The sequence below is a fragment of the Benincasa hispida genome, chromosome 5, assembly GCF_027475165.1.
Source record: "Benincasa hispida cultivar pf3 chromosome 5, pf3_genome.v1.1, whole genome shotgun sequence".
NCBI lineage: Eukaryota > Viridiplantae > Streptophyta > Magnoliopsida > Cucurbitales > Cucurbitaceae > Benincasa > Benincasa hispida.
The window spans coordinates 642,448-714,536 of NC_143482.1; the positions used below are offsets into that span (position 1 = coordinate 642,448).

At 36.4% G+C, this 72,089-nt stretch overlaps 1 protein-coding gene across 1 annotated transcript; it reads right to left on the reverse strand.

Moving 5' to 3' along the window:
* Window positions 1–28,112: 28,112 nt before the first annotated feature.
* Window positions 28,113–42,659, reverse strand: LOC120077803 (Ribosomal protein L35). Its single transcript, XM_039031842.2, has 4 exons — window positions 42,348–42,659; window positions 42,007–42,110; window positions 41,823–41,907; window positions 28,113–28,415 (listed from the first exon to the last, which is right to left on the reverse strand). Exons 1-4 carry the CDS (start codon window positions 42,573–42,575, stop codon window positions 28,326–28,328), a joined length of 507 nt encoding a protein of 168 aa, XP_038887770.1. The 5' UTR covers window positions 42,576–42,659; the 3' UTR covers window positions 28,113–28,325.
* Window positions 42,660–72,089: the final 29,430 nt, after the last annotated feature.

A 72,089-nucleotide genomic window follows, 5' to 3' on the forward strand; every position in this document is an offset into this window, starting at 1 on the left:
AATTACATCTAACTCCTGAAGTACTACTGATTCCTCTAATGAACAATACTTCATAGTCCTACAATGAATAAACACTTCTCATGTCAAGAGAAGGTGTGGCACCACATTATTCAAGCCCTGGAATCAACCCTAAAGGGAGCAATTTATCTACTTATCCCTCAATCAGAGAAGGAATGAATTTTGTCTTGTGTAGCTGAGATCCCAGGTCCCCAATCAAACGAATCCCCAAAGTGGTAGGTCTGAGTCGACGATCTGGCCACTCGCACCCATGCAAATCAAAGAATCGCCCTTATAGGTAGGAGTTTCCAACTCACTCAGGATTAAGGTCATGTTACCTATGGTCATCCTAGTGAAATGAAAGTCTCTATCATGGACGGCGTTATATAACGAGACTAAACATTTTGTGGTCCGGTCTTATACGAACTCTTTTATATAGAGCATCCTCGTTCGCATGACTAATACATGAATGGTCAGGATCAGACCACTTGTAGCACTTTACAACACTTGTAACATCTACAAAGCGGGCCACACTCGTAGCGTCATCAGGATAAGGTATCCCTCCTTTATCCATATACTACAGACCATTTAAGTTATCACTTATAGCACGATTCACTTGTATGTCTTCACATACATGCTTAAGTTACAACGAAAACTAGGGATCTTAGTTTATTGGTTTGTGGTTAATGCAACTAAAATATTTCATATTTCAAAGACTGAAGTGAGTAAAATATCTTATATTATTACATCACAAATAGTTTGTTCATACAGGTGTTTATAAACTACAAGACCCTATGAGATTTATGACATCAACCCCAACACAAAGAACATCCTCAATAACAAACTCCCACTAAATCATGGAATCAGAAAAGTGACTATCGCCCATGTGAGCCATATACTCATGGAAAACTTTAGGTGGTAAACCTTTAGTCAATGGATCTGCCACCATAGAGTTTATCCCTATGTGTTCTATCAAAATTTGACCGTTATGCACTCCTTCTTTAGCAACCATAAAATTCACGTTTACATGCTTTGACTTTGTATTGTTCTATTGTTGTTGGAATGCATCACTGTCGATTTATTGTCACAAAAAAAATTTAGTGGTCTTTCTATGCCAACTACTAACCGTAGTCTACTGACAAAATTTCGCAACCATATTCCATGATTGGACACCTTACAACATGCTATAAACTCTGCAGCCATGGTAAAAGAAACCATAAGTGTTTGTTTAACACTTTTCCAGGATACAGCTGCTCCAACCAACTTGAAGATATAACCTAAAGTGGATTGCAAAGTGTTTTAGCATCTAGTATAATCAAAATAAAAATACTCAATGATCCCCAAGACTTTTGATCTCTGACAAGTGAGTATATAATCTTTTGTTCTCTGCAAATACCTTATAACTTGTTTGGCTACTTTCCAATGATTCTTCCCCGGGTTGCTCAAATATCTACCTAACACTTCAACTATGAACGTAATATCTTGACGCGTACATACGTGAGCATACATTAGACTTCCAACAGCCAATGCATAGGGAACCTTCTGCATTTCCTTAGTCTTGAGTGTGGTCTTGGGGCATTGACCTAAATAAAATTTATCACCTTTAACGATCAGGGTATTCCTGGTGCTCAATCTTTCATGCCAAATCTACTCAAAATCTTTTCATTGTAGTTCTTTTGTGATAATCTCGAAATACCTTGAGAATGATCTCGCAGTATTTCAATTCCTAATAAAGAAGCATCATCAAGTTCCTTCATCTCAAAATTCTTTTTGAGATATCTCTTAGTATCATGCAATAAACCTATGTCATTACTTGCTATGAGTATGTCATTGATGTATAACACTAGAAAGATTGATTTATTCCCACTGAACTTGTGATATACACAACTTTCACTATATTCACCTTAAAACTAAAGGAGGTTATCACTTCATGGAATTTTTTATATCATTGACGAAAGGCTTGCTTGAGGCCATAGATAGATTTCTTCAATTTACACACCATAGACTTTGAATTTCCAGATACAAAATTTTCTGGTTGCACCATATAAATCGTCTCATCAATGTTCCTATTGAGAATTTCAGTTTTTGCATCCATCTGGTATAGCTCTAAATATAAAGTGAGTACCAGTGCCATGATTACCCTGAAAGATTCTTTTGATGAACCTGGAGAGAAAGGCTATTTGTAAACAATGTCTTCCTTTTGAGTAAAACCATTTGCAACAAGATCAGTTTTATTGTTATAGTGATGCCCTAAATATCGTAGGGTCATGTAGTTTGTTATTGTATTGTACAAACTTTTTATTTATTTAATAAATTATAAGATGTTTTATTTGACATTTAGTAGCATTAAACCCACAAACTAATAAACAAACATCTAAGGTTATCTTTTGTAGCTTAAATATGTATGTAGAGACATACAGGTGGATCATGTTTAAGTGATAACCTAATTGATCATGTTTAAGTGATACCTTATCCTAGTGACACTACGAATACGACCCACTTTGTAGATATTACAATTTTTTAAATTGCTACAAATGATCTAATCTTGATCATTTATATGGAGACATGTGAGCGAGGGTATTCTATACAAAGGAGTTTGTATAAGATCAGACCACAAAATGACTAGTCTCATTATTTAACACCATTTATAATAGAGACTTACATTTCACCAGGATGACCATAGGTGACATGACCTAAATCCTGAATGAGTTGTGAACTCCTACCTATGAAGGCAACCCTTTGATTTATATGGGTGAAAATGGTCAGATCGCCGACTCAACAAGCCTACCATTCTGGAGATTCGTCTTATTGGGGAGCTGGGAACACAACTATACAAGATGAAATTCACTTCTTCCTCGAGGTAGGGGAAAGTAGATAAATTGCTCTCTTAAGGGCTTATTCCAGAGCTTGAACAATGTGGCACCACAACCTTTCCTGGCCCGAGAGGAGCTTAGTCATAATTAGACTATGATTTATTGTTCATTGAAGGGATCAGTGGTACTCAAGGAGTTAGACGTAACTACAGGAACAAAACGATAATTTTGACATAGCTGTACTTACAACCAATTTGTGAAGGGCCATTGCACTGTTGACTGGTTATATCCAATGGACACATAAATATATTTGTAGTGCGAAGATTGCAGTTGTCGGTCTTTAGTGGAGTGCTCGACAGTTAATGGATGTTGAGTAAATTAATTAAAGAGTTTAATTAATTATTCTAGTACCATTCAAGCTTCAAGCTACAGGTCCATTAGGTCCCTTCTGTAGCTCAAAGGGGGTTTATGAGAATCAATTTTGGATTAATTTGAATTGTTCAAATTAATTGAGGGAATTAATTATATGTGATATAAGTACTATAATATATTCAATATATTATAATATAAAGTGTATTTTAGAGGAAATAAATATTTGAATATAATTCAAATATTAATTATATGAATTGGATTCATATAATTAAATTTCATATGAATGAGATTTATATTAAATATCGTTGTTGAGAAAATTAAACTATAGATTATATTGTATTAGATACAATATTAAACTATAGGTTATATGTTATATTTCATATAACATATAGTTTAATATATATATTATATGATAAAGTGGTTATCATATGTTTTTGTGTGTGTGTGTGTGTGTGTGTTTTATTAAAATTAATTTATTTTTTGAAAAATAATTTTAGGGCCCATTTTTCTCTCTATTATGTGTTAGTGGGAAGGGGTTGGTTGAATTATGATTCATTATCTTGTTCCTCCTTGAGGTTTTTACGGATAGAGTTCTATTATTGTGAATCTATCTTTATCTCTAAAATCTCTCTTAATTCTTTCCCTCATTAAAAGGTTAGAGCTCACACACTCCTGAATTCTCATCCCAGAGAATACAGAGGAAATCAAGTGATGGTGTCCATTGTGAAGTTTCAAGTTTGTGATTTTGGTAGAGAGGATAAGTGTGAAGAATAGTCCTTCAAGGGTTAGTTCTCTCACCCTAACTCTCTCATTTCTTTTTTTATCGCATGTTGTAAATTTATGATTATGCATAACATTTGTACTCTGTAATTTTGATTCTATGAAAATAAATTTTGGATCAATCTCCACGCTTTCGCTCAAGGACCTTCAAAGATTCCTTTAATTGGTATCAAAGCTAGGTTTTCATCCCCAATTTATTGTTCTAGATTTTAATTTTGCAGAATTGATGGGTAGCATTCTATATATATTCGTGTGATGAATGTTTGTGAATGTGAATGGTTTACGATTATTGGATGTTTTCGGGATTGTACTGTTTAGATTTATCGCTTTCAATTTACAAATTGGTTTGTAAGGGCTCTTGTTTTGGCCATTATTGTTTGTGATCGAGATTGTAATTAAAAGTAATGAGTCGCTCATGTTGTTCCCTATGTGTTTTGGAGGAAAAGCAAAGCAACACTACGATGAGGAAGAGATCACTCAGTGTATGCTAAGAGACCGCGTAGTGTTGTGACGTAGTGTTTGCTAAAAGATCGTGTAGCGTTTGCTAAGAGACCTCTCAACGTTTGCTCAGAGATCTCTCAACATTTGCTAAAAGATTGTTGCTAAGAGATCACTGCTAAGAGATTGTTGGTGGGTGATTCGGTTCGAGCGGTTCAAGGCTCGGTTCACTTGTTTCGAACCAATTGACTATTATTTTAATAGTTAGATTTTTTTTATTTAATTAAATTAATATAAGTGTTATATTAATTTAGATAATTGTTAAGGTGTCCAATCCCGATCCAATAATTATTTTTTTAAAATTATGCATTTGATGTACGATTTATATTTATTATTATATTTCATAATGTATGTCATATAGTAAAAATCTCACCATAGATTGATTTAATTAATATAGCATGCTCATGCATCATATAATATAAGTGTTATACTATATGTTTACATGCATTAATAACATTGTCATGCATCATTTATATTATAAATGCTATATATAGTTTTGACTATGTATGGATGAATATTATTATTTATTTCATTACTTTAGTATATAAATGTTATGTATGTTAGTAATGAAGTGAAATTGCATGAAGCATGACACCATTTTAGGGTAATTTATAATTGTTATAATATTACCTAAGTATGCTTTCACATGCAATGTATGGTTTTAATTAATTTCATTTTTTTATAAAAGTTATAATTAAATGAAATTAAAATTAAAATCAATAATTCAAAATTGCATGCAAACCTTAGGTTAAAATCATCTTTTAAAATTGTTTTAAAATATGGTTCATATAGACATATGATCACTTTTATAATAAGATTAGAAATTTAAGTTTAATCTTTTAATCGGTTTAATAGGATTAAATTGATTTTGAATCAAAAGATTAAATTTGTAACAAATGTATCTATAAGGGACCTTTTGTCTAAGATTTATTCTGTCTAGGTTGGGGTATTTAAGTTGACGGAAATATAACACCTCTACCTAGAAACTTACCTAGAAAGGTGAATTAGATAGATTTGTTACAAGCATGCATGTTTTATTAAAGTTTATTAAAATGTTTAATAAACAATAATCAAAGTTGTTTAACTATCCAAAGTAAGTGGTTCTTTTGGGAAAATTAAATAAACACTTAGTTAAAATCAATAGCGGATTTTTCCTAAGTTGATTAACCCTAGTTAAAACGCTTAGTAGGATAAAAATGGGATATATGATACTTCATTTTTCCTCTTCATGTTTCTCCTTAAATGTTCACACCGTGACTGATAGTTACAATGGTAACTGGTTGTTGCAGTAACAAGGAGTTGATGTATCTATTGGTTGAGATAGTCTCATATCAGTGAATGAGCACCTGATCACTCTACAGTGGTTTTTGTCCTGTCTCACCAAAGCATCATTGCAAAATAGATGTCACTTAGGGTGCATTAGATTATTTTGCTAAAACAAATTGGTTTTTCTAAATGGGTTAATGCAAGATATACTAATATAAATAATTTGTATGGTTTTAGCAATTTTAATTATGACTTCCGCGACTTTAAATTTACTTGCCGCAGACAAACTAACGGTCGATAATATACATCCTTGAAAAGCACAATCAACACTATACTGATCATTGACGACCTCCGCTTTGTCCTAATGGAGGATTGTCCTCCTATTCCTACTCCAAATGACACTCGAAATGTTCGAGAGGCATACAAGCGCTGGACACGAGCAAACGAAAAGGACTGAGCATATATCTTGATAAGTCTTTCAAAAGTCTTGGCCAAAAAGCATGAGCCCGTGATCACTACCCATGAGATCATGGAGTCCCTGCGGGGGATGTTCAGACAACCGTGCGCACAACTCAGGCACGACGCTCTTAAACACATCCTCAGTGTCCGTATGCAAGAAGGGGCATCTGTTATAGAACATGTTCTCAACATGATGGTCCATTTCAATGTGGCAGAGATGAATGGGTCTATCATTGATGAAGCCAGTTAGGTTAGCTTCATTTTGGAATCTTTACCTGAAAGTTTCCTTTAGTTCCGTAGCAATGCTGTTATGAACAGGATTGACTACAACTTGACCACTTGCTCAACGAGCTTCAGACTTTTCAATCTTTGATGAAAAATAAGGAACAAAAGAGAGAGATAAATGTTACCTCATCCTCAAAGAAGTTCTACAAAGGATCGTTCTTTGGAATTAAGTTTGTGCATTCTTCTTCCGGCACCAAAAAGTGGAAGAAGGAGAAAGGTAGAAAGGGGAAAACTAGCCCACCAGTTGCTGCCTAGAAAGGTAAGAAGGCCAAGGCTGCAAAGGAAATTCGTTTTAATTTCAACCACGAGGGACAATGGAAGAAGAACTATCCTAAATACTTCCCTAAAAAGAAGAAGGTCAAGCAAGGTGATTCTGCCTAGACAACTGATTCAGACACCACTAACCATGTTTGTTCTTCATTTTAGAGAATTAGTTCCTGGCAGTAACTAGAAGCTGGGGAGATGACGATGCGTGTTGGAATTGGACACGTCGTCTCAGCTGTAGCAATAGGAGGACTCCAGCTGACTTTACAGAATAAATATGTTTTACTTGAAAATGTATATGTTGTTCTTGGTCTGAAAAGGAACTTAATTTCTGTAAAGTGTTTATTCGCACAAAATTATTGTATTTTCGATAAGATTAATTTGACCAAGTTTGATATTATTATTTGGGTTAAGGTCCAACTAAACAAAAAAAAAAAAAGGCTAAATTTGACCTAAATGTCAAATTAGGCCCAAATCCAACTAATTGGGCCTAAAAGCCAGGCCCATGGACCAACCAAGCCCAAGCTCACGAGGCCCACCGGAGAATTCTATAAATAGAGAAGTCCTCTTGAAGCTAACCACACTTGAAGAATGAAGTCCTTTGAAGATACAAGTATTCTTCCAAGACTCCAAGCTCAAGAACATCCACACACTCTGCTTCTATAAATCACGTGTACGCATTCAACCGAGAGAGAATCAGAGGATCAATATCATCAAATCAATATTAACATCAATACCAACTCAAGTTCAACTCTATGAAACAAGTTTCTTCAGAAGTCTCGTACAAAAACTAAGCATCTTAGAAGATCATCAATCCCAAAGACCGATCATCCAAGAAGATCAACAAGCCCAAAGGTCGATCATCCAAGAAAATCATCAAGCTCAAAGATTGATCATCCAATAAGATCATCAAGCCCAAAGGTCGATCATCCAAGAAGATCAATAAGCCCAAAGGTCGATCATCAGAAAAGAACATCAAGCCCAAAGGTCGATCATCTAAGAAGATCAACAAGCCCAAAAGTTGATCATTCAAGAAGATCAACAAGCCCAAAGATTGGTCATCCAAAAAGATAAACCAACTTAAATATTGAAGTTTATTTTAAACGCATCAAAGAATTATATATTAGAGATTGTACTTGCTATACTGAAATCAATACAAATACAAAAGTTCAAATTCCACGAAGAAAGTTTCCCTAGAAGCCTCATACGAACAAATTGGCATGTCTGGTGAGACTTCTCTACCTCTCATCTCTGTCTCGTCATCCAAGTCAACAGATCAGCAAATGGCACTAAAGAAAGTTACTTCCAAAGTTATCGTCGCAAAACACGAAGAAAATCTGGGAACAATTGATGGAATCTCCTAAAGGTTGGATCATCATCAAAGAAAATCCCTTGTTCGAAAATTATGCTTCTGCTTATGATCCATCGGAGAAGAAACTGCACTTTGATGTAGTATCGATCATGATGACTGACGTAACGGCTAAGTAGGCCATCGTAGAGATGGAAAAGAAAATAGATCTCCCAATGAAAGTTATTGAGGAGCGAGATCAAGAAATCGTCGCCTCAATAGATCAAATGCAAGCTCGAGAAAGTGCAGAGACAAGTCAAACTTCTGCTATCAAAGCTAATGATAAAGGAAAAACTGTCTTGCCAGAAAGTCAGCCGCCACAATTCACCTCTATCGCCTCCCTGTCAGTTCAACAACTGTAGGATACGATCACAAACTCCATAAGAGCTCAGTATGGAGAATCGTTGCAATTTCCTTTATGTACTCCAAGTCGTACACCAAAAGAATCAATAACTTGAGAATGTGATGGCTTAATAACATGCGATTGATTAATAAGACTATTGTGGTTTAACACTTAGTTTTATCTGGTTGAACCCAAGTGCAAATTCAACCAGAGTCTTGGTGAGTCCAGGGTCGAACGCAAGAATTTCTTGCTAACATGCTATGAAACTAAAGATATGATCGTAGTGAAAATTAAAATGTTCAAAATGGTTGAATGAGCTATTTTAAATCTAAGTATGATTCGATGAAAATTATGTCTAAATGAAGCAGTGTGAATTTAACGACAGATATATGATGAATGGGTTGAGAAGAATTATCACTAACACTTCATAAACAACTAAGTGTATTATGCGATCAAGCGATGCGCTCAGTGTTACATCCAGCACTTCTTAGTGTATCTAGCCACATTATCTTATTTCTAAGATGCATGCGATGAGTGCAATGTGCTGAGGATATACTTATTTCTAAGAAATATCTTCTCTTGTTTTATGAGATTCAAATCAAAGGCCTTCCAAACTTAGATTAAATTTACTTAGAACAATCTTTCAACTAATTCAAGCAAGTCATATAAGCATGCATAAGACAAGTTGATCACCTTGATTCTCTTGTTGTTTCGTAGTGTTAGCTGCACACTTCTCAACCCATTTGACAATTTAGTTATGCATGATATTGATGGAAAAGATGGATAAAAGATAAGATGAACATGTATTCATATTGCAAAGTCTGAATTTATCAATAAAGAAAGTACAATGCAAATACACAAAGGAAAAGAAAAGAGTATAGAATCAAGTCGTGGTCTACAATTCCTTGCTCCCTATGGCTACTTTGACGACTGCTTCACTTAGAAAGTTAAATAGTGGTATTCTTTTTCCTCTCTCACAGGAATCCTAAGCTCTCACTAGGGAATTTATATAGAAATATATAAAGGTTTTTTGCCAGAGTTTCTCTAAAAATTTTGCACAAAGATAGCAATATTAGTCTGAAATTTAGATATGTTAGATATGGAGAGTGTGTGATCGTATACTCCATTTTTTTTTTGTATAAATTCTTTGGTAAAGAATGTCGAAACTTCATGCCTTTCTTATTTTTCACATGAAAGATATACAATAACTCGTATTTCTTTCAAGTTATCAAAATGCCAGTTGGGTACCAACCTCAAAGTTCAAGCAATTCAATGAAAAAGGCAATCCAAAACAACATATTACTCATCACATTGAAACTTGCAAAAATGAAAGTACCAGAGAAGACCAGCTAGTCAAGCAACTTATCTGTACCTTGAAAGTAAATGCTTTCGATTGGTATACTGATCTAGAGCTAGAAGCGATTGACAGTTGGGAACAGTTGGAAAGAGAGTTCCTCAACTGCTTCTATAGCACAAGGCGTACTGTTAGCATGATAGAGCTGACAAATACCAAACAGTGGAAGGGAGAGTCGGTCATCGACTACATCAACCGATGGAGAGCTTTGAGTTTGGATTGCAAAGATAGACTCACTGAATTATCCGCACTGGAGATGTGTATCCAAGGCATGCACTGAGAGCATCTCTACATCCTACAAGGGATAAAACCTCAAACATTTGAGGATTTGGAAACTTGCGCTCATGACATGGAGTTGAGCATCACCAAACGGGGAACTAAAGATTTCCTAGTCCTTGAGGGGAGAAAAGACAAGATTGAAACCAAGTTCACTGAAAATATCGTGGATAGTTCCACAAAAGAATCTATGGTCGTTCATGTGACCCTGCTGAATTTTTCCTCCAAATGAAAAGAAACAAAGTTTGAAAGAAAGCATGATGGTGGCCAGAAGCATCACCTAACTCTCAAAGAAAGACAGGAGAAGGTTTATCCATTCCTGACTCTGTTGTTGCGGTCATGCTGAAGCAACTACTAGAAAAGAAACTTATTCAACTGTCGGAATCCAAGCGACCGGAACAAGCAGGAAAAGTAGATGATCCTAACTACTACAAGTATCATCGAGTCGTTAGCCACCCAGTAGAAAAGTGTTTCGTGTTAAAGGAGCTAATGTTGAAGTTGGCTCGTGAAAAGAAGATTGAGCTAGGATTGGATGAAGTAGCTCAAACAAATCATGCCACAATAGTGATGGCTTCTAGTGTTCCAACACCATATGCGTCTTATGATAAAAAAGAATGCATGATCAAGTTTGGAACCTTCAAGCCTATAGTTGTTCAGTTCTAACAAGGGATTCAAATGACAGACTCCCAGAATAAAGATGAACTTGTTGAAGATAATGACAAAAGGTGGATCCTCGTGACTCGTCGAACGAGAAGACAGTCAAATTCCACCCAAAAAGAGTTACGCTCCTATCAAAGCTATAGAAGAAGGAACAAGACTCATAAAAAGAAAGACAAAAAGATGGCATGGAAGCCTAAGCCTACTAAAGAAGAAGATAAGCACTTCCCTAAACTTCAACGACCGGAAACTTTGGCAAAATTTCTCCCAAGATGCTTCCTCAATAATTATCCAGATGAAATATCAGAAGTTATTGCACGTCATACTGTCAGCATAGTGGAAGTCGACAACAATCATATAACTACTGAAGAAGTCGATGATTCAAAAGAATTGAGCAAAGAATTTCTATCTTCGATCGTATAAAGCCTTTAACTACCCGATTTTCATTCTTCCAAAGATTGAGTATGGCCATGATAGAAGAAGAAAGTCAATGTCCAATGTCTACTGCAACTGAAACTTCAGCTTTTAAGAGGCCAAGTATCTTTACATCAAAGAAAGATCGACCTTCTACATCTGCTTTTGATTGTCTTAAGATGAAAAGCGATCAATATAAAAGAAAGATGAAAACCTTGAAGGTAAGACCATTTTATGAAGAAAAGATTCACAGTCATGTCCCTTCATGCATGAAAAGAAAATTGTCTGTTGATATAAATACAAAAGGTTCCTTGATAGTGAAGCCAAAACTCATCATATTGACGAATCCTATAAATGAAGAGGATGATCAAAACCATGATGAAATAAGAGCTTCTAAAATATAAATGCAAAAGTTTCTCATCGCAAGAGCCTAAACTGCATGTTGCTCCTAGCTTGCATGAGCTTAAAAGGTGAATGACAAAAAAAAAAAAAATGAACTATGTTATGACTTGATCCCTATCATTGTAAGGGGTATGTAGGCAACTTAGAGGAAACTTTAAGTTCAATCCAGAAAAAAATAAAAAGAGCAAGAAAAATATCCCTCCTAAACTTCATGACTTGATCCTTTTCTTCAAGGGTACATAGGCAATTTAAAGAAATTTAAGTTCAATCCATCAAGAAGTGGCACAATCACCCTACGTGGGAAGATACAAAAAAAAAAAAAAGAAAAAAAAAGAAAGTTGTTCATCTCTACTGGGGGGGCAACACAACAAATTGAAGATGTTCGTCCCTACTGGAGGCAACAAAACAAATTGAAGATGTTCATCCCTACTAGGGGTAACACAACAAATTGGAGATGGATGTTGTCTGCATGATACTACATAGGTGGGATGTGTATAACAAGGTTATGCTAGAAAATTCAATCATCTTTTCGCTCACTTAAACAAATAAGCAGTGTTGGGCGTTGCTTACTTCAAGTTCAAAGCATCACTCATCTAGAGTTCGACTCTTCATCTTCAACTATAGATGTTCTTCAATATCAAGTTCAAAAGTTATGTCAATGCTTCTTTAAATTCAAGTTCGGAGGCTTCACTGATGCTTCTTAAAATTCAATTTTAAAGGATTTTTCAATGCTTCATCAAATTTAAAGCTAAGAGGCTTCGTTAATGCTCCTCTAATTTCAAGTTCAGAGGTTTCGTCGATGTTTTTGTTGGGGTTGATGCCCTAAATCTCGTAGGGTTCTGGAGTTTGTAAATACGTGTATGAACAAACACTTAGATTTATGATATATGATATTTTATTTACTTCAGTCTATGATATATAAGATATTTTAGTTGCATTAACCACAAACCAATAAACTAAGATCCATGGTTATTGTTGTAACTTAAGCATGTATGTGGAGACATACAAGTAGATCGTGGTTTAAATGATAACCTAAATGGTCTGTAGTATATGGATAAGGAGAGATACCTTATCCTAGTGACACTACGAGTGTGGTCCGCTTTGTAGGTGTTACAAATGTTGTAAAGTACTACAAATGATCTAATCCTGATCATACATGTATTAGACATGCGAGTGAGGATATTCTATACAAAGAAGTTTGTATAAGACCGGACCACGAAATGTTTAGTCTCGTTATACAAAGAAGTTTAGTCATTCATGTTTCTATACAACGGAAGACTTTAGAATCAATAAGCACTTAAACATTTAATTTGAGTTTTAAACATGATGTTCATATGACATTCATAAGAGGGTTTGAAATATATATTACCTTTGAAGATCTCTTCCACGAATTCAACAGAAATCCACCAAGATAGAGCTTGAATCTTCAAGAAGACCACCACCAAGATCTTCTCCACTATGCTCAAGCAGGAACGTGTGGTGGAAACACTTAAATCAAGCTAAATTGAGGATGAACAAGTGAGGGTTGAGTAGAGTTTTCAGGTTTTCACTTCAGCAAGTAAAACTCAGATTTCTTGATAATCTTTATGCATGGAGCTTTTATATATAGATGGAATTCATGCAAAACCAATAGGCTGCATGGAGGGCACCACCTACTTGGTAATCATCACAAAATTGAATTGGATTTTGGTGATCATCCATTAAAATATAGTTAGTGAATTTTTCCCAAAAGATGGAAAAACTAACTTGAAAATGATTTCAAAAATCATTTTATTTTATTATTTAAATTAGTTTTATAAAATTAATTAAAAATAATTAATTTAAATAAACTAATTTTAATTAATTTTTAATTAAAATATTATTAATTTAATATCTTAATATTAAATCGATAAAATATCAATTTCACCAATATAAATCAATTTTATATTTAAATCATAACGTAAATATTAATTAATTTTAAATTTTCGTTTAATTTCAATTAAATTTAACGTTTTTAATTGTATCATATCGAAAACCCTAAAATTGAATTTGAAAATTTCAAATTCATAACCCTAATTTCATACATTAATACTCAATTTGTTATTTCAATTTAAGAGCTAGTAGAGGGACCTAATGGACCTACAAATCATCAACTTCAACGATCTGTAATTGATTCGTTAAACTCTATAATTAAATTAATTACTATTCGTTAACTATCAAAACACACCACTATAGCTTGATAGTTGCACTCTTCTCACTGTAGATATATTTTTATCCATGTAAACCATAATTAGTAAGTCGATCCTTCACAGGTCGATCATAATTACAGTTGAGTCAAAATTACCATTTTATCCCTGTAAATACATCTTGTTCCTTAAGTTCCCACTGACCCTCTAATGAACAATGTGATTCATAATACTACTTATGAACAATGTGATTCATATGACTCTCTCTATCATGAGAAGGTGAGGCTCTGATTGTTCAAGACCTGGAATCAGCACTTAAGAGAACAACCTATATGTTAACCCTAAAATGGGTAGGATTGAATTCCATCTTGCAAGGCTATGCCCCAGCTATCCATCCAATCTTTTCCCCAAAATGGAAGGCTTATTGAGCAGTGCTATTGAACTACTCTCACCCATACAGATCAAAGGATAAACCCGAATAAACAAGAGTTCATAGCTATCTCAGGATTAAGATTGAGTTATCCTAGGTTACTTTGGTATGAAATAGTCAATTTTAACAGTAAACAATCGTTGTAAAGAAAAGTGACTATTTCGTGGTCCAATCTATATGCAAACTCATCGCATAGGATGCCCCCACTCACATGTCTCTACATGAATGATCTGTGGATCACATCATTTGATTTACCTATACAAAATGGGTCGCATCCAATAGTGTTACCAGGATGAGATATCCAATTTCATCCATATACTTATAGACCATTTAGGCTATATACTATTAACTTGATCGTGTTTATGTCACCACATAAAGTTAAGGTATTCATACTATAGCATGGATATGTTTATTGGATTTTCATAATAGAATGCAAAATCAACAACTTTATTGAATAAAATACTCAATAATATTTTATTGATAAATAGAATGTTTAACACAAAATTTACGAACTGCAAGTTCTAAGACATTCCCAAAAATCTCCCACTTAGACTAAAACTCCAGTGAGAATAAATATATACAATACAATGTTGAGAAACATAAAAGGGAAAATACAATAAACTAGGGAATCTCTAATACCATAGATATTCTTCCACTTGCCCTAGATCACGTTGCTCGGAGTCCTAGTACAACCAGTTAGCCTTCGAATACTTTCGCCGAGAGGGCCTTCGTAAATGGATTAGCAAGGTTGTCTTCAGAGGCTATCTTCGTGACGATCATGTCTCCTCGGTGTACTATCTCTCTGATGAGACGGTACTTTCTTTCAATATGTTTTCCACGTTTGTGACTCCTTGGCTCTTTTGAGTTGGCAACAGCACCACTATTGTCACAATACAGTGTGATAGATAGGTGTATATCTGGAACTACTTCCAAGTCAGCCAAGAATTTGTGTAGCCATACTGCTTCTTTAGCGGCTTCACATGCAGCTACGTATTCTGCTTCCATCGTGGAGTCAGCGATACAACTTTGCTTAATGCTTCTTCAAACTATAGCTCCTTCATTAAGAGTGAAAACTGATCTTAAAGTAGATTTCCTTGAATCCCCATCAATCTGGAAATCAGAATTAGTGTATCTAGTAAGGATCAAATTCTTAGGTCCATACACAAACATATAGTCCCTCGTTCTCCTTATATACTTGAGGATCTTTTTTACAGCAGTCCAATGACTATGTCTTGAATTGGATTGGAACCTACTGACGATTCCAACTATGAAGCATATGTCAGGACGTGTACATAACATTGCGCACATCAAACTCCCAACTGCAGATGTATATGGAATCTTGTCATTTCCTCAACATCTTGAGGTGTCTTAGGACACTGTTCCTTTGACAAATGAATTCCATGTCTAAAAGGTTACATACCTTTTTTGGAATTTTGCATATTATATCTTGACAACATCTTGTCAATATAAGATGCTTAAGATAGGGCTAGGTTTCTATTCTTTCGATTTCGAAAGATCTGTATTCCTAGAACATATTGAGCATCACCCAAGTCTTTCATTTGGAACCGTGTTGCTAACCATCTCTTTACGTCAGCAAGGAAGCTTGCTTCATTCCCAATGAGCAAGATATCATCAACATAAAGTACTAAGAATGCTACAGTCTTATTGACCATTTTCTTGTATACACAAGGTTCGTCAACATTCTGTTCAAGGCCATAAGATTTGATCGCAGTATCAAATCTTATATTCCATGATCTTGAAGCTTGTTTTAACCCATAAATGGATCGTTTAAGCTTACAGACTTTCTGTTCCTATCCTTGTTCGATGAATCCTTCTGGTTGAGACATAAAAATACTTTCATCAAGATGGTCGTTCATAAAAGTTGTCTTGACATCCATTTTCCATATTTCATAGTCATAATATGTGGCAATGGATAGAAGTATTCTAATTGATTTTATCATGGAAACAGGAGAAAAGGTTTCTTCATAATCAAACCCTTCTCTTTGGGTAAAACCTTTTGCCACGAGTCTGGCTTTGTAGGTTTACACCTTGCCAGTTTGGTCTCGTTTTCTTTTGTAGATCCATTTGCAACCTATAGATTTAACCCCATGCGGTTGATCTACAAGCTCCCAGATAGAGTTGAATTACATAGACTCCATTTCAACGTCCATGGCTTTTATCCACTATTCTCTATCAACATTTTCCATTGCCTTTTTAAAGGTTATGGATCCTCTAATCCATCATCATGTATGATGTTTTGAGTTTCTGTTAAACCCATATAGCATTTAGGTTGCTGAATAACCCTCCGACTACGTCGAGGCATACTCAACTCTTGAGACGGATGTGACGGGACAACAACAATTGTTGATGGACCAACTTGATCAACAACGCTTGTTGATTTTTCTATAGCATCTTTGGTCATTAGTTTACTGTGAGGTAGGTGATTTTTAATATGATCTTCTTCCAAGAATATAGCATTTGTCGATACAAACATTTTATCTTCTTGGGGATCATAGAACAGTTCTTCTTTTGTTTCTTTAGGGTATCCTACAAAGAGGCATAATTTTGAAAGTGTTTCCAGTTTCTTAGGATTTTGTACCAACACGTGTGTTGGACAACCCCAGATACGGAAATGAAGTAAACTAGTTTTGCATCCTTTCCATAATTCATATGATGATTCTAAAACACTTTTTGAAGGAACAACGTTTAGAATATATACTGTAGTTTGCATTGCATGCCCCTAAAAGAATTGAGGTAACTGAGCATAACTCATCATTGATCAGACCATGTCTAACAAGTTTCGATTTCTCCTTTCTACAACACTGTTTTTTTGTGGTGTTCCAAGTGCTGTGAGCTAAGATTGAATTACATGATCTACTAGATAGTTTTTTAATTGTAAATCCATATACTCACCATCTCGATCAGATCGAAGTGTTATTCTTTTCTTAACAAATTTTCTATCTTGGTCTTAAATTCTTTGAACTTTTCAAGAGTTTCAGACTTGTGACTTATTAAGTAAATGTAGACATATCTCGAGTAATCATCAATAAAACTGACAAAATACTGATAGTCTCCTCGTGCTTTTACACTCATCGGACCACATAGGTCTGAATGTATAAGTTAAAGAGGCTCTCTTTGGCATGAAGATCTTTTTTAGAAAAAGATTTTTTTTCGTTTTTCCCCAAGACATGATTCACATGTAGGTAAAGAACTATTTTCTAATTGACTCAAATGACCATTTTTACCAATCTCTCAATCCTGTTGAGATTAATGTGACCAAGTCTGAGATGTCAAAGATAGGCATTAGGAGAAACTTTCCGTTTTTTATTTTGAGTCTCAGCCGTTTTAAACATCTCTATATTTAGAATTGCCTTTGCTTCAGTTGGTTTTAATATGTACAAGTTATTTTCGAGTCTTGCAGAACAAATATGAACACCTCTTGAAAAAACAAACAGTTTATTAGATTCAAAAGATATTCTATACATATTTTCTAGCAGACAGGAAATGGAGATTAAGTTTCTTTTCATCTTAGGTACATAATATACATTCCTAAGTAAGACGAAAGATTCTCCAAAAAATAGCTTGACATCTCCCACTGCATGAGCTGAAATGACTTCACCCATTCCCACTTTCACCCGCTCCCACTGCATGAGCTGAAATGTTCATTTCCTGTTCAGAAAGATTCTCCAAAAAATGACTTCATAGCTGGGTCAAAATTATCGTTTTACCCCTGTAAATACATCTTGTTCTTTAAGTTCCCACTGACCCTCTAATGAACAATTTGATTCATAATACTACTAATGAATCATGTCCCTCTCTATCATGACAAGGCGAGGCCCCAATTGTTCAAGACTTGGAATCAACACTTAAGAGAACAACCTATCTGTTAACCCTAAAATAGGTAGGAGCGAATTCCATCTTGCAGGGCTATGTCCCCAACTATCCATCCAGTCTTATCCCCAAAATGGAAGGCTTATTGAGCAGTGTTATTAGACTACTTTCACCCATGCAGATCAAAGGATAATCCCGAATAAACAAGAGTTCATAGCTATCTCAGGATTAAGATTGAGTTATCCTAGGTTACTTTAGTATGAAATAGTCAGTTTTAACAGTAAACGGTCGTTGTAAAGAAAAGTGACTATTTCGTGGTCTAGTCTATATGTAAACTCATTCATAGGATGCCCCCACTCACATGTCTCTACATGAATGATTTGTGGATCACATCATTTTCATTATCTATACAAAATGGGTCGCATCCAATAGTGTTACCAGGATGAGATACCCAATTTCATCCATATACTTATAAACCATTTAGAATATAAACTATTAACTTGATCCTGTTTATGTCACCACATAAACTTAAAGTATTCATACTATAGCCATGGATATGTTTATTGGGTTTTCATAATAGAATGCAAAATCAACAACTTTATTGAATAAAATACTCAATAATATTTTATTGATAAATAGAATGTTTAACACAAAATTTACGAAATGCGAGTTCTAGGAAATTCCCAAAATATCATGATTAAAGAGTTTAGTCAGTTATTCATGTACCGTTGGAGCTTCAAGCTACATGTCCATAAGGTCCTCTTGGTAGCTCAATGGATTCAAGTTGAGAATCAGTTTTTGGGTTAGTTTGAAATGTTCAAATTAACAAAAGAGAATTTGATTATATATGATATAATTAAATTAATTCAATTATATATGATATAATTGTATGATGTATTTGATACATTATTATTTGATTGGAGGAGTTAATATAAATATGATTTATATTAAATGTGATACAATATTAAAACTATAGATTATAAATATAATATGATAAGTTAGTTATATTATTTATTTATAATTTATTAACTATGAGATAATTAAATTTCCTTTTCTCTAATAGCCACCCTTAGTGGTTAGTTAGACAGTTTTATGGCTAAATGGGATAAAGGGAAAAAAATAATTTTTCTATTCATCCAACACATGGCCATAAGTTATCTGATTCACTATCGAGTAAAAAGAGTTTGACTACACGATAGCTTTAGAGAGTCTAAACAATCGAGTGTCGAGTCTATACGATAGACTTCTTCTACTACACAACTGTATCATCGCCTACTCGATTGTTCTTTCTTCTTTACTCCAATCCGTCCCTCACTCCAAAATAAGCCAGAGCCCACAACTCCTGGATTCTAACACCGAGAATACCAAGGTAATCTTGTGGTAGTGTCCTAATTTGTTCGTGGATCGAGTTGATACTCGTTGCTGATGTTCGAGGGAGATTGAGTTCTTGATCATTGCGTTCAAGTTCTTGTTTTTTGTATTGTTGAACGATCGAGGGAAATACATGAAAAAAGAGTTCTTCAAAGGTAGTTTTTTTCTCGATCCCTTGTATTTATTTTCGAAGTATGCTATAATTTATTGATTAATGCATAATCTGTTTAGTATGATTGTAAATGTTTGAGTTCTTTCATAATGAAGTTTGGAACAATCCGCTTCCGCTCATAGGTACTCTAGTTTTAGAGTTCCTTCAGTTTCTCCATCTTCAAGTTCAGAGGCTTCGTCAGTGCCCCTCCATCTTCAAGCTCAATGGCTTCATCAATGCCCCTCCGTCTTCAAGTTTAAAGGTTTTGTCGATTTTCCTCCATCTTCAACTTCAAAGGCTTCATCGATGCCCCTCCCCCCCCCCCCCATCTTCAAGCTCAAAGGCTTTGTCGATGCTCCTTCATCTTCAAGTTCAGAGGATTCGTCGGTGCTTCTCCATCTTCAAGTTCAGAGGCTTTGTTGATGCTCCTCCATCTTCAAATTCAAAGGCTTCGTTGATGCTCCCCCATCTTCAAGTTCAGAGGCTACATCAATGCTTCTCCATCTTCAAGTTCAGAGGCTTCGATGATGCTCCTCCATCTTCAATTCATAAGTTTCATCGATGCTCCATCTTCATGCTCAAGTTTGGAGGCTTTGCAATATCATCTTCATGCTTAAATTTGCAAAGTTAAGCTTAATGCGAAAGATTCCTCGGTGCTTCATCAACTCAAATGTAGAGGATTCATTGATGCTTCGTCAAACTCAATTGCGGAGGATTCATTGATACTTCGTCAAACTCAATTGCGGAGGATTCATCGATGCTTTGTCAAGCTCAAGTGGGAAAGTTCATCGATGATTCTCCATCTTCAATAACAGAGGCTCCATCGATGTTTCTCCATCTTTAAATTTAGAGGTTTCATCAATGCTCCTCCATTTTCAAGTTCAGAGGCTCCGTCGATGCTCTTCCATCTTCAAGTTTGGAGGCTTCACCACTTCCTCTTCAAATTCAGATTTGGATGCTTCACTCCCTCTTTAAAATATTGATGCAGCTTCATTCCTTCTCCAAATTGTTGGTGCAACTTTGCTTCCTCCCCAAAAAATGTTTATGAGACTTTACTCCTTCTCCAAAATGTTGGTGCAACTTCACTCCCTGCCCAAAATGTTGGTAAAGCTTCGCTTCCTTTACAAAAATGTTGGTATGGCTCTGCCTCATATGCGAGAACAACTTTAGTCCACCTGGCTTCACCTCATATGCGATCCGGTCTATTCAACTCCGCTCAAAAGCTTGATGGCATATTCTCCCCATCTTTAAAGCTTGATGGCATATCCACCTCATCTTCAAAACTCGATGGCATATTTTACTTGTCTTCAAAGTCAGATCAAGAAGTGATCAAATAGGATTGTTGGACCTTTCCGTGGTCATCCCTATGTTGATCAGGTGGTGATATAATAGGGCAGACCTTTCCGGGGTCATCCCAATGTTGATCAAATAGGGTTGTTGGACCTTTCTGAGGTCATCCCTATGTTGATCAAGTGGCGATATAATAGGGCAGGCCTTTCCAGGGTCATCCCCATGTTGATCAAATCGGGGTTGTTAGACCTTTCCAAGGCCATGCCCATGTTGATCGAGAAGCGGGCAATATAATAAGGTAGACTTTTTCAAGGTCATCCCTATATGGATCGAATGAGGATTGTTAGACCTTTTCGGGGTCATCCCTATGTTGGTCGAGATATGATAGGGCAGACATTTCCAGGGTCCTCCTTATGTTGACAAATAGGGGTTGTTAAACCTTTCCAAGATCATCCCCATGTTAATCAGGAAGTGGCAATATAATGGGGTAGACCTTTTTGGGGTCATCCCTATGTAGATCAAATGGGGATTGTTAGACCTTTCCGAAGTCATCCCCTTGTTGACCGAGATATGATAGGACAATCCTTTCCAAGGACATCCCTATATTGATCGAATGGTGATTGTTAGACCTTTCCAAGTCATGCCCATGTTGATCAAGATATAATAAGGTAGACCTTTTTCGGGTCATCCCTATGTTGATCAAATGGAGGTTGTTAGACCTTTCCGGGATCATCCTCATGTTGATCGGGAAGTGGCGATATAATAGGGTAGACCTTTTTGGGGTTAGCCATATGTTGATCAAATGGGGGTTGTTAAACCTTTTCGAGGACATCTTCATGTTGATCGAGAAGTGGTGATATAATAGGGTTATTTAGACCTTTCTAGGGTCATCCCTATGTGTGTCAAGGAGATGATCACGCAGCGAGCCATTGCTGCAAATAAACAAAAAAAATAATAATAGTGATAAAAAAAAAACTCACCCTTTGCAAAAATACTGGTGAGTTGGCATAAAAGAAAAGGATTACTCCCTCAATTGAGTAGTAGCTCCTGTAAACCCAAAAGAAAAGGTGGGGTCAAGTTAGTATATATATATATAAAGAAGAAGAAGAAGAAAATGAGAAAAATAAAGAAACAAAAAAAAATGAAGAAAAGAAATAGGAGAATATAGTAGGAGTGGAAGATGAGAATGAGAAACATGTATGTAGTGAACGCTATTTATAAATGCCAAGATGGATTTAAATTCCTAATTTAATTTGGATTTCCTACTAAAATCTTATCTTTCTAAAAGATTTTGATAAGATTTGACTCAAAATATCTTATCTTTTAAATTTGAATTTAAGATTATTGGTGGGTTTGAATGGATTAGCTTTAAATCAAATGATATCAAAATTCATTTACATCAATTTTAAATTTGGGCATATTCCAAATTTTATCTCAAATTCATTTCAAATTAAAATTTAGCCATATTCAAATTTTATCCAAACTCAAATTGTTCAATTTTGAGATTAAATTGTGAATAAAATTTCAAGTTAAAATTTGGTCATATTCCAAATTTTATCCCAAGTTCAAATCATTCAAATTTAGCCTTTTATCCTCGAAGTAAAATTAAATTAGGAATAAAATTTCAAATTTATCTCAAAATAAAATTTGGTCATATTCCAAATTTTATTGCAAATTCAAATCAAGTTTAGCTTTTATCCTATTTCCAAATCAAATTGTCATAAAATATCAAATTAAAATTTGTCTATATTCCAAATTTTATTAAAAAAAAAATCAAATTGTTCAACTTTGAGATTAAATTATATATAAAATCTCAAAATTGTACATATCCCAAAATTTATCCCAAATCTAAATCATCAAAATTTAGACTTTTAATCTCAAGTCAAATTAAATTAAGGATAAAATCTAAAATTAATGTAAAATTCAAATTTAGGCATCTTCCAAATTTTATATCAAATTCATCCAAATTTAGGTTCTTATCCCTATTTCCAAATCAAATTGGGATAAAATCTCAAATTAAAATTTGACCATATTCCAAAATTTATACCAAATTCGAGTTAGACTTATGCACTAAATTCATAATTTGACTGACACATCAATTGAGATCAAATTCAAGAACAGATATATTTGAATTTCGATTCCACCTTTATATTGTTCGAGATTCATCCACCCATATATGTACATAAATCTCGAAAATAGACATTTCTTGAATGAGAAATTTTGGCAAATTGCCACTTCATTCACTAAATTAATGACGAAATTTCAAATCATCAAATTTGGGACCAATTAGGAGTTGACATATGTCCCAAATTGAAGTTGAAGACAAATTCCGATGACACCACGTGGTTTCATCATGACCGTTGAATCAGATAAGTTAATTTGATCTAATTTGATATTATTATTTGGTTTAAAGTCCAGCCATGCCCAAAAATGAGCTAAATTTGACCCAAATGTTAAATGCTCGGATCCAACTAATTGGGCCCAAAGGCCAGGCCCATGGTTCAACCAAGTCCAAGTCCAACTAATTGGGCCCCAGGGCCAAGCCCATGGACCAACCAAGTCCAAGCCCACGAGGCCCACCAGAGAACTCTCTAAATAGAGAAGTTCTCTTCATTTGTCCGGGTCAGTAACTCTACACTCTAGAGGATCTAGAGAAAATTCTCTCAATAATTAGAAGATGCTCTAACTCCTGAAGCTGACCACACTTGAAGACTAAAGTCCTTTGAAGATACAAGTGTTCTTCCAAGACTCCAAGCTCAAGAACATCCACACGTTCCACTTCTATACATCACGCATACGCATTCAACTGAAGAACATCTACATGCTCTGCTTCTATACATCACGCATACGCATTCAACTGAGAGAGAATCAGAGGATCAAGTACTAGAGATCGAACCACATCACAACATTAACATCAACACAATGCAAGTTCAACTCCATGAAATAAGTTTCTCCATAAGGCTCGTGCAAACACTAATCATCCTAGAAGATCAACAAGCCCAAAGCGCGATCATCCGAGAAGATTATCAAACCCAAAGGCCGATCATCCAAGAAGATCAACAAGCCCAAAGATCAATCATCCAAAAAGATCAAGAAGTCCAAAGGCCGATCATCCAAGAAGATCAACAAGCCCAAAGGTCGATCATCTAAAAAAATAAACCAACTTAAATATTAAAGTTTATTTTAAATGCATCAAAGAATTATATATTAGAGATTGTACTTGCTATACTGAAATCAATACAAATACAAAAGTTCAAATTCTCCGATGCAAGTTTCCCCGGAAACTGCGTGCGAACAAGCACTTTCTATCCTTTCTCTCTTAATCCTATCTTCTTCTTGCACACATTGTGAGATGTCTAGCCTTTGGGCAAAAGTAAATGGTACTCTCAAGGTAATAATCAAAGCACTAACAATAAACCCTATAAACATGATATTTCTTTCGACCGACTATTTATTAGATGAGCAATCCTTATAACAGTCACATACTCATCACCACATGCATACCCACAATTTGGCCAAATAATTATTCGCCTTTGGGCCGATAATTATTCATATAAATTCATGAATATGCACACATTATATTTCATAATTAAATTAATTTAGATAACAGAGACTACATCAATTACATATTATTTTGACAAATTCAATCCAAAATATAAGATACAATAATTTAATAATATTATTGTACAAAAATTAACAACCCAAGAAATAAAAAACCACGAGCACTATCAATACTTAACCGACAAAAACTTCAATCGCACGCAAAACTTCAACCCAGAAACGCTCACAAACCTTCAATCGGCAATTAACCAAAAGGTATGGCCGACGTGTCCTTCAACGGCTACTTAATTGAAATAATAATAATAATAATAATAATAATAATAATAACATTCAACGCCGCTGAAGCCTTATTGGAAAAACCCACAAAACCCGGAAAAGAAAATAAGTTAAAAGAAGCAATTGATCAAACCTCCCCCGGCAAGCTTGTGCAATTTGTATGACAATAATTGCACAATCTGTGCATATTTATTTGATTGTACATGTATATATTTTTAATTCTTTTTACTATCTATACCGAAACAAAAATTGAACTCACATTCTCGATCGAAAACAAACATAAACTAACAATCTAACATGAAATTGATGCTCTGATACCACTTATTAGTATAATTACTTTGAATCTGTATTGAATAGATTAATCATAAAATCATTCATGTCAAATTGTCAAAAATAACATACCAAATTTCATTGAAAATTTGATGATGGATATAAAGTGACTATTGTCTTCTTCAACCAAAACTCTGAGGACAGTTTGTTTTGCGGGTATCCTAGATTCCTATGAAATGAGCATCTAGATTATTGTGTTTGTTTTATGGTATTATAAAATGTCCTAACATCTGAAGATTTCTAAGATACACGGACGAAAGGCATCTAGAGAGTTTTGGATGTCTTCCTCAAACATGGGTTTTCCAGATTCTTGAGTTGACGGCATCCCCATTTTACTTTTTTGTTATTCCTTTTTATTTTATTTTGCATATATATATTACTCTTCATTTGCATAAATTAAAATAAATATAGTAAACCATGTATATCATATATTTTTGTTATATCATAATTCTTATTATTTTTTAGCAATATATTCAAATTTAAATTTAAATTAACATTTGTTTTATAAAAATATTAAATTATGATATATTTTGTTGAGAAAAATAACATATAAAATAGTATAAGTTGTATTAAATTTAAAAGAAATTCAAATTGATAAAAACAAATATATTATATATGTTCAAATTATATCAAATTGATTATAAAGTAATAAATAGTCGTAAGAGCATTCTTGAAACATTATGTAAATTTAAAAAATTCTCGAGTAAAAATCCCACGAAACAAATACAGTTATCAAAATATTTCCAGATACCTGCAAAAATATTCCAACAAAACAAACATGCTAAACTAAAAATGCCAAACATTTAAGATTCTAATTATATACCTTCCAAAAACAAACGGCCCATGAGTGCCTTTGTAAGATCTCTCCTAGATGAGATTCAAGAAATACTTAGTGCGTATTGTTTTGGCATATAGGGAAAATCATAACCCTAATGTCTCTTTATATACTAGTTTAATTAAGGTTTCCATTAAACCCTAATTAACTAGAAATGAGTTTCTATCCATTAAGTTCATACTCAATTAGAAATCTAGAACCTTAATTAATTAGATCACATAAGATCCAATCTAATAAAATAACCCAATGTGATAAAATATTAATCCACATACATAGTTCATACTTTAATTCTATGTATTATTATTTAGATATGTCTAACAATATTTGGTTCCCAGTTTTTGTTTCTAAGTTACCCTCATTGGTAGGGGTGCTCAAAAGAAACTATAACCTCAAATATCAGTTCAACCCAATTCATCGTGTTCAGTTTGAGTTGGGTTATAAACATATTTGTGTTGGGTTGAATCTAAATAACTAAAAATTAAAATTTATTGATTGAGTTCGTTTTTGGATTCACCTAAAATTAGTTTGAATTCAACCGAACTAGCTGATTAATATTAAATTAGAAAAAATTGCATACAATAAATGAGTCTTTTTAAATATAAAAAATATTTAAAAATATTTACACTTTAACAAAATTATATATGCATATATTTACTTTAATTTTACTTAATTTCAAAATTCTGGTTGGATTAAATCCAACAACTTTTAAAACATAAATTTTAAGTCTTTTGAATGTAATTTTTCATATATATATATAGAAATCGAATTGCAAATCTTAATTAATTCAAAATTTGAGAAAATGTGTATTTTACGTATTAACATTTTACTTTTTCTCAAATAAAAAAATTTGAATAAATGATAAGTATTAAAACCTACAAATAGTTAATGATTTATATTTGGAGAGAATTTGAACAGAGAATATGTAATAATATAAAATTAGGCAAAAAAAATTGTCACGAAAAAAGGATGGTTGGAATTCGGGGGTTCTTTCTTTGTTTTATTATTGTTGTTATTATTTTATATATGTAAATATATTTCTTTCTCCTACTTTCTTTCTTTTCAAAATTGGAATGAAAAAAAAAAAAAAAAAGGTGGTGGTAAAGAAGGAGATTGACTTGATTCTTGTGGATGGTTAAAAAGAGAGGAATAATCATAAAAAAATTGGCTATGTTTTTTAAATACAAAAATAAAGGGAAAATTTGAACCACAAACCTTTTGATCTTTAATACATTTATATCTTACTCCCTTCTCTTTGATGTAATTTTTAACACATTGAACTACGTAGCTTCCTTCCCTTCCATGTGATTTTTAGCATATTTTGTATAATTTTAATTTTCTCAAAATAAGGTTTAGTTACACGTTTAATCCTATAGTCAAGATAATATAAATTTAAACAGTATAAACTTAAGAGTTTCAATTCAATCTCTATTAATTAAAGGTTTAATCTCAATTTGATTTCTATGTTTTGAATTTAAGCTGTACCTCAAGTGAAAAGTAATCCATCAATGGTAATGTAAAACATAGACCTCAGTTGATTACTTTTGTTATTTACTGCATTCCATAATTGTAACGAATCGTGGAACTCACCTCAAAATCTATAATAAAATTGTGTAATCTAATTGAGGAATATATGGTACTCAATCTGATTGTGATTGAAAATTATGTGAAACCCACTATCTTTACCAGTTATTATTAGAGATTATTATTGTAATAGTATAAAAATTTTGAATCTACTACATTTATTGTTCCCTCTACATTTACCATTAAAGTTAAACAATAATGGTAACGATAAGAATAATAATAAAATGTAAAAGATTCATAATTCTAAATCACGCAATAAAAAAACAATCCAATTATATTTTCATTTAAGACCTATTACAATTCATCCATCAATAAAATCTCCTTACGACTACACTGATTTTAGTCAAGTTTGGTAAACGTGACCTTAGAAGTTTGGGATTCAGTAAGAAATTTAACGAAAATGAGCTCAACTCATTATTAATAAACTCTAAATTGGTATTTACATGAAATTGTAAAATATTCACAAAATAGAACTTAATATGTAAATTTAAGATTGACGGGAATAAATTTACATAAATTAAAATTCTAAAAAATCATTGCAGTATATTTCTAACTGTATAGTGCACCAAAAACAAACACGAATTTAAATAACTCTTTATTTTCTTACCATAGTTTGCATCTTTCATAAGTACAAGGGTTGAATTATTCAAAATCTAAAAATAAAAACACATTTTTAAAAACTACTATTAGTTTTCAAATTTTGGTTTGATTTTTTAAAATATTAGTAAAAGGTAGATAATAATAGTGACCATAAAATTAACAATAGATCACAATAAAAAGATAACCTCTGTTTTAAATCAGAATCATCATCTCTATCAACTTCATATAACTAAGAAATAATTATTCTTCATCTTGGTTTGTTCTAGGGCTCTGAATTTTAAATCCAAAAGAGGAAAAAGGAAAAGCCAACTGAATGATGATGTTGAAGCTCGTACGATCCAGAGTAGCACAAGAGAGGAGGATCAAACCAAATAATTTAACCACAAAAGTTGAGCTTCTTCATTACCTTGGCATATGCTAATGGGACAATGGCAGGCTGTCTCAGTCTCCGCTTTGATCTTTTGGACTGCATTGAATACTCAAAAAAAGGTAATTTCAAGTCGAGTTTGCATTTTGCAATTTTTTAAAGAATATTATAACAACGACAAAAGGGTTCAGTGGAGGTATTTGTAAAGCTGGCATGTACTGGCAAAATACGTAAAGCGATACCAAACGCAAATTTAGTCTAATAACTTACAAATCTACCTGACGCAAAATTAAAAGTTCAATATTCCATTAGATATAAAACTTAAAAATATATCTAAGGGTCATTATTAGTTTTTCAAAATTTTTGAATTTGTTGGGGACCTATTAGACACAAATTGAAACTTCATAATTTATTAGATATTTCAAAAGTTCAAAGATCAAATAGATGCAAATCTCAAAGTTCAGAGGCTAAACTTGTAATTTAATAAAGAAAAAAAAGAAAGAGACAAGGGAAAAGAACAAAAGAAGGAAGAGCAAGAGCATGAGATACACATTTATTTTAAACCGGGGGTAGGTAGCTAAAAACCTTGAATCCATGACCATAAATTCTGAAAAGTTTCTCTACTGATTCTTCCTGTCCCCACAAGAAGAAACCCTTCATGCTTTCAAAATCACATTGTGTTGTCGGAGACACCAAACATTTCACAAAGAAGGCGACAAAAGCCCGGCGTAAAAAATACCTAACCGCACTGGGAAGGCACTATGTACAAATATTCTCAAAAACCAATGAGAAGGGTAGGCATTGCTTTAGTTCAGTTGTGAGTAAACAGAAATGGTTAGGGCCCTTTTGCAACTATCTGGTTTTTAGTTTTTGAAAATTAAGCTTATAAGCACTCTTTCTATCTCTAAATTTATTGATTCGTCATCTACTTTTCTACCAATGTTTTCAAAAACCAAGTCAAGTTTTGAAAACTAAAAAAGTAGCTTCTAAAAAATTGTTTTTGTTTTTAGAATGTGGCTACTTAAGAAAGATGAAAACTATAGTAAGAAATTGAGAGGAAATAGGCTTAATTTTAAAAAACAAAAGACCAAATGGTTATAAAATAGGATATTTAGGATCTCTATGAGTGAAAATAAAAGTTTAGAAGTCCTGTACCTTTGATAGTAAGTTTACTTATTACTATTATTAGTTTTAGGACTTTCATGGATGACACACATTGATGATGAAATTCTTAACTTTTATTAAAAATAAATGAAAGAATACAAAGGGCATAAAGGGAAATAAACTATGACAAAAATAAGACTTGGAAGTACAGTTAAAAAAAGCCTTAAAAGCCATGGCCTAAAGTGAGAAATGGAACTTAACAAACAAGCCCACACACCCTCTCTTCATACCTATCAACCCTACAAGAACTCTATCGTTCCTCTAGATCTAAAGGCCCCACAAGATAGCTCAAACCACCATAAAGAATAGAGGCCACAAAATGATTTCTCATAGAGGATAGGTGACGTAAACAAAGGAAAATGGAGCAAGGGTCTATCCCCCAACCACTTGTCCTCTCAAGAGTATGTATCCATCTCATCACACACCAAATACCGGGGGGGGTTGTGTGGGGTGTGGGGTGTGGGTAGACATATGTCTGCAAATTCTTGGACGTGCCTTTCAAAGTACCACTCAAGGTGCAGTCAAAAGGATGGAGAGCATACTTGCTTGCAAAAACCTAATGCCATAAAGTATCAAATTCGCGGGGAAATAACACAACTATTTAGCCAACAATATCACCTTTCGCACCTTTTAAGTTGCCTATGCCTAACCCTCCAAGGTCCACCGTCTTAGACTCCACATCCCACCCCACTAAATGAGAACCATTCCCCTAAGAAATCCCTTATAAGCTTCTCCAGGGTCTTACTAATTAATATGGAGACTCAAAAGATTGAAAGCACGTCGAGATGCCACTAAAATTGGCTGAATAGAAGAGTGTACCCTCTGGCCTCTTCAGAGAAAAAGCTTCACTTCCAAGAAGCTAGACGTTTTTGCATCTTTCTCACAATCGGATCCTTACAAAGATTTTTTTTAAAAAAAAACCGTGAAAATCAATGCTTCCATTGAGAATGAATGACATAATATAAAAAGAGAGGTCAACAAGCATTAAGAAAATCCGACATTGAAGGAGCCAAGCAATTTTTTTTTTTTTAATTTTATATATATTTGGAAGGGAGCCAAGAAATACAAAAAAGGGCTCAAATCCCCAACAAAAAGACCTTTGGCTAACTACAAAATCTTTGGGAGTTGGGAACTGATGTCCAAACAAAGACGTGGCCTAGGTAGCAATCAAACCTCCTCCCAAGTCATCTCCACATCTGCTACTTAAACACACTGATATTACTTTCAAACCAAAGACTCCAAAGGGTAGCAAACAGACCAGCCTACCACACTCGATCATCACATGAAAAGGAAGATACAACCGAATCTCCATTCTCCACAATCATAGAGCTACACTACATGCTCCTCATAAGGAAAACTCCACACAGCTGAAAAGTTACAAAGATTAAGACCTAGAGGGAGACCTAAAAAACATTGAAGGAAACACCGCACCAAAGCTACCCACCTATTCACCGTAACTATTGAAATAGAAGAAAAGAAGACGACACAAAGAGTTTACGTGGAAAACCCTAATTCAGGGAAGAAAAACCACGGTAGAAAAAGGACTTATTATTTAATGTCATACCTACAATAGACCCAACCTCAGATATAAATAGAATGAGGTGAAACCCTAATTTAGCAAATATAGCATAAATTACAAAAATGCCCTTAGGGCTAATTCAACTTATTTCAACACTCTCCCTCAAGTTGGGGCATAGATATCGGCAAGACCCAACTTGCTAATACAAGCTTCAAACGTCTGTCTCGATAACCCTTTCGTAAAAACATCTACAATCTGTTGGACTGAAGGTACATAGGGAATACAAATAGCTCCGCGGTCTAACTTTTCTTTAATAAAGTGCCTGTCAATTTCCACATGTTTGGTTCTATCATGTTGCACGGGATTATTCGCAATACTGATGGCAGCCTTATTATCACAATACAACTTCATGGGCCCCGAACTACTCTCGTGAAGATCAGATAAAACTTTCTACAACCAGATTTCTTCACACACTCCTAGATTCATAGCTCTATACTCTGCCTCAGCACTACTTCTGGCCACTACACCCTGTTTTTTACTCCGCCAAGTTACCAAATATCCCCATACAAAGGTACAGTACCCTGAGGTTGACCTTCTATCAGTCACAGATCCGGCCCAATCTGAGTCAGTATATGCCTCGATGCTCCGTGTGTCATGTTCCCTAAACACCAAGCCCTTCCCAAGGGTGGACTGTAGATATCTCAAAATTCGAGTCACAGCTTCCATGTGCTCCTCATATGGACTCTGCATGAACTGACTTACTACACTCATAGAAGATGTCGAGCCTAGTATGAGACAAGTAAATCAGTTTTCCTACTAAGCGTTGATACCTCTCCTTATTCACAGGAACTCCTTCCGAAATACTTTTCAGTTTGCTATTGACCTCAATAGGAGTGTCAATAGGTTTGCATCCAGTCATTCCTGTTTTCTTTAACAAGTCCAAAGTGTACTTCCGCTGAGATACAGATATTCCTGCTTTTGATCTTGCTAGTTCCATCCCTAGAAAATACCTTAAACTACCAAGATCCTTGATTTCAAATTCACCTACCATCCTTTGTTTTAGCTTAGCAATTTCTGCCATGTCATCCCCTGATAGGATGATGTCATCAACATACACAACCAACACAGCAATCTTTCCTAAGGGTGATTTTTTGGTAAACAAGGTATGATCAGAATGCCCCTGAACAAACCCTTGGAGTCTAACAAATATGGTGAACCTGTCAAACCATGCCCTAGGGGACTGCTTCAACCCATATAAAGACTTCCTGAGTTTGCAAACATGATTCCCAAACTTAGCTTCGAAACCTGGAGGTGGACTCATATAAACTTCCTTTTCCAACTCAACATTTAGGAATGTGTTCTTTACATCTAGTTGATGTAGGGGCCAATCTTTATTTACGGCGACAAACAGAAGAACACAAATGGTGTTTAACTTAGCCACTGGGGAAAAAGTTTCTGAATAATCAATCCCATACGTCTAAGTGAACCTTTTAGCAACTAACCTGGCTTTATACCTCTAGAGTGTTCCATCAGACTTATACTTCACTGTGAACACCCATTTGCAACCAACTGTTTTGTGACCTCTAAGGAGAGCTACTAACTCCCAAGTCTTATTTGCCTCAAGAGCTCTCATTTCCTCCATTACTGTTGCTTTCCACTCGGGAACTTCCATGGCCGCATGTACACTAGTAGGTATTGCTAGAGCATCCAGCTGAGTAGTAAAAGCCTTAAAACCAGGAGATAAGTTACTATAGGTAAGAAAACTATGCAAAGGGTTTTTGTACATGACCTGGTTCCCTTTCTCAAAGCAATAGGCATATCCAGAGTGGTATCATAGTTGTCAGTTTTCGTCTGTCCCTCTTCAGTATCAGACTTTTGAGACAATTCTGCATCTTCTTGAGGATCTTTCAGCACCTCATTACCTCCTGAAGTTTCAATCTTCTCTGAGCTCATTTCATCATTTTCTATGTTCCCAGACTTTTCTTCCAGACTCTCCTCTGAAACAACGGGATCTTGAACCTGAGCTGGTTCCGACGCTTGGACACTTTCCGATGGAACACCAGAGGTTTCCTGAATTTCCTTTCTGAGATTCTTCCTATAGTATGTTATCCAGGGCACTTGTCTAGTAGGAAAAACCGACACGGGAACAACAGGAACAGAGTTAGGTTCAAGACTAGGTAGACTAGGTCCAGGAACATTGGGGCTAGGCTCAAGTTCAGGAATATTAGGACTAGGATCAAGATTGAGGCTAATGGGTACGGAGTACGTGGAACTGTTAGTCTCTTCATTCGTGGTCTCCCCCTGAAGATGACTAACGGGAAAGAACGGTTTATCTTCAAGGAACGTGACATCCATAGTGACAAAATATTTTCTGGAAGATGGATGAAAGCATTTATAGCCTTGCTGATGAAGGGGATACCCGACAAACACACATTTTTTAGCTCGTGGAGCAAACTTAGTCCGGTGTGGACCATGAGTATGAACAAAGGCTGTACACCCAAATACACGAAGAGGAACCTCATGAATAAGACGGGTAGACTGATAGGACTCTTTGAAGTACTCAAGAGGGGTTTGAAACTTTAGAACTCGTGAAGGCATTCTATTAATTAGATGAGCTGCGGTAAGAACCGCATCTCCCCACAGGTACGAAGGGAGAGTCGCTGGAATTATCAAGGAACGAGCAACTTCAATGAGATTGCGATTTTTCCGTTCAGCCACCCCATTTTGTTGTGGAGTATATGCATACGAGTTTTGATGGATGATCCCTTTTGACACTAGAAATTCCTGGAAGGTGTGGTTGACAAACTCACGACCATTGTCACTCCGAAGAATGGCAATCTTTGTGTTGAACTATGTTAATACAGTGGTATAGAACTGTTTGAAGGTAGATAAAACCTCGGACTTATCAGCAAGGAGATATACCCATGTAAGTCGGGTATGGTCATCGATGAAAGTTACAAACCACCGTTTACCAGACAGGGTAGAGATGCTTGAGGGACCCCAAACATCACTGTGGACCAGGTGAAAAGGCTGGGTAGGTTTATAGGGCTGAGAAACAAACGACACGCGAGGTTGTTTAGCACGTATACAGACATCACAAGATAATGAAGAAACATTCACATTATGGAAGAAATGAGGAAATAAATATCGCATATATTGAAAACTAGGATGTCCAAGACGAAAATGCCACAATAAATAATTTGTTTCAGACATAGTAAACGAAGATAAAAGACTAGTCCTAAACAAGCTTCTGGAGGAAGCATCTAGAGAAAGGAAATATAGGCCTCCGTCATATCGGGCAGTGCCAATCGTCTTCCCCGAGCTCAAGTCCTAAAACAAAGCAGTATCTGGTGAGAAGACAACTCTACAGTTCAAATCTTTTGTTATTTTGCTTATTGATAATAAGTTCTAAGAAATTTTGGGCACATGTAAGACATTTTGCAGAGTTAATCCCTGAAATGGTGACAATCTGCCTTTTCCAGCAACAGGAGCGAAGGACCCATCCGCAATTCGAATCCTCCCATTTCCAACGCTTGGATAGTATGAGAGAAACCGGTCGGATGAGCCAATCAAGTGATTGGTCGCTCCTGAATCTAGAATCCATAACTCATTCCCTTCAACAAGGAAACTAAAAGATTGAGGGTTACTTGATTGAGCAACTGTTCTGATCCCTATGGTACCTGAATCACTAGGATTGGTCACTGGAGGCTGTGTTTGAGGTTGTGCAGCCCCCTCAACTGATTCACCCACTAGAGCACGCCCAGATTTCGACTTGTCATTCAGAGGGTGACGTTTACCATTTGGAGGGCAACCATGCAATTTCCAACACTGATTCTTCGTGTGCCACTGTTTTTTGCAATGCTCACATACTGGGGGTGTTTTACTATTCTGCTTGTCACCATCAGCTCCAGCGGACTTTACCCTGAAGGTAGCTGACTCTACAGTGGTAACACCCGGCCCGTTCATTGCACTCGATCTATCTTCTTCCAATCTAACCTCCGAACAGACCTCCATGAGAGACGAAATTGGTTTCTGCCCTAGTATTCGACTACGAACTGTATCAAATTTGGGGTGCAGCCCAGCAAGAAAATCATACACACGCTCAACCTCTTCTATCTTGGAGTATTGAATTCCATCTTGTGGGCAGTTCCAGATGATCTCCCGACATAGATCCATTTCTTGCCATAACAACGACATCTTGCTGAAGTATGACGTTACATCCATGCTCCCTTGTTTGCATTCGTGAACCTTTTTACGTAGAGTATACAGGTGGGATGTGTTCTGACGCCTCGAATATAACCGTCGGATTGCATCCCAAATATCTCGGGCAGTGGCTGAATAAAGTAAAGGTTTCCCGATTTGTGGTTCCATGCTACTGATTAACATTGAGCGGAGCAAAGAATCCTCTGCCTTCCAGACACGCTCTTGAGGATCCCCAAGATTCGGTCGTGGTATCTCTCCAGTCAAATATCCAAACTTATGGCGTCCCTTAAGAATCATTTTAATTGTTTGGGACCAAGAGAAGTAATTTTGCCCATTCAACTTCTCTCCCGTGATCATTCCTGCAGAATTTCCAATTGTTCCAGATAAAAAATTAGAAGTTGGAAGAGTAGGAAACATTGATACCGGATTTTCTGAATACATCGGGGAAGAATCATGGCCATTCAATCTGGCTCCAAGGGCATCTGTTGCTGGAGACTAACCAATTGTTGTTGGAGTTCCCCATGAGATTCAGATCTGGAATTTTTGTCTAAAAACCATGGGATTTTTTTCAATGGAATCACCCATTCGAAACTGGGACTGAACTGGATACACATGAGGAAGAAGCTGTCCACCATGGTACTGTGAAGAAGCTACTGTCGGAAGTCCACCGGCGGCAAAGTTCGGCAACCCGTGACTGGCGTTGCTCCCAGACGGCTGTGATGGTGGGTAGCGGACAGAAGGCTCGGCAATCGGCTGCGAGGTTGAAGAAATCGTGCCGATCTAACCCGACCCGGCAGCTGGAGCAAACCCACGACCGTCTGGTGCAGATCCAGTTCTGTGCGACGCCGAGGTACTAATTTGCTGTAAATCGATCGCGTGCGCCGACTGGAGGACGTGCGAAGCTGAGACAGTCGAGGTACTGATTGGCTGTAAATCGATTGCGTGCGCCGGCTAGGGGACGTGCGAAGCTGAGATGGTTGTGTGCGAAGTCGAGGGTCCGATCGGTTGTGACCCGCTCACATGTGCCGGCTGGAGAGCGTGACCTTTCTCGATGGTGTTCAGCTGGAACGGCAGAGTCTGGAAGCTAATCGGCGCGCTGGCTGGAGCAAGCCCACCACCTGCTGTTCGGCTCGCCGGCTGGATCTGTTCTGCTGAACCACATGGGATGATGGTTTAGAGATAGCGGTCAACTGCTGCTCGAATCACAGCCTCATTAGTCAGCGTACCTTCACCTATCAAGTTTGATGACTGAGTTTCTTCTATTGGGGCTACGGTTTCATCACCTTGCTCTGATACCATATTGAAATAGAAGAAAAGAAGACGACACAAGGAGTTTACATAGAAAACCCTAATTCAGGAAAGAAAAATCATGATAGAAAAAGGACTTATTATTTAATGTCATACCTACAATAGACCCAACCTCAGATATAAATAGAATGAGGTGAAACCCTAATTTAGCAAATATAGCATAAATTACAAAAATGCCCTTATGGCTAAATTCAACGTATTTCAACAGTAACAAAATGAAAATTGATGACTAGAATCAAACTCTTTCCTCTACTGATCTTTGGCCCAAAAATAAATTCAAAGGACAATACAATTTAGATTAGCAAAGGCCTACTCCCTGTCCAATCATAAGAAGATAGTATCAGTAGCAGACTAAAGATGAGTGACGACATGCTATACCGCCGAACCATGAAACCCTCGAGAATGTTGCCTTCCCCCAAGAATGGCTTTACTCAAAGTGTCCACAATCGAAAGAAAGGGGAAAGAAGAAAGAAGATCACCTTGACACATACGACAAACTGCTTGCAGCTTGAATTATATCTATCAGATTTCTACCAGTAAGGATGGAATACTTGGTAGACCTAATACACTCCAAATCCATAACTTCCACTTAAACCTGAAGTCCTCTTCCACAAGACATTATTTAAAAGTCCTAGTCCACATGATTATAAACCTTTCGTAATATGATCTTAAAAATGGCACCATTATACTTGCAAATCCTATAGTCCTCTCTAGCCTTTTATCATAAGCCTTTTCAAAATTGATTTCAAAACAAGACCCTCTTACAAAACTCACCTCATAAAACTTTTAGTATTAAGACAAAAAATGAGTTTAATTAAAGGAGCTATCCCGAATACTTCCATAAAACTTCCAAAAAATCTAAATCTTCCAAAGATCCTACTTCACATAATCCTGGTTTTCCTTGGAAAAACTCCATAGTAAAATTTTCAAGATTTAGGGCCTTATTTCTATCATAACCAAAAATCATTAGGAAGAGTCCAACTAAGCTTTGTCAATTTCTGCGATAGGACACGAATCTAAACCCTCTGTGAAAGGTCTAAAGGAACTGCTGAAGCACACAGAGAGAGAAAAAGGAAATATCCTCATTCTCTATCCCTTCATAATGTTCTCTAAAGGGCCTATGATATTCTTACTCCTTCCATTAAGGATTCTCCCTGCCCACCTCACTCTAGCCTTTTGCCTCCAACTTATCGCCTCTTTCATAACAAACTCCCCAAACTCTGCCTTTAGATAGGCTCACTCATCTTCGAAAACCTATCCCAAGAGAGGCCTCCTTTTCAAGTCGGTCTAAAAACTTAACCTCCCTCTAAATCTCTTGCTGATCTGGAACCTTCTTGCTTCTTGATCCAAATATCCCCATAGACGTCTTGACTCTTGATCCCAAGATTTCAAGGCCAATTTCAAGGAGGCTTAAGTGAACGTAACTTTTCCATTAAACGAAATCCTTCCCACCTGCCTGACACATTCACCAACCACCACTTCATTAAAGACTACTGGAAGGAAGGGTGAGTCTACCACATTCTCCCACATTTTATCTCACATTTTTTCTAGGGATAAGCATGGACATAAGATGTTGGATGATAACTTTAGGAGTAAAATGACCCGTTCGTGTAATGTTTAGAAAAATTATAACAATTTTCCCTATTCTTCAAAAACATAAAAGTTTGACTTTGGTGACAATTTGAACTATTACTACTTTTGCTTTAAAAAAAAGATACGAGATTTTACATTAAATATATTTTTAGTTAAAACTGATGCTTATGCCTCCGGTTGGTTATTGCCTCGCCTTTTCAAGAAGAAAAGCTTTAAGACCTGCCTTCAGCCTTTTAAAACAATGAGTGGAAGCCCCCTATATAAAATCCTTGTAGGTATCCCCACCCCCTCCCAATAACCAAATTTCTGCTCATCGCTTATGTGCCCTATTTGTGATTATAGGGTCATCATTCTTGTGTGACTCTTGTTATCTATCTACTTCCCTTCTTTTAAAAGATAAACAAAAACTAACCATCATGAGTTGGTCTAGTGGTCATTGGATAATAAAGGAGTTGAGCCGAGTGGGTGGGGTGTGAGGTTGGTAGTCTTCCATCCTCCTACCTGGGGCCTCCCTCTTGGAAGTAACCCAAAGTCTGTTTCTTTATGGAATCTTGTTGTGATAAAGTTCGAAGTAGGTTAGCTTCCTAGAAGAAGGGTTTCTTTTCTAAAGTGGGTAGACTCACCTTGATCAAGTCCGTTTTGAGTAGCAACCCTATTTACTTCTTCTCTCTCTTTAGAGCCCTGTGTGATGTGTATAAGTGTCTAGAGAGGTTGATGCATGACTTCCTCTAAGAAGGTATCGATGAAAAAAAAAGGCCGAGGGTCACATTTGATCAATTGGGCAATTAACGAGAGACCGAATTCCCTGGGGGGTTTAGAAATTAGGAATCTTAGGATGCATAACAAAGCCCTCTTAGCTAAATGTTTATGTCGTTTTTCCTCTAAGCCCAATTCCCTATGGCACAGGATCATGGTTAGTAAAAATGGCCCCACCCTTTTGAGTGGTTGGCAAAAGGGATTAAGGGTACCTATCGAAATCTAAGGAAAGACGTTTCAAAAGAGCTCCTAGGTTCTGTTCTTCAGGTTTGTTGTGTGGTGGGGGAGGGGAGAGATACGTATTTTTGGGACTATCACTGGGTGGGGGAGAGACCCTTTTGTGGATTGTTCCCTAGGCTGTATCATTTGTCTTCTCTTAAAAACCATTTTGTTGTTAATTTTCTTGTGTGGTTTGGGAGCTCTATTTCTTTTTCCTTCGGGTTTCGTCATGCTCTTTCCAATAGGGAAACCAGAGATGTGTCTATTCTTCTTTCTTTACTTGAGAGTCGACCCTTTAGAGTTCAAAGAAGGGTTGTCAGAGTGTAGAACCCCAATCCTTTGGATGGGTTCTCATATAAGTCTTTCTTTCAATGTCTTGTTGATCTTTCTCCCTCATGTGTGCCAGTCTTCTCAGTGCGTTGGAGGATTAAGGCTACGTTTGGCATTGGGTTAGTTGTGTCCAAAAGCCATTTGGAAAAAATCTTAACCGTTTTTTGCATTTGGTAAAATAGATTAAATCTGTTAAAATCACTTTTATAAATACGTTAATTTCACGTTTACTTTAAAAGCAGGATCCTACTAGCTTTTAGGTTCTCCTAAAATCAGGTAGAATTATTAATTAATATTTAGTTTTCAATTTTATACTTTAGAAAAATATTTGTTTTATATATTTATATATTTCTCACCTAATCAAATCTATTTTCTATTTTTCATGAGTTAAATGCATCATTTTTTAAAAAAAAAGTATATCATATTGATATATTTTTAAATAAAGCTATTTTCCTTAATATTCAAAAATCAATCTATAACAAACAAAATTTATCATACCAAACAATTATTTAAAATTTTAAATTACAAAAAGAAATTTAAAAAAATGATTATAAGTCTATTTTAGTTATTATATCTAAAATAAGATATTTTTTGTATTTATTTACCAAACATTCCAACCTACTTTTTCAAGTTTAAACTGAAATTTTCCAAACACTATTTTACTTATTTTTTTCACAGCTGATTTTTCTAAAAGCACAATTGCCAACGGTTATTTTAAAAGCTACAACAATCCCAAATGGAGCCTAAGGTTAGAAAGGTGAAAATCTTTATCTGGCAGGTTTTGCATGGTCGTATTAGCACATTGGACAGGCTTTTTCGGAAGCTGCCATTGTTGGTTGAGCCTTTTTGCTGTATTCTATATTGGAAGGTGGAGGAAGACCTTGATCATATTCTTTGGTGATGTGGCTTTGCGAGCGTTGTGTGGGATTCTTTCTTCTAGACATTTGGCTTCATGTGTGCCCGTCATAGAGAAGCCAGTGCTATGATCGAGGAGTTCCTCCTTAATCCACTGTTCGGGGAGAAAGGCCCATTTCTCTGGCTTGCTAGTGTTTATGCGATCATTTGGGTCTTGTGGGATGAGCGGAACAGTAAGATGTTTAGGGGTGTGGAGAGAGATCCTAGGGAGTTATGGTCTCTTGTGCGCTTTCATATTTTCCAATGGGCTTCGATTTCGAATGTCTTTTGTAATTATTCCATAGATATGATTTTGTATAGTTGGAGTGTTTTCTTGTAATGGGACCTCCCCTTCTTTTTGTGGGCTTGGTTTTTTGCTTGCCCATATATTCTTTCATTTATCCTCAATGAAAGTGGTGGTTCTTCATAAAAAAATAAACAAACAAATAAATAAATGACTTATAAAGAATGATTTCAATCCATGATGACCATCTATCTAGAATTTAATATCCTACAAATTTCTTTGGCACCCAAATATTGTAGGGTCAAGCAGGTTGTCCCTGAGATTAGTTGATATGTGTGTAAGCTAACCCAAATACTCATGGATATTTAATAAAAAAAAAAAAAAACAAACAACCAAACTAGTAAGTACAGGAGGATAAAACTTTGGGAAAGAGAGACATGCATTTGACGGAATGGGAGTTGTGCTATGAGAAATAAGAGTTTTGAAGAACAACAGTATTCATTCACGACATATTGATGAAATCACCTCAAATGAAGTCGCACAATATTTTAAAAAATCCACCAATTCAACATGTGGAACGATTTGAAAATCCACATATAGAGACTGAAGGTAAGTTTTCTTGCATTGATATGGTCAAATATTCCAATAAACTAACGCACATTATGAAGTTAGCCAAAATGGGATATAGATCTTTAGACACCTTTCAGGAAAATTTCTTTTAAGCGAGCCAATATTGAATGCTCTATCTTCTAATGCCCATGGCACAAATCTAAACAATAAAAGAGCTTGAAGACCTATGAGGATTATATTCATATGTGAAATACAAAGGCTAAAACTTGAACATTGCTACCAGGGAGAAGCCAAGAGTTCCAAAAGTTAACAGAAATGTGCATCCAATGATAGTAACCCAAGCATGGGAGTTGTGAAATGCAAATGAAACGCAGAAACCATCGACATTCTTTCTAATGATAAAAAATAGAAACTTCTCAAAATTATATCGGAAAGTTATAGAAGATAACAGTGCAAGGCAGCATCAATTAAACATATGGTACAATTTAAACGTCTAGATGAGAACTAACATTAGCGTTATGTCCATGACAAAGGAAATATGTTACGATAATCTAACCTAAGCGTCGCATATATGTACTTCAACCCAGAGAAAATGCAGTGAACCTGAGCTAACTTGAAACGAAGTTTTCCATGCTCCAAATATTTACATTTCAACGTCAATATGATACTAAACCAAGAAGCATATTTGATAAACAGAAAGACAAACCTTGGAATGTGCATTGTGCCTTTTCCCTTCCATTCGACGTTTAATGCTCCCATCCTTCATCATCCAAAACCTAGACTTGTAAGACCTGATCGACCAAAAACGCGTAATTTACGCACAAACTTATAAGACAGTAATGATAAAGTTCCAAAATTAAATAAAAACAACCATAATATTATGAACTCACGAGTAAAATTTCAGTTTAGTTTTCTTCAATTTGGAAGTGACTGGCGTCGTCCGCTTTCTCTTCTTCCGTCGGTCTCTTGATGAAACATGCCGCACTTGAACAACCTTAATTCAATGTAATCGAACATCGTTTTATATCAAGTGGTGCCAACAATATCGAAATAACAGGAATAGAGGCTCCAATGAGTCGATTTTCCTAAATAATTCCTCTCATCAGCTCAAAATCAAACAGTCCCCCTACCTTCCAAGCATTTCCCCGGCAATCCAAGATATAACTAAGAAAAAAACTCTTAACAAACTAAACAAAATCAACCAAAGAAAACAAAACTAAACTAAACTTACAGAGAGAGGCAAGAGCGAAGAACGAATACACTGGTAAGCGGCGAGGGGAGAATGAGTCTGTTGAGATGCATTGAAAAGGGACCTGGAATTCAAATTATTCGGAGAGAAATGGAGGGGCTGGTATAGAGATGTAGAAGAGTGAAAGATCCTGCGGGTGGAAGAAGCGGAATTTACAATTTGAGATGGCTTCGCCGCCGCAGATCGGAGCTTGGCGCACCACCTGAGCATCGTCGTCGCCGTCGTACACCAATGGCGAAGGGGAATTTTTCAGAGAGAGAGAGAGAAACCTACGCTTGGCGAATTGCTGGCGCCTTTCCATTTTTTCACGAATTTGGGCCATATTCGTGGGCCAGGCCCAATGTTGATTGGGCCGAATCTAACCCACATTCGTCGTTTCTTCGCTCAATCTCACTCTCGTCTCGTGCTTGAAATCGTGGACGGCTAATTTGGCGAGAATATTTATGGTTACATCGTTTGGTTAGATAATATAATTAAATTCATGTTTACTCACAAACTTAAGTTTTTAAATCAATCAATGATTTAAGACATTTTTATACATCTTTAAATTCTACAATATTCATAGCCTTGTTAATGTTTCGACCGACTGAAGACAAAAATAGATGTGTAGTTACATATATACTCATTAAATTATATTTTGTAATTATTCTAAAACATAAAACTTACCAAAGGAATTAATATAATGAGATGTGTACAATAATCATTCCACGTCTTCCATCCAAAGTTTTCTTCCAATTTCATGTTTCTATTTTTGAAAAAGTTTGAAAGCTTAGCTCTAATCATCAAAACACATTTGTTTCTTGAATACTCCATTGTAGGAATATGTTAGTAGCGGTTTGATCGAAGGCGTGGATGAGAGATTTTGGAAGAGATGTGGCAACGACCAATGTTGAAGTTGTTTATGTTGTTTGCTGGAAGAGTTGAATAAGAGAAGAAACCATTTACCAATCTAAAAAAAAATAACACCAAAACAATATGTTGTCAAGTACTAAGATCAGTTTTCAAGCATGCAAAGGTTGGGTTTGTTTACTTCTTTACAAACTTGTATTGGGTTTTCAAATGAAGCCAAACCTCCATACGGGTTGGCATCTAGTGATCAAGACGATTGCTTGTAAGGTGGGAATTGGAAGTGTGTCAAGCCCCTGCATCTTGATTGAACATACGGAAATTAGAGGGTGCCCAAAGAGGTCACATGAGGGGTTTTGACGACACATTGTAGGTGAGCCCAAGTTAATCGGGGGTGTTAACGGGTGCCAAAGGTGTGAACCTTATGCTAGGATTCGGACTCAAGGCGTGGTGTGGACCATTTATGGGCGAGTAGATAGAACCTCAGCCAAGCAAGTCGGCTAGGGCAACGACCGCAATTGGGCAGTGATGGGGCGCGACAGTAAGCACCTTGCATGCGGCATCAAGGTGCAACTGTGAAACCCGGATTTCCATTTTTCCTACTTAAGTAGGTGATTAAGGGATTAACTAGGTGAAAGTTAAATCCTATGTTAAAGTGGAAGAAATTTCTAAGTGTTGAATAGATTTTTGTTGAGTAGCTTTGAGTTAAGCTTAAATTGATGAAAATTGACTAAGTGTTGGACTAGGCATTCCTATGCATTGGCCATAAGATCTTGGGAAGATTACTTGGGCAAAGGGAGAATTTTGAAGTAGGAGTAACGCATGCCTTGGAGGTTAGACCAATGCATTGGACTCATTGGATGCATTGGTGAAGGAAGGAGGTTGAAGGGATGCGTTGGAAGGGTTGTTGGTGATGGCATGCGATTGAAGAAAGGTAGCCAAAGGTACACGGGGTAGGCGAGGACAAGGGCAAGGCATGCGACATGCGTTGATGCACCCAGCCCATACGTCGAGCACTACCGAGCCTGCCGAGCGCCTATGTGTGTGCCAAGAGCCCATGCGTCGAGCACTGCCGAGCCTACCGAACGGCCATGCCATTGCGTTGAGCGCCCTACCGAGCGGCCATGCATCGAACACCCCTGCCATGCAGCCAAGCGCACAGCCCATGCGGTCGAGCGAGCGAGCGATGGCCAACCTATGTCGCACGCCCATGCGTTGAGCAGCCAGCCTATGCAGCATGCCCATGCGTCGAGCAACCAGCCTATGCAGCACGCCCATGCGTCGAGTGGCCAGCCTATACAGCACGCCCATACGTCAGTGGCCAGCACCATGCGCCCATGCCAAGCAAGCCGTGTGATGCTACCTAATGAGCCATGCGTCGAGGATGGACAGTCACCCTATGCGCTGGTGATGGCTAGCTCTTGCGATGGCTAAGTTGGATTGCGATGGTAGTGAGTTGGCTTGCTATGCATTGATTATGGACTATGCGTTGAACATCCAAAAGTTTGACGCATATAAAGGATGAGATCACATAGAAAACGTCATCAAACATATGTCTTCTTGGGAGAAAACCTTAAGACTTAAGGATTTGAGGTGAAGGCTTGAGGAGACATGTAAATTTGGTCTCATTCGTTGGCATTGTAGAAGAAAGACATCCCACACTTGCATGGATCTAACCTTGCATTGGTAGACACCTCAAGCAAGAGATGAAAAGGGCTGTAGGTTGGCATATCTTTAAGAGTAACACATGGAGGAGGAGATATCGACCTTGGAGAAGGTTTAGACGCCTATAAATAGGGCCAAAAGACTTTATTTTCAGAACATAACTCAAAATACATTTAAAAAGAATGGTAAAGTTGAGTAAACATTGCGTTGAAAGCAAAATCCATGTATTGATCATAGAGCTTCAAAGAGGATAGTGAAGTCTGGAAAATAGCATCAACTTGGGACGAGAAGTTCTCCCAAAATACTCGTGAGTTTAATATGATTCTAAAGCCATTTGAAAGATAAAAGAGTCTAGTTTTCATGATGGGACTGCCAGAGAAGAAGCTCTAAGGAATCAGGCTGGAGAATGAGGAAAATACAGAGGGCTCGAGCTGTCGGGTAAGCGGGGCCAGTCCTGATATTTTGATGATTCCGGCCAAACCACGACGGATTCTGAGCTAATATTTTATGGTAAGCTACCTGAGAAATTTTAAAGCGTATTTGTAGAAGGAAGTAACTCGAGATAAAGCTTAGAACTATAAGTAGTTTGAGCTTTAATTTAAATCTTGAATTTAGGGTTCAAAAGAGGAGCCCGATAAGACCAAGGAACTTCTAGAGAGAAAAGTTCCTAAACGACCAAGGTGAGTGGTACTTTCTTTTAAGTATTAAAGCATATATTTTAGAGTAAATTGTATATGCTTAGGTTGTGAATGAGTATCTAGCTTGAGAATGAGATTATGTGATCGGGATAGTCAGGGGGTCGATAAACCTAGTGCTTGAGCCTGTAAGCAAAACTTCACGGGATGTTCAGAGGGTCAATAAACCTAGTGCCTGAGCCCGTAAGAGAAATCTCACAGGATGGTTAGGGGACCAAGGGGTCTAGTTCCTGAGCCTGGGAGGATCTTCGTATAGGATGGTCAGAGGGCCGACAGGCCTAGCTTCTGAGCCCATGAGCGAGGAGCTATGTGCACATAGGAGACAGAGAAAACACGCAGAGTAAGCGTTGTAGCTAGTAATAGTTATCTATCTATCGTGTGTGTAGGTAGACAGCATACTCATTCTAAGTAGTTATCGGTTTAGCTATCTACCGTGCGCATAGATAGAAGTTTGAGAACAGACTCACTCAAGGCGGAGGTTTGAATGTAACCTCGTATTTGTGATATGCTTGTTATTTATGAGTTGAAATAGACTCTATAAGTTACCTACCACTCACTGAGCTTTGTAAAAGCTCATTCCATTATTTCATGTTTTTCTTCCCAGGTAGCGAAATGTGAGGAGTTCCAGGGTGCTGCTAAGATCAAGGTCTGCCACAAGCTACAGTTACACTTTCGGGGTTTCACAATTATTGTTGTAAACTTTATAGTTAAGTCTTGGAGTTGTATAAATGTTATATTGTTGTAAAATAAAGATGGGCCTACTTAATCTGCTGTAGTTTGCCTCCTTGACTTAATTAGTTGGTTGTTGAATTTGTTTATGGTATCCGAGTTATTTTCGCAAGAGTTATTAGGTAGTAAGTGCCAATCAAAAGGTTGATAACTGTTGTAGTCATGCCCTTTCTCAGGCTAAGAAGGTGGTCTAGGGCGGGGTGTGACAGCAATGCCACACAACGATGCACAAAGATGTATGGTGATGGCATCAAGAAACACATGTGACAAGACCACACACAAAACTAGTTGTGCTCGCACTCGCAACCACAAGGTGTGTTGCAACATAAGGTTGGGTGTCACGGTCATGTGCTTGTCTAGGGCGTGTTGTTTGTGGCCGCATCCCCAAATTAACCTTCTTTTATCATGCTTTTATCTTATGAATTTTATTATGCAAGTTAGTTCTTTCTGTGTACTATTTCTTATAAGTGACTCCTTGCCATTTTTATATACAAGAATGACAGTCACAAAATGCTTGGAATGTACTATATGAGAGTAAGATTGACCATCACACCTTCGTACCCGGAGTTATATGCTATTAAGTCATGTCTCTTATTACTTACTAGCCTACAATAATCATTTCTCAAACATGCTTTCAAACATTTGTGAAGAACTTTTCTTTAACTCCGTTTTCTAAAATTGTTATATCCAAAATAGGGGTGGAGGTAGCAAGATACACCCAAGTGCCATCGGCTATCTGAATTTGAATTGACTATCCTAGGATCATAGATGAAATCAAGCCTCCTCTATGTATGATTGGTGCATGGTGGGCAACCCTAAGGGGGTCTGAATAGGGTGTATTTAAACTAATGAATTTTTTTTCTTAATGTAGGCCCAATTAAAAAACTAATCTTATTAGAAATAAGTTAATCTTTTATTCCTTTTAATAGGATTAATTTGAGAAAATAAAAGATTAGATTTATAAAATAGTGACTAAAAGAATTTTGACTAGAAAGGTTCTATCTAGGATTGAGGTATTTAAGCTGGCGAAACGGAACACCCCTACCTAGGAATCGGCTTGAAAAGTCAATTAGTCAATATTTTAGAAGCATGTTGTTGGGGTTCAACCCTAAATCTTGTGGGTTTCGTAGTTTGTAAATTTTGTATACGAATTATTTATTTAATAAAATAAGATGTTATTTTATTCGACATTTAATTTGTGTTAACCTAATCCAATTAACTGAGATCTAAGGTTATTTAATGTAACTTAAACATGTATATGGTTGACATACAAATGGATCATGTTTAAGTAATATCCTAAATAGTCTATAGTAGATAGATAAGATTTGGTACATTATTATCGTAACACTACGGATACCGCCTACTTTGTAATTGTTACAATAGTTGTAAAGTGTTACAAACGATATGATCTAATCGTTCGTATAGAGACATATGCGTAAGGGATCTTATAAAAAGAGTTTGTATAAGACGGAATCGTGAAATGGTTAGTCTCTCTTTATAACCCCACTACTTGAAAAGAATAACATTTCACTAGGGTGACCATAGGTGACTAGATATTAATCTTGAATGAGTTGTGAACTCCTGTCTATGAAGGCGATCCTTTGATCTATATAGGTGAAAATGTCTAGATTCATCGGCTCAATTAGCCTACCATTTTGGGAGTTTGTTCGAATGAGGAGTTGGAAACATAGCTATACAAGATGGAATTCACTCATTTCTGTCTTAAGGGTAAGTAGATGAATTGCTCCCTCCCCTGGGGGTTGATTTCGGGTTTTGAACAATGAGGTGTCTCACCCTCTCACTAGCTAGAGGCAAGGTCTAGCTTATAGTTTGATGACTAATTGTTTATTAGAGGGATCAGTGATACTTAAGGAGTTAGATGTAACTACATGGGTAAAATAGTAATTTGACTCAACTATAGTTACGAGCAATTTGTGAAGGGTCAACTTACTATTGATTGATTATATCCATGAACGCAGAAATATATCTATAGTGCAAAGAATACAGTTGTTAGTCTTCAGTGGAGTGACTGACAGTTAATGAATGTTGATTAATTTAATTAAATAGTTTAATCAATTAATCTCGTATCATTGAAGCTTATAATCTGTAGGTCCATAAGGTCTCCTTCTTAGTTCACTAAAGATAAAACAATGAATAATTGTTTTTGGAATAATTTAAATGGTTTAAATTATTTAAGGGAATTAAAGATATTAGTTATATTAAAGTGATTAATATAAAGTTTGATGTATATTGATACATTATAATATATAGTTAATTATAACTATATAACATGTGAGAGATAAATATTTGAATGAGATACAAATATTATTTATATGAATGGGATTCATATAAATACTATAGGTTAAAATCTAATGTGAATATGATTATATTAAAATTATAGGTTATAAGAAATATGTGCATTTATTATATGATTAATTAAGTTAGTTAAGTAATTAATCATTTATATTAGATTATATAACATAACTATAGGGGAGTTATTCTTCAACACGTGGGTGCGAGTTAGAGTAACCCCCTCCCATTCCTCTTCATATTTGATCTTATCGAAAATATAGAAAATGAATGAAAGTGAAGTGGTTAAAGTGAAATCACATCTCTGAAAATTTCCTTCCACAAACTCTCAGTAATCTTCTTTCCCTTCTTTCAAGAACTCTAAGGAGCTCACATATCCTTAAAGCCTAAATGAGGGCCATATTTTTTAAGCCAAGGGGGTAGCTATTCTTTCCCTTCTTAATAACCAAGCTCAGTGCAGCCCAAGGAATGTTGGAAGAAACTGAAGAAATACCTGTGCGAGGAATCATCACAAATAAAATTTTCCGTAAGCTATTGAAGGACTCTAGCAAGAAAATAATAAGAAGCGGCCTTCTTAGTCTCAAAAAGTACCTCCCCCACAACCATCGCAACCTAAAAGAAAAAGGTCGATGAAGAAGTTTTTCGAGACCACAGAGCCAAACAACGCATCTTTCTTGCCTGTGGAAGAAAGAATTGTGATTGAGTCACCCTGGGTTGAAGAGAATAGGTGATCCTCGTCCCTCCTCCTTGAGCTTGAAAGAGGAAAAGAAGTTGAACAAAGATCCCCTATGCTGCAACCTAGGCAACAAACTCAATTGCTCACTCATGATTCTAAGGTTGTGATCATTTCATCACCTCAAGAGCGATTAAGAAAGGAGTCACCTAGGCTTAATGTTTACCTAAATAAACACCCTTCTATCCTCACTACAAATCTTTTCTACCCCCCACTATACCATAAGGCAAGGGAAAACACTTCTCCTCCACCGCCTGAAAGCAATAAGTGTAAGGCTCCAATTTATGAGGAGCAACATCTTCCAGGCACTCATTTCTCAACACCTATGGCTGATAACCTGAGCCTTCTTCCTCCTATCTTTCACCAAGGGGAAGGATCAGGTGTTGGTGAGGCTAACAAGCGTTCACCACCTGTCGAAGAGTGAACTTAGCACAACGTTCCTCAGATGTCTAAAGATGAGCACACAGACTTTGATGAGTTGTAAAAAAATTTGCATGATGATGTCCTGTATGTTGGGTTCTTTGTCTTAAAACTCGCAATTTGTAAGATTAAACATATTCTGCAATAAAGATGTTATTGAGGTTTTGTTCAATAAAACTGTTATTGAATATATAAATTGCACTAAATCCAATAAACTAAGATCTAGGAATATTACATGAGTACTTGGGCTATATATGGAGAAATAAGAGTGGATCGAATTCGAGTAGATAGGCAAAACGACCTATAAGTATACGGATAAAGTTGAGTATCTTATTCTGAAAATACTATTGGATGTGATCCACTTTGTACTTTGTATAAACGATGTGATCTTGAATCGTTCATGTGGAGATATGCGAGTGGGGGCATCCTATGCAAAGAGTTTGTATAAGACCAGACCAAGAAATAAAGTCACTCTTATTTTATAACGTGTTTACTGTTTAAGACTGACTATTTCAAAGTGATGACCTAGATAACTTGACCTTGATCCTGAGCTAACTATGAATTCCTGTCTATTCTGGATTATCCTTAGATTTGCATGGGTGAGGGTTAGCTCAACAGCACCGGTTCAATAAGCCTCCCATTCCAGGGGTAAGACCAAGTAGATAGCTGGGGACCTAAGGTGCAAAATGATATTCTCTTCTACCCGCTTTTAGGGATAGTAGAGAGGTTGTTCCTTTAAGTGCTGACTCCAGATCTTGAACAAGGGGTCCAATAAGTGGGACTCAATTAATCTCGGATTGTTGGAGCCCATGATCTATAGATCCATTAGGTCCCCTTACTAGCTCACGAACAGACTAAACTTTAAAATAGCGTGATGAGTAAATTTGAATTGTTCAAATTCAATTTAAGAGAATCAGTAATTATATACAATATAATTACACGTTTAATTATCAAATTAAACAAAATTGGATAATTGAAAAATATTTAAATTTTATTTAAATATTAATTGCATGAATCGAAGTTCATGATTGTGGAATTGGTTGTGTAAATAATTTAATATTGGATATTAAATTATTTTAGTTAATAAAATTGTTTAATTAATTATTTAAATTAATTTTATTTAAAATTAGAAATTTGCATTTTATGAAAATTCAAATATCAAATTCAATTTTTATTTTAATTTAATTTTTTTGAAAATTCAAATTAAAGAAAATTGATTTTTAATTTAAAATTTTGAAAATTGTGTTTAGTGGGTTTTTCCCACTTTCAACACTCATCTTCCACCAAAAATCCACCTCATATTATGGTTGATTAGTGTCACCTCTTCATGCAAGGAATATGCATGAACTTATTGAATGAAATTGATTTTATTCAATTGAGTGGAAGAGAGGAATTTGGTTGAAATTCGAAGGTGGTGGAAGAAGTGTTCTTCAACTTCTAAATACGAACCAAAAACTAGTTTTTATTTCCAGTTCCTTTTACACAATCTCATTTTGGATCCCACAATCTAATCTAAGGTCCTAGAGGATAGTAGGAAAGATCAAGTGGTGGCCTATAAGCATTTGGAGATGAGATTCAAGCTGAAGTTTAAAGATTTGAAGAGTTCAACAAAGGTAAATTTCATAAACCCTACTTGTAGTTATGAACATGCTTATTTAATTGTTAAAATTGAAGGAATTAGAGTATTTAAGGACCTAATTGCTTCCGTTAATTACATGCTAACTTTATCAATTAGTATCAGAGCATGATTTAAACACTCAATTCGTGTTAATTTTGGCTTTATGGATGATTTTCATGAGTTGCATGAAATGGATATATTATAGCTTTAGCATCAAAATTTCTCTTCAATTTGCAAATAATTGTTGTAATTTGCTCTTTGTTTATGAGTCTATAAATTTATTAAAGTCAATAGAGTTGCAATTAGGTTGTAATTGAAGAAAATCCGAAGCATGCTCAGCTGCAGAATTTCAAAATTGAAGCTTCTGTCAGACAGCATTGCAACGCTATCCTCACAGCATTGTAACGCTGTTCTTCAGCCAGCTTAGAAATGAAGGAGATTTCCCGTGGCGTTGCAACACTGGGAAGAAGCATTACGACGTTATTCATCCCAGCCCAGGTTGCATGCATGTGCCAAACATTCAACGGTTCAACTGAATTGGTTTGACCGGTTCAAATCTTGGAGGTCCGGTTTAGCATGGTTTTGACCAGTTCGGCCCATTTTGAAGCCTTGGAAGTTTGGTTCAAGTGGTTCGCATCTGGTTCGGATCGGTTCAAGCGGTCCAGAGGCTTTTGGAAGCTGTTGTACAATTATTAATAAAATAATTAGCTTGTTTACTAAAACTAGTCCATTTTAGTGCGTGTTTAATTATTTATGCATTATAAATGTATGTTATAATTAAATAAATCTTGTATATGCATATAGTATGTCATGTAGATTTAAAATCCCACTATAGAAAGCATGTAGCATGCATTGAAAATATGTTATAAATAGTTATAATGTATAGTATGAAGTGTTAAGGTTTCAAGTGTTTAATATAAATAGTTATATTAAATCCCGAAATGCTTAATGTATGTTATGGATGGAAAGCATGTCTAAAATTTTATAAGTTATTATAAAAATGGATTAGACATTTAAAATTTATAAGGTTTTATAAGTTTTATAAGTGTTATAAGTTTTATAATAGTTATAATCTACTGCATCATGCGATGCATCTCTAATAATGTTGAGTGCATCATTGCAGCTCAAATGAGGACCATATTATTTAAGCCAAAGGGACAACTATTCTTTCCCTTCTTAATAACCAAGCTCAGTGCAGCCTAGGGAGTGTTTAAAGAAATTGAAGAAAAACCTATGCGGGGAATTATCACAAATAAAATTCTCTATAGGCTGTTGAAGAACTCACTACTTCAACCTGAGGTGGTCAAGCAAGAAAATCCTAGGAAGCGACCTTTTCAGTCTCAAGAGATGCCTCTCCTTCAACCGCTGCAACCTAAAATAAAGAGGTTGACGAAGAAGTTTGCCAAGAACACAAAGCCAAACAACGCATCTTCCTCGCCTGTGGAAGAAAGAACTATGATTGAGTCACCCAAGGTTGAAGAGAATAGACGATCAATGTCCCTCCACCTTGAGCCTAAAAGAGGAAAAGAAGTTGAAGAAAGTTCCTCTCTGTTGCAGCCTAGGCAACAAACTCCATCACCCATTCATGACTCTGAGGTTGTGATCATCTCATCGCCTTAAAAGTGGTTAAGAAAGGCGTCGTCTAGGCTCAATGTTGACCTAAATGAGAACCCTTCTATCCTCACTGAAAATCCTTTCTGCCCCCCACTGTCCCATGAGCCAAGGGAAAACACACCTCTTCCACCGCCTGAAAGCAACAAGGGTAAGGTTCCAATTTTTTAGAAGCAACATCTTCCAGCGCCCATTCCTTAACACCTGCTACTGATGACCCAAGTCTTCTTCCTTCTATCTTTCATCAAAGGGATGGATCACGCGTTGGTGAGGCTAGCAAGCGTCCACCACCTGCCAAAGAGCGAACTCAGCATAGCGTTCCTCAGATGTCTAAAGATGAGCACGCAGACTTTGATGAGTTGTACAAATTCTTGCACGATGATGTCCGAGAGCCATTCTTAGGAGGTCTTGATGAGCTGACGCACTAACAAGCCATAGTTATGCGACAGCACCAAGAGCTTGCACAACAACAATGCGAGCTTTGAGAATTTGGTCAACATCAAACTCAGCAAGTTCACCACCAATAGATTCTGACGAGGAACTTCATCTGACATCAGACACAACGTCAAAATGAGCAATTTTACTTCACCTTACAACACATTCAAGAAGTGCTTCCTCGGCTAATCACTGGACCTACTATCTCGCCATATCTTCAACAACCACTATACTTCCCAGAAGAAAAATTCTTTCTTCCCCTGCCTAATGATAGCAACAATGTAGGAGGAAACTAAATTTGGGAGTGTTCTTGTAGAATTTATTTTAATTCAATGTTTTGTATTCTCAAATTTCTTTGTATATTAATTGAATTGAATGATTTGACAAGTTTCTCATTGACCACGATCCTTTTTTTTTTTTTTTTTTTTTTGCGTTTGTTCCTTGTTTATGTTTACTAATTTCTTGATATTTATACTTGCTTTGATGTGTTTTCCAATAATCTCAATGATGATACTTGTGCTAGCCAATACACGATTTATTACGATAAGTATTTAGTACTTAGCTTTAGGATGTTGCCTTAGGAAACATTTCTCGCAATTCGCATGCGTGCAAACTTTATCTCAAACCTCTTTTGAAAAAATCTTTCAAAGCTATAGCATAATTCAATTTTCAGCAATGAAGACCTTGTTGCCTTCTAAATTTGGGGGTGAGAAAGGTTTAAGCTAAATACGTTGAAATTTTTTGAAAATCTCCTTTTATTACACAAAAAATGGCATTGAGATTGGAACTTGCTCGTATTTGGATGTTCGCATGACTCCCATAGGGGCAAGCCAAAACGAAGGTGGGAATCATGATCAACGCATAAAATATTTCATCACAACTCCACTGCTTGTATTAAAAGAAAAAATTTGCTAAGGCATGAGTTGAGTCTGAGAAGGGCGCCTTGCTCATAGTTGGATGTCCGCATGACACCTGTAGAGGCAAGCCAAAAGGAAGGTGAGATGTCTGGATCAACACATAACTAAACTGGAATAAAGAAATATCAAGGAGAAACTTTTTGTTAACTTTGAACCATAAAGCCCATTTCTGGAATATATATATATATATAAGCTTTGGAAATGAGTAGAGATTTTTTAAGAATAAGCTTGCTGCATCTAAGGTCTAGAAATATTTCCATAGGTAGGAAAATAAAGATAATAAAAAACGTGAATCTAATAAAACTTAAATTAAGAAGCACTTTGAGAGGTCTAGCCGATGTGTCAGAGTGAGTTGAGATATATTAAGACTTTAAGTATACGCTTGAGGACAAGTATAGTTTTAAATTTGGAGGCATGCTAACGTGTAGAAATACAAGTTCTTCTGCTTTTTATTATTATTATTATTGAGAACAATTAAGAAAAATCAAAGTAAAAATGTGTTAGCTTGACAAAGAGAACACGAATAATTATAATTTGTGATCATGAGATTACAAAATTAACAATCCTTGAAAAAAGTATGAAATATGTCACTTTTGGACGCAAGATGAATGAAAAAGAAAGCGAAACAAGATGTAGTCTAAAATGCATAAGTTCAACATCATCTTTGCAATGCACAGTACCATGTGATGAAGCAAAACATGACAAATAGAAAATGACAAATGTATGGGCGGTGAAAGTTAAGTCAACAGAGCAAGTTAGTGATCGATGTGATAGGTTCATTGCACAGCCAGTGGATTTCTGACGCGTAGCAAGCGGAGCAACAAGACATGGAATTTAATGCAAGGCATCATACCATCATTAAAAATAGGCGATGACCTTCACTTTTTTATGCCTATAAATAGCTCATGCAAGAAGTTAAAGACAACTTCATCCATCGAGAGAGGGAAGTTCTATCAAAACTCTATCCTAATCCTCTATAACCAACATTCCTCCAAGTTTTTCTTGTAAGATGTTTCAGTGAAAACTCGATATTTGTCCAGGAAAGAAGAGGAAGTTCCTCCAGATCATTGTAGTCAGCATAAAGCAGTCATCATTAAGAGCCTTAGGGAGTAAGAGATTGTCACCTACAACTTGATTTCTTCACTTCTTTTTTATTTCTTGCATCTTTTGTTCATTTGTATTAAGTGTAGTGATTGAAGAATACTACTCTTAATATGAATACAATTTTGTCCATATTTCATATATCTCTGTCCTTTTCCACAAGCATAAGTAACTAAATTATCCATGGGATGAGGGAGAGTAGTTAACATTTTTTTACTAAGTCATGCATAAGCAGGTGTTCATCTTGTTTTAACATGTGCTTATTGAATTGCTAAGACTAAATCGAGAGATTGATCTAAGTACAAACCACTTTGAGAAAGGAAAAGATTGTGGAACTAGTTTAACAAGGAAAGAAGTAACTTTAGAGATAAAGAGTCTTTTGCCATCAGAACTCATCTCATGCATCACAGAGATAGGGTTGTATGGCATCAAAAACCGATAGGTGAAGATTGTTAGTTATGAGTTTCTGGCATGAATGCATAACTTATGCATTGCTTAGGAAAATGTTGGTGAATCTTTCTCAACTCTATTCATCTATTTTTATTTCATCTATTCTTATTGCATACTGATTTATTTTGAATTGCAATTATCATCGCATCTATTTCATCCATCTCATTGAAATTAAATAGGATAGTTAGACACATACATTTCCATCACCTACTTTATAATCAAAACGTTGTGTCAAGATCGAGAAAACCTTATCACACATTTTAATCGCATGTCCCTGAGTTGGACACTCAGATCGCACTGAGGCATACTCTAGTTAGATTTATACTTGGATTTAATTAGAGAAAATATTGCATCTAGATTAAGAAATATTCATATTGAAGAGCAAGACATAGGACATTTCATCGCATCAGTCTAGTACGGCAACAGTTGATGCATGGTGATGTCCTGTGTGTTGAAATGATGGAATGTACAAGTATACAGTAGAAGCAATCAAAATCAATAAGCACTCTAATTACATTTAGTTTGAGTTCTAAAAGCATGCAAAACAAATTTTCAAATAGTAGGGTTTCAGAACTTATACATTTGAAGAATTCCATAAAATCCAAGCTGCTCTCCACGAATTTGAGTTTCAAATCAATAGTAGACCACCAAGAGTTCCTTCTTTACTATTCTTTAACTTGGATTTGAGTGGTGGAACTCAAAATTAAGAGTAATTAGGTGAAGGAAGCTGAAGGTTTGAGAGAGATTTTTGAATTTCAAAAATTAAAGCTACATCATCCTTTCAACTCTGAAAATCAGAGCTTTTATCAAGTTAATCCATACAGGCACTCACTTAATCAGGAACTCGACACATCAAATCACATGAGTTATTGGGCTTATGTGTTAAAAAGGGACCAATCCACTTCAATTAACAAAAAAATTGGAAAAACCTACTAGCAAACTTATTTTTGCCAATTTCCAATTTTTATTTAAGTTAATTTTTTATTAAAATTAAAAATAAACAAAAATTCAAATCTAAATTTGAATTTTACCAAATTTAAAATGTTTTAGTTAAATAATCAATTAAACCAATTTAATTAATTAATTAATTAATAATTTAATATCAAATATTAAATTAATTAAACATCTAATTCATACATGAATTCTATTCATGTAATTAATATTTAAATCAATATTTAAATATATAATTAAACTCTCCAATTACATTTACTTTCGATAAAGTAAACGTTAATTATATCGAATATAATTATCCAAACCCTAATTTGAAATTGAACAATTCAAATTCAAATCTTAATTGAAAATTTGAACCCTTAAATCTAATTCCCAAATTGAATTTGAACGCTTCAAATTTATTCAATATACTAATCTAAGATTTACGAGCTAGTAGATGGACCTTATGGACCTACAGATCTTGAGCTTTAATGATTTGAGATTAATTGGTTAAACTCTTTAAACCGAATTAATCGATATTCGTCAACTACCGAGACACACCACTATAACTCAGTAGTTGTACTCTTCTCACTATAGATATATTTCTGTCCACTTGATTTAACCATAACCAGTAAATCGATTCTTCACAAGTTGTTCGTAATAACGGCTGGGTCAAATGTTGTTTTACCCATGAAATTACATCTTGCTCATTAAGTCTCATTGATCCTCTAATGAACAATTGGTTTATGATCAATCACTAAACAGAATCCCTCTCGGGCCAATGAGAGGGTGGGGCCCTTTGTTCAAGACCTAGATTCAATACTTAAGAGAACAACCTCTCTACTATCCTTAAAACAGGTAGGTGTGAATTCCGTCTTGCACCCTATGTCCCAACTATCTACCCAGTCTTACCCCTGAAATGGGAGGCTTATTAAGCCGGCACTGTTGAGCCAACCCCCACCTACGAAAATCTAAGGATAATCCCGAATAAACAGGAGTTCATAGTTAACTTAGGATTAAGGTTGAGCTACCTAGGTCATCAATTCGAAAAAAATAGTCTTAAATAGTAAACAACGTTATAAAGTAAGAGTGACCTATTTCTTGGTCCAATCTTATGCAAATGCATTGCATTGGATGCCCTCGCTTCTCATGTCACTACATGAACGAATTAGCATCACTTTGTTTGTAGCACTTTACAACAAATTGTAACAACTACAAAGTAGGTCGCATTTGATAGTTTTACCAGAATAAGATACCCAATTTTATTCATATACTATAGACTGTTTTGGCTATTTACTGAACTTGATCCACTCTTATGTCTCCACATAAAGTTCAAATATGGATATAATAGCCATAGATCTTTAGTTTATTGGATTTAATCTTTATAAGTGCAATTTACATATTCAACATTAGTTTTGTTTAATAAACATCAATAACATCTTTATTTATAATAGAAAAATGTTTAACATTCTAAACTGCGAGTCTTAGGACATACAACCCAACAATCTCCCACTTGGACTAAAACTCTAGTGGATATATACAAATATATATATACAATGTTGAGTAATGAGAGGATAAATACAATAAACTAGGGCATCGATACCCAGTATTTCTCCCACTTACCCTATGTTTATCTATTTCGCAGTTCTAGTTCCCACTAGGTGACCCTCAAACACTTTAGCTAAGAGGGCATTTGTAAATGAATCAACCAAGTTGTCTTCAGAGGCAATCTACATGACAATCACGTCTCTTTGGTATATGATCTCCCAGATGAGATGGTACTTGCGCTCAATGTGTTTTTCGCACTTATGGCTTCTAGGTTCCTTTGAGTTACTGCTCCACTATTATCACAATACAGAGTGATCGGCAGATGCATATTTGGAACTACTTTCAAATCAGTCAGGAACTTTCTGAGTCATACTGCTTCTTTGGTTACTTCACATGCAGCTACATAGTCAGCTTCCAAGGTGGAATCAACAATACAACTTTGCTTTATACTTCTCCACATTATAGCTCCTCCGTTCAAAGTGAATACTGACTCTGAAGTATATTTCCTAGAATCTATGTCGGTCTGGAAGTAAGAATCAGTGTATCCATTAAGGATCAAATCCTTAACACCATACACAAACATATAGTCCCTCGTTCTCCGAAGATACTTGAGAATGTTTTTAACGACGATCCAATGATCATATCCAGGATTGGACTGATATCTACTGACGATTCCAACTATATAGCATATGTCGGGACAAATACACAACATGGCATACAATAACTCCCTACTGCTGATGCATATGGAATTCGTTTCATAACCTCAACCTCTTGATATGTCTTAGGACATTGTTCCTTAGACAGATGAATTCCATACTTGGAAGATAATATACCTTTCTTGGAATCTTGCATTTTATGTCGAGACCACATTTTGTCTATATAAGATGCCTGAGACAAGGCTATCGTTCTATTCTTAAGGTTCCGAACGATTTGGATCTCAAGAACATATTGTGCTTCTCCCAAATCCTTCATTTGGAATTGCGTGGCTAGCCATTTCTTAATGTCAGCTAGAAATTCTACTTCATTCCCAATGAGTAGAATATCATCAACATAATGAACCAGAAACGATATAGTTTTGTTGATAATCTTCTTGTAAACACAAGGTTCGTCAAAATTTTGTTCAAAGCCATGATATTTTATTGCAGTATAAAATCTCATGTTCTAGGATTGAGATGCTTGTTTTAGCCCATAAATGGATCTATTAAGCTTGCAAACCTTTTGCTCTTTACCCTGTTCAATAAATCCCTATGGTTGAGACATATAGATACTCTCTTCAAGATAGCCATTCAAAAAAGTTGTCTTGACATCCATTTGATAAATTTCATAATTATAAAAAATGGCAATGGATAAAAGTATCCTAATAGATTTGATCATGACAACCGGAGAGAAGGTTTCTTCATAGTCTACCCCCTCTCTTTGGGTAAACCCTTTTACCACGAGTTTAGCTTTGTAGGTTTGTACCTCACCAGCTTGGTCTCGTTTTCTCTTATAGATCTATTTGTAACCAATGGGTTTTACTCTTTTTGGTTAATCTACAAGATCCCAGACTGAATTGAAGTACATTAACTCCATTTTGAGGTCCATGGCTTTTATCCATTAGCCCTTATCCACATCACCCATTGCTTGTTTAAAAGTCAATGGATCCTCTAAACCATCATCAGGTATGGCGACTTGAGCTTCGGTTAAACCCATGTACCGACTAGGCTGTTGCACAATCCTCCCACTACGTTGAGGCATCATCAACTCTTGAGAAGGATGTGAAGTACTAGTTTCATCAATAACTCTTGTTGAAGGACCTGCTCGATCAACAACTCTTGTTGATCTATCTGTAGTTTCTTTGGACATCTTACTTAATACTAGCTTACTGTGAGATTGATGATTTTTAATATGGTCTTCCTCAAGGGATGTTGCATTTGTCGACACAAATACTTTATCTTCCTAAAGATCGTAAAAGTAACCACCTTTTGTCTCTTTAGGATGACCTACAAATAGGCATACTTTTGAACAGCGTTCTTGTCACACCCCACCCCAGACCACCCTCTTAGCTTGGGAAAGGGTGTGACTGCAGCAGTTATCAACCCTTTAGCTGACACTTACTGCCTAATAACTCTTGCGGACTACCTCTGATACCAAAATATAACTCATTTATAACGGAATGTCTTTAGGCCAAAAATTTATTAATTTAGAAACATAACATATTTAGAGTCATTACAACACTAGATTTACAAGTTCCAAAACCACAACCCTAGTCCCTATATGAACGACAGTAACATGTGTACAATATTAATAGTAACCACCTAAAATAGACGGGTTACAAATCTTTTAATCCTTTAGTGGCAGAGCTCTACCTGTGGGGGAAGGGGGGGGTGGGGGGGAGAAAACATTTGAAAATGGGGTGAGCTTGCGCCCAGTGAGTGACTTAAGAAAGATAATTGATTCTCATGAAAAATCTCAATAAAGAGTTTAACTGAAATATAAGCTTCTACAGTAATTATACTGCAGTATAAACATTTTTCAAGCATAAAACATATAAAGCTGTTTTAATCATAAAACAGTAAAACTATTTCTCAGTTGAGAATAACCTTTACTGTGGATAAAACAATCCCAACACCAACTGCTAGTCAAAAGAGAACCCTTTTACATGCATGCCTCGCCTACTCGTGTTCCTTCCAACGCATCATCTCCATTTTCCTTCTTCAGCCGCATGCCCTCACCAACAACCCTTCCAACGCATCAACACCACCCACACAAAATTCTACACTTAGCCAAATTTTCCAAATTTTCCCCAAAAGTCAAATTTCCAAATTTCCTCTTTTCTTCTAATTTTCCACTCTTTTCTCTACCATTCACTCTAGTTTCCACATGAACCTACTCATCACATTGGTCTCAATAGGGAATATACTCAAGTAGAGAAATTAGGATTCGAGGTTCACATTTACTTCCCCCTTATGAAAATTTCGTCTTCGAAATTTCACTACAAGTCCGTCAATTAAACAACTACGGACACTTGTTCCTGATTTGCTCTTCGGCTTCCCACGTTGCTTCTTCCATGCTATGGTTTCGCCATAGTACCTTTACCAGCGGGATTGTCTTGTTCCTTAAAACCTGTTCCTTTCTGTCAAGAATCTTCACTGGTTCCTCTTCATAAGACAAATTCTCTTTCAACTATACCGGTTGCTCAGGCAATACATGGGTAGGATCGGGCATATACTTTCTAAGCATTGCCACATGAAACACATCATGGATACGAGGTAATTCCAATCTATATGCCATTGGGCCGACTCTTTCTATTGTCGCATGGGGTTCAATATATCTCGAGCTTAATTTCCCTTTCCTATCGAATCTGAGTATTCCTTTCCACGGGAATAACTTCAGAAATACTTTATCACCAACTTCAAACTCTAATTCTCTTCTCTGCTTATCGGCATAACTCTTTTGCCTATCTCGGGTCGTCTTAAGATTATCTCTTATAATCTTAACGTTGTCTGATGTCTGTTGTACAAGTTTTGAACCTAGTAATTTCCTTTCACCCACTTCATTCCAGCATATCGGAGTCCTACATGGCCTACCGTATAGTGCCTCATATGGTGTCATCCCGATACTCGAATGGTAACTATTGTTATATGCAAATTCGATTAATGACAGATGTGTATCCCAACTGCCCTTAAATTGCAATATACATGCTCTCAGCATGTCTTCTAATGTCTGGATTGTCCGCTCCAACTGACCATCCATCTGTGGATGAAAAGCGGTACTAAAATATAACTTGGTTCCTATAGCTTTTTGCAAACTAGGCCAAAACTTTGATGTAAATCTGGAATCTCGATCTGATACAATTGAAACTGGAGCTTCAAACTGACTCACAACTCGATCAACATACAACTTAGCTAATTGGTCTAGGGTATAAGTAACTTTAACAGGTAAAAACTTAGTTGTTTTTGTCAATCTATCCATAATTACCCATATACCATCATAGCTCACTGGTGTCTTAGGTAATCCAAACAGGAAATTCATCATAATATGCTCCCATTTCCACTCTGGTACAGGGAGTGGATTGAGTAATCTTGTTGGCCTTTGTCTTTCTGGTTTAACTTGTTGACATATTAGGCACCTGTCAACATACTCTGCTATCTCTCTTTTCATACTAGGCCACTAGTACAATCTCTTTAATGTTCTGTACATATTCTATTACCCGGATGCATAGCATAGGCCGAACTATGTGCTTCTTCTAGAATAGCTTGTTTAAGTGATAAGTCCTTAGGTACGCATATCCTACCTTCTTTCAATAGCACTTTGTCAGCTCTTAATTGGTAGTCCGTCCTCAATCCTTTATCCACTTCTTCAGCTAACTTCTGAAGATCGGAATCCTTTAACTGCTTGCGTAGAATATCTTCTACGAGTGTAGGACGCACTTGAAATCAAGCTAATAACCCTCCTTTTTGACTGATTGATAATGCTGCCCTAGCATTATACAACTCATGAATCAGTGTACCCTTCACTGAATTGATACTAGCTCTAGCTGATCTGGTTTTTCTACATAAAGCATCAGCTACTACATTTGCTTTACTTGGGTGAGAGTCAATGGTACAGTCATAGTCTTTGATCAACTCGAGCCATCTTCTCTGTTTAAAGTTTAGTTCCTTATGATCAAAGGTATGCTTTAGACTTTTATGATCCATGAATATATGACACCGTTCACCAAACAGGTAATGTCTCCACAACTTTAGAGCTAACACAACTGTTGCTAACTCCAAATCATGTGTAGGGTAGTTACATTCATGCTTTTGTAACTGTCGAGAAGCATAAGCTACTACCTTTCCCTCCTGCATCAGCACACATCCTAACCCTTGTCGGGATACATCACAATAGACCTCAAACTTCTTACTTGGTATAGGTAAAGTTAATACTGGTGTTGACACTAACCTCCGTTTCAATACTTGAAAACTATGCTTGCATTCTTGCAACCACTCATACTTCGTATCTTTTTGTCAATGGTAGAGCTATCTTAGAAAAACCCTCCACGAATCTCCTATAATAACCTGCTAAACCCAAAAAACTGTGTACTTCGGTTACATTCAGGGGTCGTTCCCAATTAACTATTGCCTCTATCTTTTGGGAATCAACGCTAAGCCCATCAGCTAAAACTATATGCCCAAGGAATACGACTTGATTTAACCAAAAATCACACTTACTAAATTTAGCATATAACTTCTTTTCCCTTAGAATCTGTAACACCATCCTCAAATGTTCTTTGTGTTTCTCCGCACTACTAGAATACACTAGTATGTCGTCTATGAATACTATCACAAACTGATCCAGATAAGGATGAAATATCCTATTCATTAAGTCCATAAATACCGCAGAGCATTTTTCAATCCAAACGGCATTACTAGGAACTCAAAATGTCCATATCTAGTTCTGAATGCAGTCTTTGGAGCATCAGTGTCTTTCACCTTCAACTGGTGATAACCTGATCTTAAATCTATCTTAGAGAACACCGTGGCTCCCTTTAACTGATCGAAGAGATCATCTATATAAGGCAATGGGTACTTATTCTTAATGGTCAACTTATTCAACTGTCTATAGCCTACGCATAATCTAAGAGTACCGTCTTTCTTCTTAACAAACAAGACTGGCGCTCCCTAAGACGACACACTGGGTTTAATGTATTCCTTATCCACAAGTTCCTGTAACTGAACTTTTAGTTCCTTCAGTTCTATTGGTGCCATCCTATATGGTGCCTGGGATATAGGTGTTGTACCCAGAACTAACTCAATAGTGAACTCTATTTCCCTGTCAGGTGGTAAGCCTGGTAACTCTTCAGGGAATACATCTAAGAATTCTTGTACCAAGGTACATCCTCAGGTTTCAGTTTCTTATCCTTTGAAACTGCTACATAGGCTAAATAGGCTTCGCTCCCTTTACTCAACAACTTCCTAGCCTTCACTGCTGATATTAAACTTCCTGAAAGTATTCTTTTACTTCCCACCAGAGTTATTTCTTTTTCCTCTGGTTTCCTAAATACTATTTCTTTCTTAAAACAATCCATAGTGGCATAGTGTTTACTTAAGAAATCCATACCTAAGATAACATCAAACTCTAGTAATTCTAATGGAATCAAGTCAACCCATAAACTCTGATTTCCAAGAATTACTTCACAATTCCTGTAATACTCATGTACAACTAGAGTATCTCCTACAGGCGTAGAGATAAATAAATCCTCATTCATACACTCAGGCACTCTGTCTATATGTAATGCACACATGCTAGATATGAATGAGTGCGTAGCACCAGGATCAAATAATGCATAAGCAGATTGATTACATAAAGTTATTGTACCAGTTACAACATCTGGAGGCTCTTCCGCTTCCTGGTGTGTCATAGCATATACTCTACCTTACTGCTGCTGCTGTTGCTGTTGGGGTCGTCCAGCTACCCCTTTCTACTTAGCTACACCGAATCCCTCACCTCTAGTTCCGGTCGCTCTAGGTTGGTTTACAGTTTGTGTAACTTCTCTTTGCTCATTCTGTGCTCTATGACCTAGCTGAGGACAATCTCTCTTGAAATGCCCCGCTTGTTCGCACTGGAAGCACACATTACTGTTTCTATAACATACTCCTGTATGGGATCTACCACAGTTTACACAAAGTGGTTTCCTCCCTGTACTAGCTACTGACTCGCTAGCACGACCCGATACTGATTTACCACTCTGTCCAGTTATAGGTCTTGACCTTTTTCAACCTGAGCTTTGTTGGCTCATGCCTCCAAAATTCCTCATACCTGACTATCCAGAGAACGGGGGTCTAAATCTCTTACTTCTCGTTTCTCTAGGCATTCTAAATTGTCCTTTACCTGACTAGAGTACATCTTCCCTCGCTACACTCTACTCTACTCGGATAACGGTCTCAACTAACTGAGTGAAATTCACCCAATTGGATGTAGAGGTAACGAGTGCACGTATTTTTCTTCTTAAGCCATTTTTAAATCTTCTACACCTCTTCTTCTCTTCCGCGATGATTGGAAGGGTATACTGAGATAACTCAGTAAATCTTTGCTCATACTCAGCCACCGTCATTACTCCCTGAGTTAGCCTAAGGAATTCCTCCCTCTTTGCTTCTTTAAAAGAACTAGGGTAGTATTTATCCTCAAATACTTATCTGAACTCAAACCAAGTCATAGTTTCTGAACTACCCCTTCTAGCCTCTATTACTTTCCACCACTTCTCAGCCCATTTCTGCAGCAAGAAAGGCGCTAACTCGACCTTACGGTCCTCAGGGTACCTTATAACCTTAAAACATTTCTCCATCAAATCTAACCAAATCTCAGCATCTACTGGATCTGTGGCTCCATCGAACGTCATGGCTTCTAAAGCTTTCAGCCTCTCAACGTCAAATTTCTTTTCTGGATCGTTCTGGATTGATCCTACACTTGCCGTCAATCTTTGAGTGATTCTATCAAATACTCGATCCTCCATCTGGGGTTCTACACCTACTCTTGGTGTACTCGACTCATTTGCAAAAGTTATTTCCTACTCTACTGAGTCTCTAACTCTTTTCCCTTTCGGATCTGGGTCCCGTCTAACTTCAGGACCTCCGCTGGTAGGGTCAACATTCCTCTCCTCAGTTTGCTTGCTCCGCTTGCCACTTCTCCTCAGCATCTTTGCCTAATTATTAAGTACACATGTTAGAGACTTATCTATAGGACTTAATCTAATGCATGAACTCTCTCTTTCACCCAATACCTTATGCTTTAATACTAAACTAGCTCAAACCTTTCCCAAGTTTACATATACCTTTGGTCTGATACCAAGCTGTCACACCCCGCCCCAGGCCACCCTCTTAACCTGGGAAAGGGCGTGATTGCAGTAGTTATCAAGCCTTTGGCTGACACTTATTGCCTAATAACTCTTGCGGACTAACTCTGATACCGAAATATAACTCATTTACAGCGGAATGTCTTTAGGCCAAAAATTTATTAATTTTAGAAACATAACATATTTAGAGTCATTACAACACTAGATTTACAAGTCACAAAACCACAACCCTAGTCCCTATATGAACAACAGTAACATGTGTGCAATATTAACAGTGACCATCTAAACAGACGGGTTACAAATCTTTTGATCCTTTAGTGGCAGAACAGATGCAAAGTTATCTTCAGAGGATTTGATCGATACCTGTGGGGGGGGGGGGGAGAAAACATTTGAAAATGGGGTGAGCTTGCACCCAGTGAGTGACTTAAGAAAGATAATTGATTCTCATACAAAATCTCAATAAAGAGTTTAACTGAAATATAAGCTTCTACAGTACTTGTACTGCAGTATAAACATTTTCCAAGCATAAAACATATAAAGTTGTTTTAATCATAAAACAGTAAAACTATTTCTCAGTTGAGAATAACCCTTACTGTGGATAAAACAATCCCAACACCAATTGCTAGTCAAGAGAGAACCCTTTTGCTCAATATCTACTCTAACTACCTACGTGCACGTGGTCATACTAAGTACCGTCATACCTTAGGTACTTCTGTACAGATACCTTCTCAAACATCCTTTAGTACCGATAGATACCTTCTCAAATGTTCTTCGGTATCTAGTTGGGCGAATACCTTCTCAAACGTCCTTCGGTATCGCGTTTTAAGTAAAACTAGTCATAAATGACTCTCTTTCTTTAAAGCATGTAAAATATAACACATATAAAAACATGGCTTTAAAGGTACTAACGCATGCTGAGTATATTTAACACATATAAATAGCTTTTCAACAATTTCTCATACATGCATGCGTTTAAAACATAACTCACAGTTTGCTTGGAATCACTTTGTAAAACTAGCTGGCATGAGAATAATCTTCTTTAAAACATGATTTCTATAACACGTTGTAATCAAACATTTTAAGCAACTGTTTTAGTCAAAACGTTTTAGCCACTCACCTTGATTACTTAGGAGCTTTTCACTCTAGTAGCTCCCTTTTCTACCTCGGGCTCCCTTTTCACCCCTAGAATCCAGATTCAACTTACAGCTTAGAATTCTCATAGTTCTGGACCTTATTTTGAGATACTTCCTTCTAAAAAAATATTCTAAAATGTCTCAGGAAGCTTACCCTAAAATTTGAGCTCAGAACTCGTGGTTTGGCTGGAATCACAGAATATTCAAGACTGGACCAAACTGATTTGATAGCCTGACCCTTCTGTCTTCTTTTAATTTTCCAACCCGATCCCTTCAAGATTTTCCTCCGGCAGCCCTACCCTGAAAACTAGACTCTCAGAGCTTTCAGGTGGCTTTGTAATCACTCCAAATGCACGAGTAAATTGGGAGAACTCCTAATCCTAAATTGATGCGTCCTCTTCAGACTTCACTGTCTAATGCGTTCTTTATGACTAACGCATGGATTTGGATCCAATGCAAGGTTTGCTCAACTTTCCCACTCTTTTTACAGTATTTTTGAATTGTGAACTAAAAATGAAGTCTCTTGGCTCTATTTATAGGCGTCCAAACCTTCTCCAGGGTTGACACCACCTACTTGGCTGCATGGCCAAGTGTCTCATTCTCATCCCATCAACGCAATGCTGTGGTCATCGCAAGCTAAGTGTCTTCTTCCCATGTTGCCAACGTATGGGCCTCCAATCTGATGCCACCACCTCAAATTCTTAAGGCTCAAGGCTTTCCTCCCAAGAAGACACATGGTTTTGATGATGTTATCCTGATGATTTCATCCTTGTATGTGTCCAACTCTTGGTTGCTCAACGCCTAGTTCATAAGCAACCTATAGCCTCTACTCAACGCATAGAAAGCCAATTCACTATCATGACAATTCAGCTTAGCCATTGCAAGGAGCATCACCAACGCATAGGGTGACCGTCCATTCTTGACGCATGGCTCACTCGTACGGCTTGCTTGTCATGGGCACATGGTACTAGCCACCAACGCATAGACGCGCTGCATAGACTGGCCACTCGACGCATGGGCGTGCTTGGCTGCATGGGCTGCGTGTGACACCTTGATGCTTGGTCGGGTGCTTAAGCGTATGAGTGTGCTACTTCGACGCATGGGCGTGCGGCGTGTGCTGGCCATCACTCGTTTGCTTAGCTGCATGGGCGCATGACATGGGCTGCGCGCTTAGCTGCATGGCAGGGCACCTCGACGCACGACATGACTGCTTGACATGGCTCTCAGTGCATGAGCGTGGCCGCTCGACAGTGCGCTCAACGTACGGGTGTGGCCACTCGATAGTGTGCTTAACGTACGGGCGTGTCCGCTCGATGCATTGGCAGGACGTCTGGTCGAGACTGCTCGATGCATGGCGTAGTATTGGTCGAGGCTGCTCGACGCATGGGCTGCCTTTCCATGCATGCCTCGCCTACTCATGTGCCTTCCAACGCATCATCTCCATTTTCCTTCTTCAGCCATATGCCCTCACCAACAACCTTTCCAACGCATCAACACCACCCACACAAAATTTTATACTTAGCCAAATTTTCCAAATTTTCCTCAAAAGTCATATTTCTAAATTTCCTCTTTTCTTCTAATTTTCCACTCTTTTCTCTACCATTCACACTAGTTTCCACATCAACCTACTAATCACACTGATCTCAATAGGGAATATATTCAATAGTGAAATTAGGATTCGGGGTTCACAGTTCCAACTTCTTTGGATTTTGCACCAACACATCCCTAAATCCTGAAGTGACGTACACTACCTTTACCTCCTCTCCATAACTCGTAAGGTGTTTCTGAAACACTTTTCAAGGAACCATGTTCAATATATATACCGTAGACTCTATTGCGTGACCCTAAAAAGAACTTGGCAATTGAGCATAACTCATCATAGAACGAACCATGTCCAATAAGGTTCTATTTCTCCTTTCTGCTACACTATATTATTGAAGTGTGCCACGTGCTGTGAGTTGTGACTGAATTCCATGTTCTATCAAATAGTCCTGGAATTTTAAGTCCATATACTCATCACCTCAGTCTGATCGAAATGTTTTAATCTTTTTACCTAATTGGTTCTCAACCTCTGCCTTATAATCCTAGAATTTTTCAAGTGTTTCGGACTTATGATGCATTAGGTAAATGTAGCCATATCTTGAAGAATCATCGATGAAGCCGATGAAATATTCAAACACTCATTTTGCTTTAACATTCATTAGACCACAAAGGTCTGAATATATTAGCTCTAAGGGTTCTTTGGCTCTAAGAACTTTTCCAGTAAAAGATCTTTTGGTCATCTTACCCTCAAAACAAGATTCACATGGAGGTAATGAGCTATCTTCTAATTGGTTTAGAACTCCACTCTTAACCAATCTCTCAATCTTATTGAGATTGATGTAACCTAGTCTTAACTCTTAAGTGCCAAAGATAGACATTTAGAGAATTTTTCCTCTTCTTATTGTGAGTTTCAGCTGTTTTAAACATCTCTATATTCAAGACAGCTTTTACCTCAGTTAGTTTTAACACGTATAAGTTATTTTCTAAATTTGCAGAACATATCTTAAGACCTTTCGAAATAGTGAACATTTCATTATTTTCAAAAGAAACTTTATAATTATGTTCTAGAAAACACGAGATAGAAATTAAATTCCTTTTTATATAAGGAATATAATAAACATTTTCAAGTAAAATGTATCTATCTTTAATAAATAAATTCATATCTCCACTGCTTTAGCTGAAACAACCTCTCTGGTCCCTACCTTAAAGGTTGTTTTGCCTTCTGTAAGCTATCTCCAGGAACTAGTTTCCTGAGTGAAAGTACAGATATGATTAGCGGCACCTAAATCTATTATCCAGGTTTTTTTTTTAATCATTTTCCACTAAACACGTCTCAATGACAAGCAAATCATATTTACTTTTCGTGCTACTTTCATATCCTCATCTACGAAGTTCAAAATTTTTTTATTTGAAGTTGAGTTAGGAGATAGAGGACATTCCTCTGTTAGAACAAATTTCAAATCATCGTCTGCTAGTATATTAGATTTCCATGTCGAATTATCGTTAACTAAACTGGAAGCGTGTAATTTTGAAGATTTCGACATGTTGAAATTATAAACAAATTTTAATTAGTAAACTGTTTTTAAATCCAATTTAATTTTAGCAAAAGTAATAATGCACCCAAATTTCATTATTTATTTGCAATGATACTATAGTGAGTCAGAATAATTGCTACCGAGGGACAGTGAAATACTCCTTCACTAAAGCAAGACATTCTTGACTAAATACTATCTATAGAATAACTCTTATTTCTATAGTCATTTAGTTACTGTTTCCGGTAAAGAACTTACTAACACTTAGTAATTCTGTAAGTGTAACCCTCCATTTTTAAACTTCAGAGGTCAACCCCAACGATGCTACCGAATTGGAGAGTCAAAGTTAGGAATGGACCTAAGAAATCCTATCCATTTCTGGAGTTTGAGTTGTTCTGAATCCTATGTTACAACTCTCTGAAGGGATAACCGTGATTAGCAACTAGCTGATGCACTTACTTGAACTACTTCCCCCATTCACCTTGATATTGACTCATGCAAACATTTCTCGAATGGAGGTCACTCCCAGGGTGACATGAATCCAAGAATGAATCTCATGGTGTGAACTCTTAGGGACGTGAGAGTTAAGATCAATATATCGTACATATTTAATCGTACCATGAACTACTTCCCCTATTCACCTTGCTATCGACCCATGCAAACACTTTCCAAATGGAGATCACTCCCAGGGTGACACGAAGCCAAGCATGAATCTCACGGTGTGAACTCTTAGTGACATAAGAGCTAAGAACAACATATTGTATATGTTATTAATCTCTCATTGAACTGTTCAAACAACATATCATATATGTTAACATTTCCCACTGAAGTGTTCTAATAACATATCATATATGTTGTTCATTTCGCACTGAAGTGTTCTTACTCGTTTGTGTATACTTTGTTTATTCCGGCTAATTAAACAACCTAAGTCTATGTGGTTTATCCAAGTATAATGTTTATAATTGGAATTTAACCTACGATGTTTAGGTGATAAACCAATTTTAACACCTCACACCACTTACGCATGCTCATAAAACTGGTTAACAATGCTCAATTATTTGGCCATAATCCCCCAGGTAGAAGATGTTCCATCAACTTAAGTACCCCCAACCTTAGATAGGATTACATACCGGTTGAGTTTGTAACCGTAGTTTTATAAGATACGACCTATATTAACTATTAAAACAATTGGTTACCTACATGAGCATGCAACTTACCTTTGTTATGAATTTTAATGTGTAATCTAATTTTATAACAACTTATAAAATAATAGACATGCTTTGCATCCATAACATACATCAAAGGCATTCATACTTTAATATAACACTTTATAATATTTTTTCAATGTATGTAACATGCTTCCTATGGTAGGATTTTAAATCTATATGGTATACATTATGCACATATATGTTTTAATTTAAATATAACATACATCACATGCATAAATATTTAAACAACACTAATATGGTTCAACTTTGGCATCCTAAGCAAGCATTAATAACTAAATTATTACAAAACTACTAAAAAACTACTCCAAAATGGTTCTAGACCACTCGACTCGACCCGAACCGGACGTAAATCATCTGAACTAACTCTCTAAGGCTTCAAATGAGGCTAAATTGGACCAGAAACCAACAAAACTAGTCGAATCGGTTTCACCAGTGTGAATCGGCTCACGAACGCATGCCTTTATGAG

Coding starts and splice junctions, on each gene's coding strand:
- LOC120077803 (XM_039031842.2), bottom strand. CDS start 42,575: ATGCTCAGGTGGTGCGCCAAGCTCCGATCTGCGGCGGCGAAGCCATCT. Junction 42,111..42,347: donor CTTCGCTCTTGCCTCTCTCT/GTAAGTTTAGTT, acceptor CATTGAATTAAG/GTTGTTCAAGTGCGGCATGT. Junction 28,416..41,822: donor GGCACAATGCACATTCCAAG/GTTTGTCTTTCT, acceptor TATTCAATGCAG/TCCAAAAGATCAAAGCGGAG.